At 34.6% G+C, this 72,089-nt stretch overlaps 3 protein-coding genes and 2 long non-coding RNA genes across 7 annotated transcripts in view; 3 read left to right on the plus strand and 2 right to left on the minus strand.

The window, feature by feature from the left end:
• The first annotated feature begins 25,909 nt into the window (after positions 1 to 25,909).
• LOC130471925 (NAC domain-containing protein 78-like) lies at positions 25,910 to 27,732 on the plus strand. Its single transcript, XM_056842282.1, has 4 exons — positions 25,910 to 25,947; positions 26,024 to 26,156; positions 27,191 to 27,325; positions 27,415 to 27,732. The coding sequence occupies exons 1-4, from the start codon at positions 25,910 to 25,912 to the stop codon at positions 27,730 to 27,732; spliced, it is 624 nt and encodes a 207-aa protein (XP_056698260.1).
• A 1,304-nt stretch (positions 27,733 to 29,036) lies between these two features.
• On the minus strand, positions 29,037 to 30,614 carry LOC130459527 (uncharacterized). The gene is made up of 2 exons (XR_008918955.1): positions 30,386 to 30,614; positions 29,037 to 29,225 (listed from the first exon to the last, which is right to left on the minus strand). It is a non-coding gene; the product is annotated as an uncharacterized lncRNA (long non-coding RNA).
• A 1,425-nt stretch (positions 30,615 to 32,039) lies between these two features.
• Positions 32,040 to 33,767, plus strand: LOC130471926 (NAC domain-containing protein 53-like). The gene is made up of 3 exons (XM_056842283.1): positions 32,040 to 32,159; positions 32,991 to 33,227; positions 33,297 to 33,767. The coding sequence occupies exons 1-3, from the start codon at positions 32,040 to 32,042 to the stop codon at positions 33,765 to 33,767; spliced, it is 828 nt and encodes a 275-aa protein (XP_056698261.1).
• Positions 33,768 to 38,124: 4,357 nt separating this feature from the next.
• On the minus strand, positions 38,125 to 46,283 carry LOC110793674 (probable arabinosyltransferase ARAD1). 2 transcript variants are annotated; one of them, XR_002534759.2, is made up of 5 exons: positions 45,250 to 46,283; positions 45,009 to 45,137; positions 42,913 to 43,848; positions 39,283 to 39,925; positions 38,125 to 38,566 (listed from the first exon to the last, which is right to left on the minus strand). XR_002534759.2 is itself a non-coding variant. In XM_021998573.2 (4 exons), exons 3-4 carry the CDS (start codon positions 43,777 to 43,779, stop codon positions 39,365 to 39,367), a joined length of 1,428 nt encoding a protein of 475 aa, XP_021854265.1. In that variant the 5' UTR covers positions 43,780 to 43,848; positions 45,009 to 45,137; positions 45,250 to 46,184; the 3' UTR covers positions 39,039 to 39,364. The 2 variants fall into 2 exon arrangements, 1 of the variants encoding a protein (XP_021854265.1); XM_021998573.2 differs by lacking the exon at positions 38,125 to 38,566 and having other exon boundaries at positions 39,039 to 39,925; positions 45,250 to 46,184.
• A 20,301-nt stretch (positions 46,284 to 66,584) lies between these two features.
• The window catches only part of LOC110779854 (uncharacterized), a 7,665-nt gene continuing 2,160 nt past the window's right edge, over positions 66,585 to 72,089 (plus strand). The window contains exons 1-3 of one of the 2 annotated variants that reach the window (XR_008918868.1): positions 66,585 to 66,676; positions 66,757 to 67,022; positions 72,065 to 72,089. The exon at positions 72,065 to 72,089 is cut by the window's right edge and continues 880 nt beyond it. This is a non-coding gene — a long non-coding RNA (uncharacterized lncRNA). Of the gene's footprint in view, positions 67,023 to 72,064 lie in introns of both variants that reach the window. The other variant, XR_008918869.1, reaches the window with a different exon arrangement.

The following is a 72,089-nucleotide window of genomic DNA, read 5'->3' on the forward strand; positions in this document are numbered from 1 at the left end:
ATTGCAGAAAAGCATTAATCAGTCTATTAAAGTAAGGTGACAATTCAAAACAAATACCAAAGAAGTCGGTAATGGGTAATGGGCATGATTCAAGTCTAAGATTGCAGAAAAGCAGCCTCATATACGTTGTCCAACAATATATTTCTTTAGCTAATACATAGACGTAATGAATTGAACGAATAACGGCTATGCAAGCAAATTTTATATTGACATGCAGGTGATCTATGTAAAACTTAAAGCTTTAGGTTTCAGCAATCTTAGACTTGAATCATGCCCATTACCCATTACCTATTACACACATACATAGCATCACATCACACCCTACTTATATAAATACTCCGTACTTATCATGCTTATATTATACCAACTACAAGAGAAAATTAAATAAAACCTGATCTAGATCACCTTATCACGCGACTTGATCAGATTTGATTTAGCTTAAGAAAAGGGATAGTTACCAGAATACGAGCCTTTTTTGCACGCTTCAAACTAAAATGTCGGCCTCTTCCACCATAATAAAAACACTCGTTTTGAGATAAATACTGGTGTAGTGAGGGTACGGGCGAGACATTACACGATTTACACCATCAGCACCCATATACAGCTCGACTTGCCAGTGTAAGCAGCAGTATGGCCTGTTTGCAGGCGAAAATGTCTCTGAAAATACAAATTTCCTATCACGAGAAACAAAACAAAGAAACCCTTATTACTCGTATGCTTTAGTAATTACCAGCAGGTGTTATTTTGTTCGTTTAATTACTTTATTACAAAATTAAGATTGCTGGAATTCATGTGTTAACTGGCATAACAAAATAAGAATGCAACATAATCGTATTTTCGAGTTGATAAATAAGGGTAATGTACTCATGTTACCTTCATAGAGTAAACATATTCACTTAGCTTTCTGATGTTAGGTACGCCACCAAGGCGCTTGACAAAATTGCAACCAGAGAGTTCCACAAAATGCTCCTGAGTACAACACTTCTAGGCATAAATCTTTGAATAAAAAGAGATAGAAAGAGATAGAAACTACATTCAGCAGTGGGGTATCCACAAAATGTTCATATAAAAAGAGATAGAAACTACATTTAGCAGTGGGGTATCTTCTAGGCATAAATCTTTGAATACAACTTCTAGGTGCAAGTACTTAAGATTAGGAGCATTGATGTTCAAGTCCAAACCATCATAGTATGAAAATGTTAAACTCTTAAACACGGAACAACTAGAAAATAGGCTTTCAATTATTTCAAGTGTCAGCAAAATTTGATCGAGTGTCAAGGTGCGCAAGCACATAAAAACCTTATAAAGCTAGGCGGAATCCGAAGGATGCTAAAAACTCAATAACATGAAATGCTAAAATTACTGTAAGTTTTTTTTTTCCTCAACCCTACCGAAACTCCAATGCGAATTGAGGCAGTCACCAAAAATATGAATGGAGAAATAATAAAGGCCAGGCAAAGATGGGTTCCCTAAAATTCAATAATAAAATGTAATCCAATATCATTGGAGCAATTCCCCATTGCCCAAAGAGGTGGCTCAATCAGAGAGGATAGCTTATATGCACCGATAATATCTCAGAAATCATACTTTCAAAAAAAAATTCAAGAATTACAACAATTCCTCAAGACCACACCCTGTTCTCAACATCCACCCCCAACTACAACTTCAGGGTTTACTTTAGGATCATTTTTCTGTCCTTTCCCCTAAACAATCTCTTTGTATCAACAGTTCAGCACCATCAATTAAGTTCATCTTGTAGCTTAGTATTTCATATAAAAGCTCTTAAGCAATAAGGTTAGCAGGATATCGAAAATTTGTACTTGTACACCATATCAGATTCTCTGCCATTTATTCAGTTGATAAAGAAATTATCATAACCCACCTATAAACCCGATTTTCATTTTCCAAAGCTCATTCGAAAGCCTCCAAATTCAAGTAACTCCTAAGTTCATTTTACATGCCAAAATAACTCTAAATTCTAACATTGTGATTTTAACAATGAAATTTTGTTCCAGTCGATTGATCGCATCTGCAACCTTAGCTAAGTATATCATCAGTAACAAAACTAAGAATTAAGATTTCCCTATTGTGGTATCTTAAAGTTTTTACGCAGCTATATTTATCATACACCACCTACAAACTCAAATTTCATTCTTCAAACAAAAATCTCCAAGCAAAAGCCTCCAGATTCGAGATTCTCCAAGCAAAACCCAATTAAAATCTTCTGACATATTTTCACATTCTACAAATGTATTTGTGACTCCATAATTGATTGAATAATACCCAAATTAGGAGTATGAATCAAGATAGATTAAATGCAACATACAAGGAGTTAAATAACGAAGTAAAAAATAAATAGCAAATTAGGGGAAAAAACTATTAAAGTCTAGGTGAATAAATTGAAGTAAAAACGTACTGAAGATGAAACGGGTTAATCAGCAACTTAATCAAATCCTTGAGCTCGCTTAATTTTCCACATCTTAAAACAACAACCAATCAATTCTATATAATGAGTGATTATTAGCTCAATTAATTACCAACCCACTAACCATTTCAATCAATTCAATATACCCAAATTTACCAATTGAATAATAAATACAATAAAAAATCACAACTACAATTACACACATCTACACTATTAAATTCGAAAACGTTTGTCTATGCCAACTCAAATACCCAATCAAACAAAACCCTAGCTTCAAAAATGATATCATAAACCCTAAAAAACGCAATCAGCAGAGGAGAAAGGGAGAGAGTCAAGAAACGTAATCACCTTGGCTTGGGCAGAGTGAGGGTTTTTTTCGTGTAATTTATCCTACTGAACTTGAAGAAACTTGAAGCTCCGTTGCTTTCACCGCCTCATCAACCAATCAAAAGATCTAGAAGTAGAAACCCTACAAAATGCAATCGAGATCAAATTCAAGATCAACAGATCCACAATCAGATTGCAAAACACAACATTAACCTTAAAACACCAAGAAATTTCTGAAAATGAGAAAAACAACTACAATTACGAAGAACAAAAAGAGGAAATCGAAGAAAAAACTGGTAAATCTTCTAAAACAATTGAAAATGATAACAATTTCAGATCTGAAGAGCTTACCATTCAAAGGCAGAGAATCTTTGCGATAGTTGAATTAAACCCTAAATTCTCAATCTAATAGATCCAACCTCCCTTCATTCGTGAATTGTGTGGTCGAAAAAATTTGAGTAGGAGATGGGGGATGAGATTATACCAAGAAGAGAATCAGGAGGAAAGAGAAAGGGGAAGCTCGAGCAAGCAAAAGGAAGAGGAAGAAAGACCTAGGTCAGGGCTGAATGTAAAGAGATGCAACCACGTGTCTACATCTGAGAAAGAGGACAAAAACGAAAATTTGGAAGAAATTGAAGGGCATTTTAGGTACTTCACTATTGAATGAATAGTCAAATGCAACTCCTTGCTTTTAAAGGTTGTAGGATATATATATATATATATATATATATATATATATATATATATATATATATATATATATATATATATATATATATATATATATATATATATATATATAATTTTTTTTTTAAAGATAAAAGGGTACCCCTAAAGGAATACCAAAGAAAATCTGGTGCCCATCTAAGTAGATGAGCACAAAAATGATATATATACTTGAACAAAAATGTTGTTTAAATTCAGATTTTCACTTAAGAGGGTTTGCCACTTTACTACTCCGTATCAAGAAATTCTTCTGTTTGGATCCAACCTAAACCCCTTTCGAGTTTCGAAGAGGAATAGGTTTTGTTTCCCCATAACTAATTTAAGTCTTCTCCAAGTGCATGTAAATTACTAAAATGACTTATATGGTCCGGTTGACCACCTTCCTAAATAGGTGGAAAATATCTACCCAAACCAACCTATTACGGGTTAGATTTACGTTGGGTTCTCTAAGTGTCTCTAGATATAAAATCAGCAAAATCTTTACAAATTTCAATAGTAAAAGTGTTGTCAAACTTGCAACAAAGTTTATGTAAGTCAACCAATGACGGGAGTTGATACACTTACCCCCAGGGTATGTACAGTCAACATACCCTGCAATGGGAATTCGACACGTCATAATTGAAAAATTCATTTGGGGGGGGGGGGGGGGGGAACTGCTGTGTTTAGGGGGGAAAATTTTGGTGAATACCGCCATTATATCCTTGGTTTAGCGGGCTCTGTTTACCCTAATTTACTCCCAAATTTTTGCCGCCCAAGTTTTCATTGCATTTTAAAAAAAAAAGGGCTTCTAATGTTTATCTGATATCCTCCATTATCATTACAATATGAAGTTTTACCAGGTAAATATTTCTTCAGAATTTAAATGCATTTGAGTCGTAATCTTCTACCCTAATCGAAGTCTAACATTAAACTTTACTTCATATTGCAAATCTATTTGGTTATTAATCTTGATATTCTTGTTTTTTTACATTAGTTTAAGTTTATAAGAAGTTTTATAATACTTGTTTTAAGTTGCTATACTGTTTGTTCCTGTAATGGATATTTTGATCCAAAAGATGTTGTGTAAGAATTGGACGGATTTTACAATGTTCCTCTTCTGTTCTTGAACATATAATTATTTGTATAAGTAATGTATGCAACTAATTAAGTAGTCAATTCTCAATGTATATTGATTTATTAATATTTATTTTAAGCGCTCTGATTAATTAATTATTATTTAATTTTCATGTTTTATATAAACCAATTATTATTGTATGTGCTTTAATATATTAGCATTTTATACTGTGGGAAAATTAATTAAAATATAAGTTTTAATAGTAAAGCAATCATGTTTGTCGCAGAATTATGGTTTCAATCGACCTGAATGTTATTGCTGCTGATGGAGGCGAAGGTTGTGAATTAGAAGTGAAAACCCATACCCCTGCTGAAGGTATGGTATTTTAGTCGGGACTAGAGTTTTCTGAGTTTTGTCATCTTTATGCATTTAAGGAAGGTTTCGAGTTATTTGTTAAAAGCGATACTCTTAGGAAGGATTATAAGGATAGAGGTGTAAGAAGAAAAGGTATTGGTGAACTAGAGGCGAATCCACACATGATGGAACGCATAAGATTAAAGTGTAAGAAGGGTGGTGCAAAAGCTAGTGCCGGGTCTAATGTCACGGATTGTAAGATGTTTGTGTACGGGTCATTAAAAAAGGGTCAATTTACGATTGTACGTTGTGATTTGAAACATAATCATCCTCTCAGTCCTGAATGCAGTCGGTTGATGGTTAATTATAGAAGCATTGATAAACCTACTTTTGAGAGAGCTATGATCAATGATAGAGGTGGTGTTAGTATTAGTCGAAACTTTAACACTCAATTAATTGAAAAAGGAGGTTTTGATAACATTAAATTTAACAAAAGGGACTTGCGGAACGCTATTGACCTGGAGCGTCGTATCCCTACATTTAAGAAGGGTGATGTCGCGGCCCTAGAAGAGTATTTCAAGACTCAAAGGGAACTTAATGAGGTCTTCTACAGTTCAATACAACGAGATGAAGATGGATTTCTAACTAATGCATTTTGGTCGGACGCGAGTAGTAGAGGCAGTTGCAAATATTTTGGAGACGTGGTTACATTTGACACAACCTTCTCTAGCAATAGGTATGTGGTAAATGAATCATTGTTATAATTGTTATGTTGCTAGACTAAGTTTATATGTTTGTCCCATAAATATAATATGTCAATTGTTAATGTTTGATATAGGTTGTTAATGTTTATTGTTAAGTAGTTTATAAAACCATGTACTATTTCATGCGGCACATTAAAGTCATGTTTGTTAGTTACTAGTTTAATGTTTGGGTTCTATTGGTTTAACGATTTGTGTCATCTCTTAGGTATCGTATGCCCTTTGCACCTTTTGTTGGTGTCAACCATCATGGCAAGTCCGTTGTGTTTGCGTCAGCGTTAATTTCACATGAAGATCATAAGTCGTTTGTTTGGGTTTTTGAGGAATGGTTAAAGTTCATGGGCAAGCCCCCCTCCGGCATTCTAACCGATCAAGACAAGGCAATATGTAAAGCAATCACCATAGCATTTCCCGGTGTCCCCCATAGGCTATGTTTATGGCACATGCTTCAAAATGCATCTCGAAATCTTGGCAAACGTGATGATTGGAAGACCATTGATGTACTTATTAGAACAGTTGTTCATGATATGCTTGACCCTGATGAGGTCGATGAAGCTTGGTGTCTGATTATGGACAAACACAATCTTAGGGCAACTGGTTGGATGAAGGAAGCATTTGATAACCTACGGCAATGGGATCCTGCGTATATAATAGAGGCACTTTTTGGGCGGGAATGTCATCTACACAAAGAAGTGAAGGTATGGATAGATATTTCAAACTTCACGTGGACTTAGAATGTGGTTTACTTATGTTTATTAAAAATTAAGAGTTTTGCATGAAGATTAAGGCTGAGGAGGAAAAGCAAGATAATTATGATAGCAAAGACAAGCCTCCTCAGCTTGATGTTGACAAGAGTGTCTTAGCTGAGTATATTTTCCAAAAGGTTTACACTAATGAGAAGTATGATGAGGTTGTTTATGAGCGTAAAGGTTTAACCCACACAAATGTGTCAAAAACTGATTCACTTGGGTCACTTGTGGTGTATAGGGCAGATGAGAAACTATCCTCTCCACACTGGAGGAGAAGGTTCAAAAGCTACATTGTTAAAGTGGATAAGGTAAAGGGTGAATTAATTTGTTCTTGTCAGATGTTTGAGTTTAGAGGCATTTTATGTAGACATATAATGAAGGCCATGGATGTGGAGGATTTTCAATTCATACCTGAAAAATATATTCTGAATCGTTGGAAGAAGGAAGTTAGGGCATGTGAGAACATTAGAGTTTCATATTATGATCCCGAAGAATCTACACGTCTTGCAAAGGCTAAAGAACTTTCACAAAAAGAATCGTTAGCTATGCGTAATGAGCTTGCATATACGCTTTACACCGAAGCAACTAACATTGTGAGGCTTAAAATGGAGGATGCGGTAGGTATAAGAAAAACGGGGGACCAAGGTGATACGTCTTGTTGTTGGTGGGACCCCGATGCACGCAATGTTTTTGGCCGTCGTAGGCTACGACCAAGAGAGTACAATGAACGTGCTCTTTTGAGGGATGTTGAACCTGTTGAAGAGGATGTTATAAAAACCCCAATCGATAAGCGGTATGCGGGTCCGGCAAAGACTTTCCGATTATCAATTTATGATAAAGGTGGGTCTTCGAAGAACAAAAAAAAGTTAACACCGGCTGAAATTGCATCCAATGAGGTATGAAATTATTCCTTGGTTTTTTTATAGTGTTTTAATAAAACCTTTTTTATTTATTTATTTTTGTAATTGAATTGTTATGTGAATTATAGGAACTCATTAGGTCAACGTTTGGTCACTTGCCAACCTATCGTGTTAGACTAGTGCATGCAAATAATGTGAACAACCCACGCTTGGATATTTCATTCAATGGTACGGTGTTGGAAGAAATTCCCGAAAGGTCACATGTCAATCTATCTGAAGATATTTCCCAAACATTTGATTATGAAACGTATGAGTGGCGTACAAGACAGGGTGGTATGATTTGATTTAGTTGAGTGACGAACCAGTTTTTTTATTTGTTGAACATGAAATTTTGTAATTCAACGGTGACTTCTATGATTTTCTCTATTTTTAATTTGACTTCTATAACCTTCCTGTTCAATTCGAAAAAATTATAGTTGTCTATTTTTTATTTTTCTTTTTTATAAAAAATATTAGGCTATGTTTGAACAGGTATGATCGACCCAAAATGTTAAAAAAGGAAAAAATTTGGAATAGGATTAGGACAATATACAGGGTAAATTAATTTAAATGTATATAAAATAAAATGTTATAATGTGAATACTGAAAACAATTAAAGCTAGGTTAGGAATAATTATTTTAGAATACATTATGTATTTCGTAATTGATTTTTATTTTTCGTCTATCCACATATAGTCTGTCAACAAACCATGCAATGTTCAAAATCCAAAACAACTTGGAATTTTCCACTTTGAAAAAAAATACAATTTTGAAAACACAAGGTTGACAAAATAACCACCCTTAGATGGTCTACCAATCAACGTGACTAAGCAGCAATAGGTGTGTAGGTATGTGCACATACTATAAAGGAGAGGTTCTTATAATAACCTTCCTCGACTCTCTACTACGAACCCATTTTTTACCATATCCAGCAGCTTGTCCCAAAGAACCCCAAATACACAGTTACATAATAACAAAATAGCCACCAGGTGCAAGTCTATCGACGAAATTTTGCAGGGCGGTTTACGAACCGGTGAGGTTACAGAAGTTTGTGGTGAAAATGCGACAAGTAAAACTCAACTTTGTCTCCAAAATAGTTTATCCTGTCAACTACCACCCTCTATGGGAGATTTATTTGGTTCGTGTATTTACATACACTCTGTTGGTCCTTTTCCAATCCGTAGGGTAATTGGTCTAATATCTTTCATTTTTGAGTCGAATCAACAAAACTCCCACAACCCGTGCGATCACATAACTACGAAGCAGGTAGATTCACCTTTTGATTTACCCCATGTGCTTGACTGGGTTGTTAAGTTGATTAAAAACTCTCATAACACATGTCGTCATATTAGACTAATTGTGATTGATTCTATAGCGAGCATATGCACAAGCCACTTTGACAACAACAATGATGGTTTAGATTCTCGGGCTGAAATTTTACGTGCAATTGGATACGATTTGCATTCGATAGCTGTTACGTACAATGTAGTTGTACTCGTTGTTAATAACGTTGTGGATGTGTTTCCGATTGATCACGATGCAGAGACTAAATTCATGATGTCATTTGGAAGGAAGGTCCGTCCAACTTTGGGTGTTGCACGGGCTCGAAACATATCAACACGACTATTCATGTCAAAAATGTGTAATCCTGTAACTGACAATACGTACAGGTTGCTTTCCGTTTTATTTTCTTCCACCCTGGATTTAGATGCGTGTATATATTGTATAACTGAAAAGGGCGTTACTGATATTTAAAATGTTTGGTAACACTGGACACTAAATAAATGTCACACAACATTGTTTTTGTGCCTTAAAAGATACTCTCCGAATTAGTACAAACATATCAACACGATTGTTTATGTTGAAAAGTTAAGTGTTCTATTTTCAACATCCTTAGAGTTACATGCATGCAGGTACTCGATAAACGATGTCTAAATTTTATGTTTTTTAATTTAGTGCAAAAGTACTCGGAAGGTAACAACAATGAAAATGTATGTGACATCGATCTGGTCTTAAAATAAAAACATTAAAAATAAACACAAAGTAAGTTACAAATTATAATCAAATGCCGGTGGGTGAAAGTAACTTGGTGACCTCGTTAGATGTTATCTCGTTATGTTCGCTCCCGACTAGCTTTCCAAGCAGTAGGTTCCTGATCTCCTTATTGTTGTACGGATAACCCTACAAGTCATTGGTATCAACCTCGGGTGAAAAATTACTCAAATAATGCTTCAACAACAATAGCTTAGGAGTAACCTTTTACCTCCATAAGGTCCTCCACCAGGGGCGGATCCAGGAAATAATATATGGGGGTCCAAAAAAAATTATTTTCCTTTTAGTGGGTTAAAGTTGAAAGATAAATAGTCAAAATATTATAAACGCCTTAATAAAATACGTGGAGAATTTAGGAACTTTAATTTTGGGTTTTCATAACAATAGTCTAAATTAAAACAATAACTTGGCGCGATTTAAATTTAAAATGGAAAACGATTTTTTCATACTTTGAAGGAGATTACTTTATTACAATAATTATCACCTAACACAAATAGCACACAGAGACACTAATAAAAAAAAAGGAACATCATTATCAACGCTTGTGGGGCATTATATATCTATATACAAAGTAATTAATTAGGCCTCTAAAAAGTTAAAAGTAACATGCAACTATAATTCTATAAAAGTGGAGTATAAAAATACATTACTAGAAGGAAATATATCTTGTGGAAATTATAAAATATTTTTGAAGAAAAAATAACACTACTATTTTTGTAAAGAAAAATAATGAATCATTATAGAAACAACGAAATAAAAATAAAAAGTGATAAGAAAAAATGACTTACAAAGGGAAAAGGAAAAAACAAAAACATGAATTTCCTTTTAGGAGGATTCGAACACAGGTTGTATAGGTAAAAATGTAGTCATGCAACCATCATGACAAAGGTATTTCATTGAAATTTAAGGTAAGTTAATTATATATATTTGGAAATTTTGGTATTTACTACCTTTAAAATACACCACTTTTGTATTTACTACCTTATGAAATTTTTATTTTAAATTACTACCTTAAACTTCCAATTTTTATTTATTTACTACCACTTTATAGTTTTCTCATTTTAAAATTAAGATATCTCTTTCATTTCTTAATCGTTTAAAGTGATTCAAAGTTCATTATTTTCCTTTTTCTATAGAGAATTCATTGAGAACGTCATTTCAAAAAAAATTTATTTCATAATTCATAAGTAGTTTAATATTTTACAAATAATATTAATTTATTTTACCTTTTACAAAATGTTAAATGAAAGATCCCTATGGAATCCTTACACATAAATAAGAAGAATGGGTTTTGAATCACTTAAAATGATTAAGAAACGAAAGAGATATCTCAATTTTAAAATGAGAAAACTGTAAAATGGTAGTGAATACAAAAAAAATGAAACTTTAAGGTAGTAATTTAAAATAAAATTTTCATAAGGTAGTAAATACAAAAGTGGTGTATTTTGAAGGTAGTAAATACCAAAAAAATCCTATATATTTTAAGTATTTCAAGTGCAATAAATTATCTCAAATAGTTTACAATTTTTTTCAAAAATAATGGGGGTCCCTTTGGACCCCTCCAAGTAATAGTACGTCCGCCCCTGTCCTCCACATTTTGAAGCACATACAATAATTCAAGCATACACAACATACTCCTGTCTCCACCACATATGGCAGTTGGAATGTTTGTCACTTTTGTAACAAATCTATTTCCAATCCACACATTCCCCGTAAGTGACTTGTTATTGAGGACACGGCGTGTAACCATCGCCTGCACAAGAAAACCCATCACAAGCATTAGGACTTGTTAAATCTACGTAGGGTTTAGTGACCACGTCAAGGTAGGTTGTAACAACTTACTAATCTAATCAAAATTAGCTCGACAACGGTGTGGCTAGTATGTGATTTAATTCGTGGATCAAACACATTCATTTGTTTCTTTGAACCAGACATTTTTGCCACTATCCACCGGCCATTGTGACATCTGGGTATATATAACTGCGAATGTAAGTGACATTAGTAATAATTGTCACATCGTACTTACGTTGACTAAAGCGGATATTGTGATACCTGATCAATGTCATTTATAATAAAGCCTCTCTCAATGTCTTTTTGAATTTGTTTGACTTTAAGCTCCACCAATTTCATAAATTCGGGCGATACCTTGTCATTTGCAAGCAACTCCGCCTACAACGTGTTAGGTTATGATACATATGATATTACATAAATCATGCGGAAACAACCATTAACCCAGGAATACATATTATTTACACATAATCATATACCATAATTTAGATGCATACTCTTTGTTGCGTGCCCTCCCTAGCTGCGCCCGAACCGAACAAGAACAAGTCTTTAGGACTCCAAGTGTCGTCCCTCCGTAGATAGTCCACAGTACGTCCGGATCCGCCTTAAGATTGACCAACTAGAATCGCCCTTAAGGTACTAGAATTTTCGGCACTTTTGAGCAAGATGTGTGACTGAATTTTTCTCTCAAAAACTCACTTTGAATACTTGAAAACTCGTTATAAATTGTGAACCCAGGCCACATATTTATAGGGGTATGGAAAGAGAATTGGAATCCTATTAGGATGCGAATTAATTAAACTTAGAATCCTACAAGAACTCTAATTAATTAATTTATCAAATAGAATTAGGAATTTAATCATTAACCGAACTCTGCACGTTTTAGGAATCGTGCATGAACACAAACTCACACACACACACACGGCAGCCACGATGGGCCGCCCATGCGCGTGCGTGCGAGCAGCAGCCCACGCAGCGAGGCCCACGCAGCCGCGGCCTTGGCGCGCGCTGGGCCTGCCTTGCGGTAGGCCTGGGCGCTGCCTTGGCTGGGCTTGTGGCGCGCGTTTGGCTTGTTGGGCGATGGCCTGGCTTCGAGCTGGGCCCTCGTCCGGCAGGCCTCGTCCGATGCTTATTCGTACGATACGCTTCCGATTAAATTTCCGATTCCGGAATTCATTTCCGATACGAACAATATTCAACATTTCCGATTCCGGAATTAATTTCCGTTTCGAACAAATATTTAATATTTCCGTTTCCGGAATTATTTTCCGATTCCGATAATATTTCCGATTCTGACAATATTTCCGTTTCCGGCAATATTTCCGATTCTGGCAATATTTCCATTTCCGATAATATTTTCCGATACGTACCATGTTTCCGTTTCCGGCAACATCTACGACTTGGATAATATTTATATTTCCGATACGATCCATATTTCCGTTTCCGGCAATATCATCGTTTCCGGAGTATTCATTTCTTGCCTGTGACGATCTCAGCTCCCACTGAAACCAAGATCCGTCGATTCCGAATATTCATAGATGGAGTATTTAATGCCATTAAATACTTGATCCGTTTACGTACTATTTGTGTGACCCTACGGGTTCAGTCAAGAGTAAGCTGTGGATTAATATCATTAATTCCACTTGAACTGAAGCGGCCTCTAGCTAGGCATTCAGCTCACTTGATCTCACTGAATTATTAACTTGTTAATTAATACTGAACCGCATTTATTAGACTTAACATAGAATGCATACTTGGACCAAGGGCATTATTTCCTTCAGTCTCCCACTTGTCCTTAGGGACAAGTGTGCATTTCCTAATTCCTTTGTCGCTCGATGCTTGCTCTTGAACATAAGGTAAGAGTCGTCATCCTTATTATGTCCAGAGGTGTTCCTCGGTTTCAGAGTTCAACTGATCAAATAAACAGATAATCACAGCCTATGATTCATCCGAGCACGGCCATGCATTTCACAGTTTCTAGCTCTCCGAGTGGCCTTGTACAACTTTTAAGCATCTCATCCCGATTTATGGGAGGACAATCCCAATCTTGCGATCTTGAGATTAGACTTCGTTTGATAGGTGATTACCTGAGCGTTGCCTTTATAGCCTCCTTTTACGGTGCGACGGTTGGTCAACGTCAAAGCAACCAGTTCTCAAACAAGTAATCTCAAATCACTCAGGTATTGAGGATTTAGTGTCTAATAATTTAATGAAATTTACTTATGACAGATTTTCATCTCTTACAGTAAAGTTTCATAGGTCTTGTCCGATACTAGTCTTCCCAAAGTAAGTATCTATGCAAATGATTATGACATTGCCATGTCCACATAGTTCAAGAAACAGAACTACTAGTCATCTTGCATTCTAATCGTCTAACGTTTTCTATGCGTCCAATTTTATAGAAAACTCCGACCAGGGACCATTTTCAACCTTTGACATTCAAGTTCACTTGATAGACATTTCTTAGTCACAGGACTGGTCCTGACAGTCTATCTTGAATATATCGTCAAATTTGAAGGGACTCATCATTTAATACTAAACCAAGATTAAATGGAATATGAAAATACATTTCATATATGATAAATGTTCAACCCCAATGTTTTATAACCATGGGCCTCAAACCCATCTTCTAAAACAATTCGTGGAATTCAAAGCTATGCTTGATTTCCAGTGCTACAACGTGAGTGTTGCTTCTCACTTGTTGCATAGGTTTAGTTATCATGCTTTGCCAATCTTAATATCCTTTTCATCGAATGTTCTTCGAGATATGATGATAAGATCTTTTCGAGTTTGTTTATTATGTGATCTAGTCTTTCTTACTTCGATGGTGGTTTTACTCATTTTGCAATGAAGAACCATCAAGTTAGCAGACGTTTTACTTGCTTCAAGAGTGGTTCTACGCATTTTTCAATGAAGAACCATCAAGCCAGCAGATAGGTGATCTACCCAAGTTCAGTGAAGAACTTTAAACAACCCTGTTTTATTGCTTCTTAGGCAATAATTACTTTTATTTCAACTGTATAGGTTGCTAGTGATGCTTTGTTTGGATTTACCTATCCAGGCAGTTCATAGATATGTGGAAGATTCTCCAACTATATCTTAGAACATAGAAATTATTATTTTAATTTCCCACGCAACAACTCATGGTCTCCAACCCATGTTGCCATTTTCAAAACACGATGCTCTATAGCTCGTCCTTATCAATGGTTAACTCCAAAAGGGTCTTGCTTGATCCTTTGCCAGTGTTTATGCGTGTAGCATCAATATTTAGCATATCTTTATTTCCTTGAATCAAGAACTATTCCTATGTACCTTTTCAAGTACCATAAGTGTTCTTGATCTCAATCTAGTTGATCTTCACTTAGATCAATAGAGATTGGTATATGTTCGTCATGCCTAAAGTCATACGATACGTTTTTGGCGATCCTCATATTATATCATACATGATAAATTCTTTTGCAGAATAATTCTCAATTGAATTCTATTCATGTAACTTTAGCTCATTCAATTTCAGTAGATACTAAATCTAGCTAAATTCTTTGACATATAATATAGGTTAAGAATCTTACTTAGATCCTTTGATGTTTAACTTAGTAAATGCTTATACATAGTTCAAACATTCTTTACTTAGATTTATTCACATGGGTCGAATATCTCCAATGGAGTATTTCGTGTTTGATTCAGTAAATGCCATTACTTAATCCAAAACAATATCATAAGATCTTTGTAAATAGATCTTAATACCCAGTATGTACTAAGTTTCGCCTTGGTCCATCATTGATGAATAATTTCAAATCTAAGTCATTAGCATTTGAATGTTATTTCACAATAGAGAGATATGTGTGTGATACACATAGGACCAATTAAGTTTTATGTACTCCCACTAAACTTCTTATATATCTATAAGAATCATGTACATTTTATGAAACTAAAATACTTATTAGCTTCACTAAAATACATTTCTAATTCCCAATTGCTTGCTTTAAATCTGTACTTAGATTTTATAAACTAGCTTTCTCTTTCAAGCATTTATTTGGATCCACAAATCCTATGACATACCATGTACATAGTTTATTCCAATATTTGATTGAGGAATACGTTTTGTCATTCAATTGCTATATGTACCAATATGCAATCATTGCTTGAATTATAGACTTAAGCATTACGATTTTGCAGGAGGTTTCAACACAATCCACATCGTGAATTTGCTTGTAACCTTTAGCAACTAATCTAGCTTTGTGTGTGAACACAATTCCATGTTTGATGGTTTTTATCCTTAAAACAAACTTGCAACCAATAGGTGTGAAACTATTCTTGCAAATCAACAAAATTTCAATTTTGTCATCAAAACATTGAGTATGTTTTATGGCCTCTAACCATTTAAAACATTTGAGTCTATATATGGCCTCTAACCATTTTAGGGAATCTGGGTTTCGTCATAGCTTTCTTACAAGTCAAAAACTCATTAATCTACATGATAATAGTTTGACTGCAAGTTGTAGGTTTCTTCACTATTTAATAGAAGAATCTCATAGTTTCATTGACCTGATCTCTATGTTTCTTCACTATCTAATAGAAGAATCTCATAGTTTCAGTGACTTGAATTCTATGCCTACTTGGGTATAGAACATCAAACAATAGAATATCAATAGCCACTTGAAAGTCCTTTGAATATTCTATTCTCCTTGAAGCACTTGTAAAGTCTTCTAAGAGATGTCTATTCTTTAAAGCCACTTCTAAAGTCCTTAAAGAATAAGTTCGGTTTTTCTGAAGCACTTCGAAAAGCCTCCGGAATGTCCGTTTATGTTTGTTGTTTGCCTCGAAGACTTTCGAAGTCTATTTTCTCCCACTTGTCATTTTGGAAACGAATTTCCAAAAAGGACATTATTTCGAGCAAACAAACATTATGTTCTCAAAAATTCGTGGTACAAACAATACCCTTGTGTCTCATTTGAATAAATCATAATGAAACATATATCTAGACTTGGGCCTTAGTTTGTTGAATAACAAACACTAAGCTCCCACTGAGTTTAGCAACTCTTTAGATATATTTAATTGAAAAGATATCCTGAAGTTACTTTTCAATAGCTTTGACGAATTTGGTTTAGTTTGGTGGTAGTTGAGCATTTTGTTTTAGAAATTATAGGAAAAGTTTTTATGATTCATCATTAATCGAATCAAGTACCAATTGACTTCGATTATTCCAACTAAGATATGCCATATCTTATGGACCTAGATTGTGAAATTACAACACACAATCATTGATGATCATATTTGGTCTCAAGTAATCATCAACATGATCTAACCTAGATCTTTATGATTTCTTGCCAAGTGGATTTTATACTTCTGAATCTTTGAACTAGCCAAACAGATTCAACTTATATCACATTTGAGTAAATAAACCTATATTCACTCAAATCCATGTGAAATAATAAAGTCATAAAATCTTTCTTTAGCTTTGAACTCTATTGTCTAGGCGTTCTAACAATAGTTCATATCTTTTGTTACTTTCAACAAGTAAGACTAGTCGTCTTAAATTGATCTAGAAATCAATGAACTTTCAAAAGTCCATCAAAATAGAGCTTTTGAATGTTAATTTGTTGATATGGTCTAAGTAACAATGCCAAAGATTAGTGGAACTCAAATCAAGGGGTTGATTTGAACCTAGTAAAGTTCTTTAAAGAGTTGTTTGTTTTAATCAAGCATATTGACTCAACCTGTAATTGACCATTTCATTCAAATAAACAAACAAACATTGTTTTTGTTTTTCTTGAATGTGAGTCTTTCTGTGTTTGAAAACAGAAATTTAGGTATGTTGATTATGGAACAAAATAGCCATTAAGTTCCAGCCTTTGAAAGGACTTAAAACAAACTAGATGACCCTACAACTAATGTAGCATTGCCATGCTTCATTTCCCACTTGTAGGTCATTAGTGTATCCTAGCTTCCATTGTTTGAGTTATTACCGAAGTAAGAACCTCAAGCGGTATATGATACCAAGGAAGTTTGATTGCTAGGTCACTTCTCTTTAAACATAAACTTATAGGTAGAAACGGAATCGTAAATTCCTTTCATTTGTTCCTCGTTTTCCTATTTCTTGTACCCTTTCTTATAGTCTTAAGAATTGAATTCTTTAGTGTTGACTTTTATACTTTGTTAGACATGTCAAATGTCACCCCAACAAGGTTCTTAACATTTAATTTATGTTGAATATTAAGTTTCAACTAGATGATCTTACCAGAAGCTTCTAAAGTTCTCTAAGCATCGATCTATTCGAATGTCTAGGGACTAGACTCATTCGAGAATTAAATGGACAAAGATATTAGGTTGTTAACCATTGGTAAAGCTGAGCGTATTAAACTCAATGCTTTATGATCTCAAAACTACATTGTATTTTGAATTCACAAGCACCAATTGGTTTGCCATTCGATTTTGATATTCGAAAACAACCATAAAAGTCGCTAAAAGAAACGTACATTTTAAATTGCTCACTTTCTCTCATTTCCGTGAATCGTTCTTGGATTCACTACCAATCGAGGAAATTTACTGTTACCTTTCTAAAAGGATTTATTGCAGTGCAAGATATTTAATTATAAACAATAATTAAAATATTCATTGAAGCATGCAAAGTCTAAACATTTATCATGAATAATAACTTGAAATTAAAGCAACCATGCAATTCAAACAAGTTATTAGCATTTTATTCGATTTTATTGTTCCGGCAGGTGTGAATAAAATGATTCCAAGACCCTAAAACCATTGAAGAATTAAGCACAGTTTGTCGACTCAATTCTAAAACATTTTAGGTAAGCAAAAGCCTTTTGCTAATAGTCTAGAAACTACTCTTGGTTGATAGGTACGTCTAAGAACTTATTAGGTAAACCTATCGATTTTGCCACGACATAAAAGGACTCCTTACTTATATCGTTGAGTTTCACCAAAACTAACATGTACTCACAATTATTTGTGTACCTTGCCCCTTTAGGACCAATAAGTAACACCTCGCTGAGCGAAAACTATTACTAGATTGATGTAAAGGATATCCAAGCAAGTGTATATTTTGGCATGGCACCTTATAACTCAATTTTTAAGTTTGGAACTTAAGGCTCTTACTATGTTGGTTAGATTTTAAGTGAACTAAAATCCTTAATCATGCAACATAATCAAGCTTTTGATCTCATGCATTTTAAGACATATTTAAAGGCAATAAATAACTTAAAACATGCATAAGATAAATGTGATCTAGTATGGCCCGACTTCATCTTGAAGCTTTGACTTCAAAGTCCGTCTTGAAAATCTCCGTGGGAGGCACCATTTTCTTCAAATAGGATAAGCTATAACTAATTACAACTATTTGATGGTACGCAGACCATATTTGAATTGAAAAATAACTTTTGTACTTTAGACCAATTACATTCAAATTAATGGTACGCAGACCATATTTTCTATCCTATTTGGGCCATACTAGTCACTTCATAACCTGCAAAACAGTACATATACAATATATACCATTCACCCATTCATTATCATGAATGGCCCACATAGCTGGTTAGTAAAACACATTATGCATCACGTAAACATTTGCAGCAATTAATCAAGGGCACCAATAATCTACCAATTATTCAGTCCTTATTAATTCTAATCAAGTTGTTTTAACCTTAAGGATTTGTAGACCTAATCAAGAGTTTTATGACTAAAAGGGCTCCCACTCAAACCAATAAATTCATATGCTTTACTAATTTTAAACATAAAAATGTATTTCAAGTCTAACCGGAAACATACAAATTTAATTAAAATTTAAAGCTCATATAAATTTATAATTGAATCCAAAAAGTTTAATTTAATTTCAGTCGTTTATTTAAATTAATTCATGATTTTAATTTTAGTAAAATAATTAGAATAAATAAAATTTATTATAATTACAATATTCAAAATTAAAATCCAAGAAAATAATTTAAATTATTAATTTTAAAATTAATTAAAATTACGTGAACTGAAATTTTCAAATTAAACATTCAAAACGATCTAATCGTAACGCAAACACCCTACGCATTGCACGCCCATGGGCCGCACGCACACAGCCATCGCTGGCCATGTGCGCGCAGCCCATGCGCTCGTCGCATAGCTGCTGCATATACCATCGCAAGCCATCTCACGCTTTGGTGCTCGCTGCGCGCGCTCCATCGCTCGCTGTGCGCGCGAGCCATTGCTCGCTGTGCGCGCGAGCCATCGCTCGCTGTGCGCGCGAGCAACGCTGGGCGCAGCGCTCGTGGCACGCGAGCTTGCGCTCGCTGCGCTCGAGGCTGCGCGCTCTTGCGCGAGGCAGTGCGCGTTGTGGCGCAGCTCGCTTGCTGCCCACACGCGACTGCCATGGCTCGCCTTTCGCCCATGCCCATTCGTCCATAGCTCGTGGCCCACGACACAAGGCAGGGCTGCTGCCTTGTGCTCGTGCACCATGCCTTGCTCATTGCATTCGTGCCGCACGGGCGACGAGCTCCCTTGCTCGTCGTCGCATGCCCGCACTATACAACACCCCTTAAGGGTAACACGAAGCGTCCATTGCTTTGTGCGTGCAAGTTATATGAACGAATCGCATAAAAATTTAAAATTTATATTTAAAATTAATGACAAATTAATAAATAATATTAATTTCATAATTTTAGGGCGAAAAAATCGAAAATTTATTATTCAATTGATTTCCGATTGTCTTGGATTCAAGTCTAGGTCATAAAAATTTAAAATTTATCATAAATTTACAATTTTTATGGTGGTTTTTAATCATAGGTTTCTAATTAAATTATAATTAATTATGAAAATCAAATTAATTCTAAATTATTCTAATTTTCAACAAATTAATCATAATTACAAATTAGATTGCATAATTAACAAGGCTAGGCATTCAAACTTGTTAAACATATACAGTAGGTCAATCAAAAATTCAAGATTTATCAACAGGAATCGCAAATATTTAATTTAACATCTTAAATTTACGAAATTTTGCATTCGAAAAACTAAAACCTTCGAAAAGTCATAGTTAGGCTTCGAATTTGAGAATTCTGGGTTCGGCAGAAAAAGATTTTTTTGTCAAAATTTTAGAATGCCTTTTACATGCGGAATTGACACAAAAATCACTCGATTTGAATGAGTAACGAAGAAACTGCCGAAAAACTGCGTACGTATAATTAAATAAACGCAATTTGCAATTAATTAACAATTACGAAAATTAATCACCCCTTTTAATTCTTGCAAATTTGTAATATTTAACCATGTTTATGCAAATTAGATTATGAAAATAATAAGGGGCTCGTGATACCACTGTTAGGTTATGATACATATGATATTACATAAATCATGCGGAAACAACCATTAACCCAGGAATACATATTATTTACACATAATCATATAGCATAATTTAGATGCATACTCTTTGTTGCGTGCCCTCCCTAGCTGCGCCCGAACCGAACAAAAACAATTCTTTAGGACTCCAAGTGTCGTCCCTCCGTAGATAGTCCACAGTACGTCCGGATCCGCCTTAAGATTGACCAACTAGAATCGCCCTTAAGGTACTAGAATTTTCGGCACTTTTGAGCAAGATGTGTGACTGAATTTTTCTCTCAAAAAATCACTTTGAATACTTGAAAACTCGTTATAAATTGTGAACCCAGGCCACATATTTATAGGGGTATGGAAAGAGAATTGTAATCCTATTAGGATACGAATTAATTAAACTTAGAATCCTACAAGAACTCTAATTAATTAATTTATCAAATAGAATTAGGAATTTAATCATTAACCGAACTCTGCACGTTTTAGGAATCGTGCATGAACACAAACTCACACACACACACACGGCAGCCACGATGGGCCGCCCATGCGCGTGCGTGCGAGCAGCAGCCCACGCAGCGAGGCCCACGCAGCCGCGGCCTTGGCGCGCGCTGGGCCTGCCTTGCGGTAGGCCTGGGCGCTGCCTTGGCTGGGCTTGTGGCGCGCGTTTGGCTTGCTGGGCGATGGCCTGGCTTCGAGCTGGGCCCTCGTCCGGCAGGCCTCGTCCGATGCTTATTCGTACGATACGCTTCCGATTAAATTTCCGATTCCGGAATTCATTTCCGATACGAACAATATTCAACATTTCCGATTCCGGAATTAATTTCCGTTTCGAACAAATATTTAATATTTCCGTTTCCGGAATTATTTTCCGATTCCGATAATATTTCCGATTCTGACAATATTTCCGTTTCCGGCAATATTTCCGATTCTGGCAATATTTCCATTTCCGATAATATTTTCCGATACGTACCATGTTTCCGTTTCCGGCAACATCTACGACTTGGATAATATTTATATTTCCGATACGATCCATATTTCCGTTTCCGGCAATATCATCGTTTCCGGAGTATTCATTTCTTGCCTGTGACGATCTCAGCTCCCACTGAAACCAAGATCCGTCGATTCCGAATATTCATAGATGGAGTATTTAATGCCATTAAATACTTGATCCGTTTACGTACTATTTGTGTGACCCTACGGGTTCAGTCAAGAGTAAGCTGTGGATTAATATCATTAATTCCACTTGAACTGAAGCGGCCTCTAGCTAGGCATTCAGCTCACTTGATCTCACTGAATTATTAACTTGTTAATTAATACTGAACCGCATTTATTAGACTTAACATAGAATGCATACTTGGACCAAGGGCATTATTTCCTTCACAACGTCCACATAAGCCATATTGACAAACTATGTTTGTGGCATTAATTAGTTAAAAGTAAGTTGGGAATTGTCATACCAGCAGCGTGGGGTGGGCTACATATGACTTGTTGGGAGGTGCTTGTAAAAGTTCATTATTTAAACAAAAACACCACGCATCTATAACCTAAAACCAGAAGTATTCGTTAAGTAATAGTGCCTTGACAAAATATCGGATTCACTCGCGGTTAATGAAAACATACCTCCATACTAACTTCCCCTCCTCTTTTAAAGGCGTTATGCAGTAAGTCCCTCGACAGTGTAATTGAGTTAATCTTAAACACAATGGTCTCTGGGTGCTTGTTCTGACTTTGTATCAGGTCAACAATTCTTTTATGCTTCGCATGCAACCATGCAACGCTATGTTCATGCTGTGTATTACTACGGTCCTCGTCGGATTCAGTTTCCTCTCCATCACGGTCTACGTGTCAACTCTCAATGTCAACAACTGATTTCTTCCCTTGGACTGCCCTGTCACCCAACTTTTTATTAACTTTATTCACTTTAACCTGATTGGTTTACGTAGTAATAATTATGGGTTAGTATTATGCACAACATAGTTATAGTAATGTTTATTTAAAGTGCTTTTACTAGGTTAGGGTAAATTGGTTACCTGTGATGTCCTTGTGGTGACCACCTTTGGTTTTTGAGGACGTAATCGGCACTTTATCCACCTCGATGTCAACCTCTGCAGTCACTTGGTCCTGCCAAGGTGGGATGCACAGAGGGTTCCCAATGGGGTACTCTCGACCATACACAACGTCACGCACAACCTAATTGTAATGGCAATATCAAACCCAAGTTAAGTTCAAATTAAGATACTAATTATTGATTACCAAAGTTCTCAAACCACTAACCGGTGCGTTCCCATAGCTTCCGTCCACTCCTTTGTCTGATGCAATCACCAACTGCAAATCTTCTGTTGTCCATGCCCCGATGCGTGGCTCCATTATATTCCAACATTTGGTAGTTTTTTTGTATTGTATCCTGTCCAAGTACGCAATCTACAAAACAAGGGACACGTCAATAACAAAATATGTAACAACATGTGTCATTGCAAGTGTTATGGTTAAAAACCAACAACAAACATTTAAAGGACTCACCAACAAAACAAATGCTGATGCCCTTTCTCTCTCTTTACCACGTCCTGTCATCCACTCGTACACAAAACCACACCAATTCCACTCGATTGACTTTCAATGTATTCCCTTTTTAGTAAAGGAAGTAACCTTGGCTAATGAAGTTGTATTTGGTCATGCAGAAGATGCTCCCCATAGTAAGGAGAATGAAATTTCTAAGAAACCATAACCTATTACTCTCAGCACAACATTTGTCGAACACGGCAGTGTAATCTATCCCCGTACTACTGTTATAAACTTCCTCCATCTCTTGGTACTCTTCATCATCTAACGTCAATGACTTGAAATCACGATGGGACAATGGAATTCCGGTTATCCTAGATATAGTATTCTCATCTATTCCTACTTCATAATCATCCCGAATGAGTAGAACTTGTCGCTTCCAATCCCATCTCTTCTCTAACCAACTCATAAAATGCCTATCCACCTTTGATATGTCTAGTCCTAATATTGAACCAAAACCCGCTTTCTTAATCCACTCTTTGCGAACATCGCAAAATGTTGTAATCGCATCTTTAACTAGTTGTGGGTACACCCTTAAAGATGTATTCTGTTTATGCACGAATACAAGTCAAAACATGTTATCGTAAGTAGTGACATTCGAAAAAATGTAAAAAATGTTCACTAGATATGTAGTCTACCTGCTTGACTGCCCGACTTTCACCCTCACCTAATGGTGGTCTTCCAGGACCTTCTGGAACCCACTTTCCAAGCGGCTTATGCCTCCTAGCCTTCTGCTCTTCAGTCAACGGCGGCCTTCCTCGCTTTTTCCTGATTGGTTTAGACACTCTTATGGCGTCGTCAGTCTCCTCTTGAATTGGTTCTTGTGTTTCAGTAGGTGGGATGAGAGTCATATTTGAAATGGGAGGCGTTGCTACTTTAGGTTGAAGTTCATTGGTGTTCTCATGACTTCCAATCTGTCCAAAAAATAAACATAGGGGATTCAATTACACCTTTACGAAGTTGAGAGTTCAATAACAAAGATGCTTTAAATAAATATATGTATTGACAACCTCATGTTCTTCACCAGGGAATAGGTACTTGTTAAATCGGTCTATGTCGTTGTTTAAGACATTGTCTGGATCTACATCATCCCAAAATTGGGCCTGACAAATTAAATCCAATCCAATTTAATGTGAATGCATACAACAAAAAATAAAAGCAATCCATAATTACTTAAAATAATTAAATTTTGTGTGTTCAAATTGAACAAAAGTTAAATGTTTACCAGTTGTACTCCTTCGTCTGTGATCAATGGAATTTCGGCCGAATCATTCAGCGGAGAATTATGTGTCGGTATCAGAAAATATATATAAAAAAAAATCGATTACACGGCATTACAATTTAGGCATTGAAATCGAAAGCAAATATAAGGGGGGTTTTGGCAAAACCTCCGATGTCGGGTTGTTATGTTCGGGGTTTAATGTCGGGTCTAGGTGTTGTGGATTATGAGTTGGTTCTCCGACCGGATTACTTATGTGGATTCCGCTAACTTCCTCGGCGTTGTCGCCGTTTAGTCCTCCAATCTGACCAACTCTTGATTATTGTTTTTTCAAAAGAGGCTCTTTCATCGAAAAATCCAAAACCGTGACGAACCTCGTCCGCCGGAGTTGATGGTGCAATTGACACAACCACCGACTTCAACGACACAGATTCAACATTTTCCTCCCTGTTTTTGGTGTGAACATATTCAATTTATATGTATGGACTAAGCTAACATGCAACGAACAAATCTAAATCTTTTACATTTTTTAATTGGGACTGTTTCGTTATTGTAACATTTAACTAAAAATCTAGAAAATACTAGTAATTGCTTAAAATAAATAACTGAAAATACAAACTTACATGTTTGATTCGCCAGAGCTCGTTGTCCCTTGTAGGCGCCGGGATTAACTGAGAGGAAGAGGAGTGAAGTGAGGTTAGGTAGAGTAGTGGTGAGGAAGGAAACACAAAAGGGGAAATGTTTTGACTTTGGACCCCAGGGCTTTTTCAACAATTGCATTCAATGTTTGAGAAAAGCAATTGTGCACTTTTTCCATTTTCAAAGAAACTTGTACAGAGGTTTTGTTTTTTGCCTTTTTTTTAAGTGTCTTTATTAAATATCGAACTATCATTAAATAATTTTTAAATTAATGCTTATTCAGGTTGCAGTAACAATTTATGGTTTAGTTTAAGTTATAATACATTTAAATGTTTTATGTTCTACATTAATTTATCAGTTATGTAATTACTTTCATATTCTAAATTTTTTATGTTCTACATTAATTTATCAGTTATAATACATTTATCAATTGTGTAACGGTTTTGTATGTTTTCCCAATTCATTTCATATTTCATTTAATTTGATTATGTATAAGTGTGCATGAGTGTATCATTAATAGGTTTATTTTTTAAGGTTGCAATATGAGTTAGCTGTGTAATGAAGTAAACAATAAATTCCGTGTATGTTGTTTAATTTGGTCTCATTACAAAATTATATACACATGTTTTCATGATTAATACTAAATGTATGTCAACCAGTAACAACAATTTCCGGATTTATTTTCCACCAGTTAAATTAGATGTGTTTTTAAATTATAATGTATGTGAATTTTTTGTCCATCAACCAATAGCCGCTGGATATTGACTACAACGACTACATTACAAGTACTTATATATACAAACTTAAACCTCTTTGTTCACCTATAAATACAATTCAAATTTTTACCATTCCAAATTTGAACAACCACTAAGAATACATATTCATCCGATAAGATAGAACGCAATGGCTTTTGATCATGGGTCACCAAACTCAGGCTCGTCCAATACAAACAGTCCCGTTAAGGGAAACAATCGTTTGTGTTGTTTCCATGGGTACAAGGCAAAGCTACAGATTTGTAAACACACGAAAAATGCGGGGCAGAGGTTTTTCTCGTGTCCATATTGGAAGGTATGTAATACTAGTCTTAATATGACCGTGAATAACTTTGAAGTTTTCGAAGTTTAATTGTATAACTGTTGTACAGGATGACAATCGGATTCTTTTTGTGGGAGAATGATGTCAACACAAACATCATAGAAATACTACAAGAGGAAAATGCACAACAGAAAGAACAATTACTAAGGATGACGGTTGACAAAGAAATGTTGAGCTCGGATGTTTTTCAATTAAAAGACCACGTAACATCCTTAGAGCAAAAAAACTTGGAACTCATGACGCTCCTCCTCAAAGCACAAAACACGGAACATTTCATGTACAAGATTGCCTTGATAGTCTTGTTGGTGTTAATGATTACTTCAATTAAAGTTTGGGAATTGTAATGTTATTGATGTGTTTCCCCGTTAAAACAATTACTCTAGCACCCGTTGTTATGTTATTATTAATAATATCATTTCCTAATAATATCAGTTCCTAATTTTTGGAATTTATTTCACTGAATTATCATGTTTAATTACACTTGAGAAATATATTCACCGTTTTTCCACGAGAATGATGCACCCATGAAGTTTTATCACACAATAATTGGAAAATAATATAATTAAGCATGCCAAATCTTTTCACTACATTGGTCCGTTTGGGATATCCAATAAAGCTTACAAAAAATCTGCTTTATTGGATACCAATGTTCTAGGGGTTAAGGACTAGGAAAAAAAATACTACGTAGCCACATATTAATGTTCATACCCCTTTAACAATATCTCTTTTAAATAAACATGGATATATAAATGGATTTTTTTTTAATAAAATATAATTTGCAAACAATTAATGGAAAATTAAATTAATCTATCAACATACACATAACCACATACAGTCATCCGTGTCTCTATATTAGGGACAAATGCAAATAGAAAACCAACCAAATGACCACTATAAAATAAGTTCATCAATTGAACATTCCTATCAACAGAAAATGAACATGGAAATTGGAGATCAACCTTCGTGTTATGACTCAACGCAACATAAGGTAAATTCCTATAACTAGCTCGTTCACTTCTTCATTACATAAATGCTAGTACGAAATGTTTTTAATTTTGTTTTTTAAAATAACTAATACGCATAGTGAATTAGTGATAGTAGTATTTTGTTCAAGTGTAGCACAAAAACAATTACATGTTTGAAAGTAATTACAAATTTTTGTTTTTTTAAAAAAAGCCATAAGAGTAATAATTACGTAATATAATTGTGACCACAGATACAAAGTACGACATGCACACATTATTCTTCTCAACCTGGATTTCGTTTCGCACCAACTGACCAGGAATTGCTATTATACTACCTCAAAGGGAAGGTAATGGGTAAGTCTCTAGGATACCCTGTAATTGCAGAGGTAGATGTGTACAAGTTCGCTCCGTGGGATCTTCCAACAAAGTCTTATCTTAAAGGCAATGACTTAGTATGGTACTTTTTTTGTCGTAGAGAAAAAAATACAAAATCGGTGATAAAACTAATAGGTTAAATGATTTTGGTTATTGGAAATCAAGTGGTAACGATAGGACAGTGAAAAATATTTCAAGCTTCCCGCCCCGTAAGATAGGTAAAATTAAGTCTTTGGTCTTCTACAAAGGCAAGGCAGCTAGGGGAGAGCGTACAAGTTGGATCATGTACGAGTATAGACTACAAGACACAAAACTTTTCGATTTAAACGTGCTGAAAGATTCATATGTCATCTACAAATTGTTTGAGAGCAATACTTTGGGACCTAAAATTGGGAAAAAAAACCAGGGATTCGTTTAGTTGAACAAGAATGGGAAAATTTTCCACATTCCAATAACACGAGATGTCCATCTACGCACGTTGCATGTACATCTTCTATTACAAGGGAAATAGCGTCTTCAAGTTCAATTAAGTCAACCAAAAGATCCATCATAAACGATGATGCATTCATTAATCAAGGTCGGGGAGACATTCTAATGATGTTAGATGGATGTAATGATAATTTAGGTAGTGATATTTAAAGTCGAATGTACACTATTAAAGTCGAATGTATTTTTACTTTTATTCAACCAATGAAATGTAGCATCGCGCGCGTAAATGTAATTCTAGTACGTTAATATAGAGCGTAGTTTATCAATGCACATGTTACAAAATTTAAATGCAATAGATTGCAAAATACGTATTATACAACTTCATAAAAAAATAATTAAAAATAAAGTAAAGGTAATGATGACAGGAAAACTTGCGCACATTTCCATAGAAATAACTATTTATTCGTAAACATATAATTACCTACATCATTTAACGATATACATACACCTATAAACATTATGAATACATTTAATAATAATTCATGGATGTTTTAATTTAATGTATAAAATAAAATACAAAAAAATAATCAAAACGAAGGGAGACGAGAAGTCAAAACCATCTATCACATCACTAATTTTCTGCACAACTCACTGCCTAACGTGTCCCCTAGCCTCACTAGATCACTCCACACCATCACTCCTACTTTCATCTCTCCTTTTCTCTCCCTTAGTATTACTTTTGGGAGCTTATTGAACACACCACTACAAATAAACCCTTCCCATCTCTTATCACCTAGGACATTCACAAAAAAACCAAACACTTCCTCAAAAAAATGGAGCATCCACAGATGAACAACATCCAAATAGATCCCACTCCAGAGTTGAGCTTGGTTTGTTTCCTTATTTGTACATTAAATTATTCTTATTTTTTTCAATGCTAATTTTCCTAATTTATGTTGCTAAGCTTGCAAATTTGCCTATTCTTGCTATACGAATTTTTTGTCATTAGTAATAGTTCACATAAAAACATATATTTGTACCAAATCTCACTTTTGTATGGCATGATTTTTAGAATTCTTTAATTGATTCAATCTCGTGGTAGGAGTTTTTTGGTTAAATTTTTATGTAACACCCTAATAATTCCTTACTTTTTATAAAACATTTTCCAACTTAAAACACAGGAATTACCAAGATATTACCGCCACCGTGATAACGGCTAAGGCTATTTACCAGAATTACGCAGCGGAATTAACTAACTTTCAAACATATTAAATAAATAGTTAATGGTTATTAAAACAAGTTGGAACCACTGAGGCCCAAAACCAAAGTATTAAACCATTTAAAAATCCATTAACTATAAATAGTAGTAGTCATGACTAAATAAAAGTAGAGTTTATAAAATACGGAAGATCAAACTCTCAACACGAATCCCATGATAACTTCTGCCGCAAGTTATCTCTACAAACCTGCTTTATTAAAAATCTACTCCCCAACAACGCAAATGCAATTGATGGATCATCATAGGGTCATTAACGTAAAGGCCATGACCGGAAAACATGAAGCACGAAGTCAGCAAAAGCTGAGTACGACAAGCTAGAATAACATTCCATCCTAACATGCTTCACTCGACGAATTAAATAATCCACATGCAAAAGCCATATAATAAACAAATAAACATGGAGACAAGACTCGACACTTGACACGACTCTTGACTCACAGTTTAATAAAAAGTAGCTTCGAACGGGTAAAGCAAAGTATCCTCAAAAGGAAAGAAAAGGGTGATGGGAGCCAACCATACACCAAAATAAGTCGGGCTACTACCGACAGTCGGGCCATACCGACAGGAATTCCAATGCACAACGACATAAAAGAAGAATGAAACAACGTCTTGTATCATTCTAGGAGTACAAGTTTTCCGGCAAGACTCCCCCCATTGTTCATACTCAAGGTATATACGTTCCAAGAGTTTTGAAGCTCTTTGGGTTACACTTTACGTTAATTAGTATATTATGTTCAAGGCGACTCAAGACACAACATACAAACAATTGAACAATTAAACAATTCAACAATGACTCTTTAATATTTTATTTCTTTAGGACTTGTGATCAAACAAGACTCAAGTGAAATTACTCCCATCGTTCCTTCTCAAAAACACTGTTTGAGATAACCCGACATTGTCTATTAACAAGCGGGGTGTTCCCTTAGCACGAATTGTCCTTAATTCAATTCACATAGACTCTCTAACATATTCTACTCCTTTGGTAGAATATATATTTCTCACTGGCAATATTCGACTGGCTCAATAATTATGCTAGACATCCTGTACTATAGCATAATAATAATAATAATAATAATAACAACTTGCATGCGTACTACTCATACATGCAAACCAACTTGAATAACATGCTTGACATAATTCAACAATTATAAAAGTCCATAACATGATAGTTCAATAGAATCTATAAAGCATAATTCAATTCATAACATGCTCGATCACATAGATTCAACAATAATAATAACATGCTCTTTCTCAATATTAAACATGAATTCATAACAACATATAAGTTCACATGATTAGCATTCAATACACTTCACAAAGTCCTCGATCAAGGGATGGGTGGTCACCCTAGTCTTGTACGTACCTGGAATACCTAAGTACGGGGGCCACTGTGCGAATCACGACTCACTAGAAATCAACTCCTATAAAACAAAATAAGAGAACTAAATTATTATCCATGTTTACTAAATTTCCAAAAAACTATTTAAGAAACTAAAACCCTTAGTTTAATCAAAATTCATTCATTAATTGGTAATTTAATAGTCTCAAATAGTCAACTCAAGTCCTAGTATAAAAACATTGACTTTTTAGCTTTAAAACCCTAAAAAACCAACCTTTTAAAGCTTATAAACATTCTGAAAATTTTGATTGATTCCCATAATTTAAATTGTCATTAAATTATGTAAATCAATTGCTCAATCAATTTGAAACCAAAACCCTAGCAATAGTTTAATCCGAAAACATGTTTTGACTTCAAAAATTCACACTTTATAAACATATATAATCTGAAAATTATAATTTAAATCATCAAAACCAATGTTTTTAATTAAAACATACTACTAACCCAATACGATGTCCATAACCGTTTTAATTAATCTAAACAATCCAATAATTAAACTAATCACAATAATTAAATCAATTTAAAACTGAAAATTAATATTTTTGAAAACAAAATTTGTTTAAACAATTGATCAACACACACACACACAACGATTAATTAATCGTGTGTGTGTGTGCCGACCAACACACACGACCACAACAATAATAGCAGCAGCGACACACGCACCACAGCACGGGAGCGCGCGCGCGCGAGGGACATGGCAGGCGACGAGGGCGCTGGGCACAGCAAGACACACGCACGCACACAACGTGCGCGCAAAGGGACAAGCGAGAGGCGCTGGGCACAGGCGGGACACAGCGCGCGCACACACAGCACTGCTGTTGTGCTGCGACGCGACGCGGGACGAGGGCGAGCACGACCACGCAACCTCGCAGGCGCGTAGTGCTACGCCGCGGTGCGGGACGGGCGAGAGAGACGAGCGAGGGGCTGGCTTGCGTTGCAAGCAAGGGCGCACGAAGAAGAGGGAGTGCGGGTGGAGTGTGCCGCAAGGAGAGAGGGAGAGGAGAGAGAGAGATTTCTGAATTTTTTGGTTGAGGGTTTGATACGAGGTCTTATTTATAGGTTCCTCTCCTTTGTGGGCTAGGTTAGGGTACTTTTGAGTTGGGCTTGCTTTCGGGCTTAGTTCATTAATTTCCTTGCAAGCTTTGATGGGTATAATTAAAACAAAACGATCGGGCTTTAAGTTTATTAAATTCGTTTTTGAAATACGACCCAACAATTCCCGACTAAATAAATTCCTTGAATTTATTTAATAAAAATACGGTTTTCGAAATAATTAATATTTAAATTACTTAAAAAAATAAACGCGCATTTAATTCTCATTAAATGAAATTAATTTGTAAAAATACAACGAAATGCTTTATAAATATAATAAAATATATTTATAATAATAGAAAAATACGAGGTATTACATTTCATTCTTAATTTAAAGTTTCATGTCAACATATATGCTCTGGTTGTGAAAAAATGTTAGATCTCATCGGCCTTTTTAGAAATAGTGCACTAATTATAGGTGGATAATGACTAATTGAGTTAAAATTCAAAGTCAATTGGGAATAACAAGATCGCATCACCAAATATTTTGAAAACATTTATTTGTTTTTATTTTGGTAACAATATGGTTCACCAACACTATTTGATTGTAAAAGAGAATGACTTAACATTTTCAATTCATACGGAACATGCAGTGTACACCGGAATGTCCGGTGGCTATCTTCAACGAAGAGATAATGACAAGGTTCATTTTTCCACGTTTTACTAAAGGCGAAGCGTTGGTAGTATCTACTGTGTGCAAAAAATGGAGGGAATTTGCCATTATTGCAACATTATATTGTGATGAAATAATGGACAATACTTGGTAGATTTATAATTCGTTATTGTGTAGGAATGAACCATTTATAATTGCTAATATGCATGCACAACTTGTTATCAATGTACTAATATAAATAAGAGTAAAATGTATTGCGGATCATAGTTGCCACACCATTTTCTTTGGAAAATGTTTTAATAATTTTAGACATTAAATACAATATAATGCGTGCATATATATTTAATTAGGAAAATTTGGTAATATTAATCCAACCTTTGGCCGATTTTCTTTTATTAATCCCACCTACGACATATTTTTTAATAATCCCACCTTTACTACCCGACGACTTTTATTGGGCTTAAGTGGCCGGTAATCGGTGAAAAAGTCAACGAGATGGTGATGAATTGATGATGATGACTGAATATATCGAGAGAGAGTACTGCCATGTAGAGAAATAATGCCGCTTACAACAGTTTTATGACCTGTTGGGCCCAATAAAAGTTGTTGGGTAATAAAGGTGGGATTATTAAAAAATATGTCGTAGGTGGGCTTAATAAAAGAAAATCGGTCAAAGGTTGGATTAATATTACCAAATTTTCCATTTAATTAAGCGTGATTGAATTCAACATATATAACAAATTGGCAAGTTTCATTTGATGCTAATACTAACTCAAAGTGCCTTGGAAACGTTTGCACTGCGCTAATTAAACATCCGTAAGTAATTACAATGTAAAGTGACTATTCTTCAATATATCGCAGTTACCACCCGGAATGAGATTCACCCCGACAAACGAAGAACTCATTGTGTATTACCTGAAACACAAGATTTTAGGAAAACCCTTAGGGCGTCACATGATTGCTGATATGGATGTCTACAACTTTGAGCCTTGGGATCTTTCCTCATTCTCTCCAATAAAATCAAAAGAAAGGCAGTGGTATTTCTTCTGCCCTAGAGGTACATCTAAAAAGAGGCAGACAAGAGAAGTGAATTGGAAGGTTACAGGGACGAACAAAACTGTTTCTTATGAATCACGTAAGGTTGGCATAATCAAAACGTTGGTATAGTACAGGAAAGGAATTGAGAGGACAAATTGGATGATGAAGGAGTATATACTCAATGGGGAACCAACATCATATCTTGGTGTCTATCAAAAAACATTCGTAATATGCCGAATATATGAAAAATGTGGAGCGGGTCATAAAAATGGAGAAACATACGAAGCCCCTTTTGTGGAGGAAGATTGGGAGGGCAAGTTTAAAACAAATGATGCAGTCGAACCATCCACACTCATGGCTACTGAAGTAGTTGCATCTCACTTCGTTGCAAACATGCAGGATCCAAACGATGAACACACTTTTTGGGAAAGCCTTTCAAACATTCCAAGCACAAGCACGGCATATAATGCTTCTGACATTGGTCTCAATCAGACATTCATGGAAATGGAAGAAAATGATACTTTAACTTGCTGCTCGGATACTTTAACAACTAGATATAATTATCATGTTATGAATCGAACAATTAGTGGTTTATCTTGACGTTCTAATTTAACTACGTATTTTGTATTTAAGTTGTGCATCATTTTGGTGGAAGACAATATTAAACATTAAGTATTACGTAATAGTATCTCATGTTATTTCAAAGAACATTTTGCAATGATTAGGGCTAACAGTTTTAAATAACTACATGTTACTAAATATAAGAAGTACATAAAATTATTTGATTTTTTTAACGATTCCATATAATGTTCGTATATTTATTTAAAGTTACAAAAATAAATCCATATTATAATTTAACTACTACGCATACAGTTACATTTAATTATAATCAATAAAGTTTTAATGTGAATACCTTAACCGTCTAGCAAACAATCACATGTTTAACTATACTTCGTTAACAACGCCACCGACCACAAATAACCTGATTACCCACCTAGGGGTTGTCATTGTTATGTCGTTTGGCGGGAAACAACAATTAATTATTAGTTGTTCACGTATACTAATACAATGTGAAATATAAACAATTATGGACATTAATCAGTTTATTAATTTATCTCAATACATGCTAAAATGATATATGTATACATTTTTATTACCTGCCATGCATTTAATTAATATAGACTATTCCCGCCTTAACTGTAATGGCGCTGTAATAATCGCCTAATATAAATACATTGTTTCGATGTTCTTGTACTACAACCAAGCAACACAAAAATCAAATACCAAATTACTTATCAAACCCACCAAATTAATTAGGTAATCAACCATCAAATTGGAAAGTATGGCCAAGGGGGGAGCCAAGAAAACAACCAGAGGAAAGAGAGCTACAAAAGAAGCTCAAACCCCGTCACTCACCGTAGGAGGCAATGGTAAGTTATCAATTTTTTTAAAATATTTTTTTGCTTATTCTAGTGAAGTGTTATATGAATAACTGAACATCTGTTTTTTAATGTGTAGTTGTCCCACTAAATAGAAGGTGGTCGGAATACATGAAAGTGGAAATTGAACAAGCGAGGTTCAAAATTCAATGGAGGATGTTCATGAGATCAGTAATTAAACGAATTGGTTCATCAGAAATATCCAAGATTCTTAGTGAACTTTATTACGTTCCTAATGTTAGTGAAGTTTTTATGGAAGAACGAGATTCGTACTTGATGGAGAATTTCTCTTGGGAGGCAATAGAACCAAATGCCAGAGGACATCGAATCATAACGGTTGCAAAAGCCGATGATAGGCTTATCAAACGGGAGCTGGTTGAAGAGGATGACAACTTGTTTCTCAACGGAAAACAAAAGAAAATTTAATTTATCGACTTGACCGACGATTATAATTTTTTTTAACAACTATCAATTACGTACGTTGTTTGGTTTAATTTCAGTGTACCATTTTATTGTTATTTCTCAATGTACTACTAATTAACTAAGACTTTTAATCAATGTCATGTTTCCTATTATCTTGGTATTAAAATTAATTTTATGCACTATTTCCACTTTGGCCCATTATACCTTAAGCATTACCATCAATTATGTATATATTTAATTAGCTAAAGAATTTGGTTGATAATTAGAACCCCATAGTTTTAATACGTTCGAGGAATTACATAAAAGGTAAATTGTACAAAGGAAAATCTTGCATTTCATTGCCAAGATTGCACAAATGACATCAAAGGACATAAAATTAAGGACATTCAAGGGTAATAGACTTACTAATTTATTTCCTTTTTGAGACAAGAAAACGATATTGGCTTCAATTTTGATCTGAGACAGTATTAGTGATTTGGGAAACAATGTTACCCTAGTTTTAGCGCCTTAGGGATACCAATGTCTTACAATATGACCGCACAGTGGTGTTGTAATGTTTGCAATAGTTTGGATTGTACATTTGATTTCTTTCATTTTTGTTGTTAATGATGGTTTAATTTATTTCGAAATTACGATATGTTCGTATAGGGTCCTAGAGGTAAGTATAACTTACAATATGTTCGAAATTGAATGTTCGAGGTATTTGATTAATACACTTTAATCTTTTAAATCAAAATTTGTTAAAATTTGTAACAGAATTGGCAGGCTTCATTTGACATAAACTGTGGTAGACAACAAATATAGGAGTATGCGTTTTTGCAACAATGAGTAATTCGACGTGACATAAGTGTATGCACTCACGTCAAATATTGAATGTATGTTGACATTTGAGGATAGCGATGCCTTCTCAGTCAAGTGGAATTTTCAACAGTGGTGATTTTTTGATGGATATTTGTTGAGGACAAAAGTGTGTTATTGATTAGGCTCATCGAAGTACATAGGGAATTTAATACTAAGTATATAGATTTGTTGATAAAATCATACAACTTTGGTCATTTGTGTGTTTCTTCACTACAAATTGAAATAATATGGATATAACTAACAATTCTACGTGCACACTCATTTAGCATAAAAGCATATAATGGAGTATCAAATTTTTATTAAATAAAAAGTATCAAAATCACGTTCAACGTAATATATAATAATATTACAAATACTAACTCATTATTAAAATACTATAACATATGTACTACTATTGTTGTCGTTTACAACGCGCTGTGAAATACCTTATGTACATTTGATAAACAAAATAAACAATGGCTTCGGCCTCATGTCACAGTGGTTACAACTTCAACTTAGGACATTGCATGTACCCGAGGTCACGTGTTCTAGTCCTGGCTTGAGCAACATTATTGTCCGCAATAACATTCTACACTTTAAGACCCCCTTTCACCAAAAAAAATTCTTTTTTTGTTTGCTTTTTTTTTCATCAATCTTTTACTACAGTTTTTTATAATCAAATCGGTGATTCAAACTACGGAACAACCATTCTGGTTGGATTGGTATGTACTAATTTCTCCTTTATTCGATTTCAAAGACATTCTTTTTCTTTTACCAATTTTTTTTTGGCAATGCGAAAAACATAGGTATTATCGAACTACTCATCTACTTGAACTCAGTTCATCTTCGGTTACATTGAACATAGATTTCATCGACGATTGCCTTGTTCTTGTTTTCCATAATCAAGAACATACCCATGAACGAAGATGACTTATGAAGGTGAGCAGACGGAGAAGATCTGCGAAACCAAGAATAAATGTAAAACTTCGTTTTCATCAACATTTCAAAATAATTTACAATTTATCTTTTCTTAATTAATTCCATTTGAAATTCAAATTCAAAATGGGTTTCAAATTTTGGGAGCTGACTAGGACGTGAGTAAGCACTGACTTGGTCAATTCAACCAATTAGATTGCGGGGTATGCTGACTACACTTACCCCCGAGGTAAGTGTAGGTTTGGCGACCAATGACATAGAGTTCATGAATATACGGAGTATTGAATTAATTTCTAAAGCTTTTTTACCGGTCAAAATGGATAATAAGAAAATAAAATATAAAAAATTAGCATTTTCAAGTTCAAAATGTAATTGATTTCACTTTAAAACCACTACACGTGTCTAGTAAATGAGTAGCTATAAATCTAAATACAACTTTAACAATTTGTTTGTATCAGATCTTTTTTCGACATGGGACAACACGGTAAATTATTTGCTTTCGTTCTTTTTCCTAAGCAACTTTTATATCCTTGGCTTAGAACGTGATGTTCTTGGGGCCTTTGAATCTCATCACATATGGAATAATAAGGTACTCCCTCCGTCCCGAAATACTCGATCCAGTTTGACCGGCACAGAGTTTAAGGGACTTGGATTGACTTATTTAATTTAATAGGTAGTAGTTGATAGTGGGGTATTATTTTAATGTAGTTAGTGGAAGGTGGGTTAAGAGGTGGGGTTGGATTTTTAATTATTTTTGTATGGAGTAGGGGGTAGGTGGGTTAATAGGGGTGGAGTGAGAAATAATATAATATTGTTAGAATATTTCCATTTTTAGAAACAGGCCAAGTATTAAGGGACGACCCGATAAGAAAAACATGTCAAGTATTCCGGGACGGAGGGAGTATGTGTAATGTATGTTTCCACTTTGTTTCTTGTTTGCATGCATTTCATACTCCACCCTCTTGGCCTAATGGTTAAGACTGAGGGTCTGTGCACAATAGGTCTCAGGTTCGAATCCCCCCGCCCCCATTTGTAATTTATATTGCCCTTGTGGCTCAGCACCAAAAAAAAAGGTTCATACTCTCTCTTTCGTTTTATATACGGGTTAAGGCAATTTTGTTAGAGAGAATTGACGTAGCAAAATATGTCCCATATTGCTAGTATTTAATGAAATTAACAACTACATATTAGATTTGTTTGCAATAATAATCACCCTCCTACAAGAGGTGGGTAGCAATTTCATCTTATAACTCATGATTAATCAAAACTTAATCAATAGCCATCTATAAATGATGGTGTAGTTTTTTTATTTTTGACATATAGTAAAAGTACAAAATTAAAGACATGAAATAAATATAGTAAAGTTTTTTTTTTGACATTTAGTAAAAGTACAAAATTAAAGACATGAAATAAATCTAGTCAAATTTTAGTGCAAAGGTGGCGAACGAAATGCCTCCATAGATAGATGATTGTGGCGACACATGTGCATTACTAACCTGTTCTCTATCAACCTAACAAATGTGACAGTGCGTGAAATCCTTTCCTCCTTGAGGAATAGTGGATATTGTCCATTGAACCTGTATATCTCGAGAACCTCCCGCTATGAGATTAGTCACCAAATTCGCCGAATCAATGAAGATGGTAATACTAGTCATCGAACAAGTGAAAGCCCAGTCCATTCCCTTAAAGCATGATGAAGCTTCTGTCTGTGTTGCTGAGTATCAAATTGCTTTTGCCAACTGTCTTTCATATCAAGGAGGCCTTCAGAACGGAAAAGCAGAATCAGCTCATCTCGTTCAATTTCAGCATATTTAGGATAAAATACACAGTAGGAAACATTGCCTTAGCCTTTGATATTTCAAACGGTTATTATCAGCCTTTTACTCCGATGTAACACAACTCTACATGTGCATATTTTCATACCTTTGACATTTCTTCGAGCAGGAAGTGGAAATTAGCTGCCATTTTTTCAGTGAGATAGACCACACGCTTTGTAAATTCAGGTACTAGAAGCGAGTGACCACAACAAACCATCATTCATTCAAGCATATACTTATATACATCCAGAAATAACAGTCCCCATATGAAATAGACAGATGTATGGAACAAAAAATATGCCAATATGTCATTGGACACTCACAACATCATAATTCATTAGCCATAAGTAGGTGTTGCCTTGACCCACTCTAATTCCAAGATGTAACAAAAGGAAAGGGGGAAAGAGAATACCAAATGAATAAATGAATCAATCATATTAACTTCAATTGTTCCTTTACGCCAATTCCTAAAACATTCAACGGTCTACTTTCAAGAAATAGCCGATACCCATGGGTTGAAAAAAGTTGGCTATACACAACTGTTTCAGGAAGATGGCTCGTTGGTTACATAAATCTAATTACTACAGGGGGAAAAATGAATCCCTATTCCCTCAACTTGAATTGATCACAAAATTTCTGTTGGGAGTGTAAGTTTCTCACCTAAATTTCTGTTAGGCAGCTTCGGCAGGCCCTATAAAGTAAAAAACTGCAGGCCTCCAAAGAGGGAAGACACCGTTGTTTTCTACCAAAAATTATGTGGCACCATGAAAGCTGGAGGTTCCGTATGCGTGACACTGACATTTGTGGTACGAAAATACCGTCTGTTTCGGTTCAACTTCAACTTCACTGCAGGCACCTTGTGTGCTATGGACTTCCATATCATTTGGACAGCATCATCGTCTCTTGACGGATATCTAAACTCAAAGTACTTCTCAACTTGTTGCAGTTTTGTCCACATGCGAGTCCATTCTTCCTTGCTTATACCCCTGATAAGATTCATAAGAAATTTCTCCTTTGTGGCATCAGAATTACGGACAAAAATGCAGAATTCCGAGTAATCGATAATGTCTTCATAGGGAAGCTCGATTCCATCACTGATGATGACCGGAACACAGTGGCTGGCAATCGCATCAAATAGGCGGTTTGATGATGGTGTGTCACCTGCTATGTTCAGGCAGAATTTAGACGAGTGCATTCCTTGGGTAGCATTATTCACACCACCTCGCTGTATACTTCCAAATGCAAAATGCACATCCTTTTCATCTTTCAAAAGATAAAATAACTCTTGTCTTATCACTCCACCCTGCAAATAAGGAACCCACATAACATATGAGGATCATATATTCATATTGAAGTTAATTAGACTGCTAAAAATAGACATGGAAAAGAAGTCACATCAGCAGTAAAAATGTGTTGAAAGTGGGCATATAATCGTTTATATTACCCAAATTTAAGCTACCAACTGAAAACAAAAGAAATGCAACCCTCACAGTAGATTTAGGTCAGACAAATATCCATTGGCTTAAGCAATAGATAATGCCACAATATCCATTGGCTTAAGCAATAGATAATGCCACAACATACACTCATTTTACCCTGATGTGTAGAAATAGATACGAACAGGAAATTTTACTTCGAACATCAATCGTTTTCTTGGTTAAGCCACCATCTCTAATAATTAAGAGCAAAACTTTAACTTATTTATCATGAAAACTATAGAAATTCCAAAAGCCTTCATAGCACAAAGCGACTTTACTTTTAAAAGATACTTCGGCCCATACATTTCCAACAAGCATACAGCAGAAACATAGTTATATAAGACTAGGGCACAGTTAAATTGGGATATGTAAAATGAAAAATAGGGATATCTAAAATGAAAGGTGCAACAGCTGTTTTCATATGGAAATAGAAGGATTCAATCACTACCACACTGTTTTGCATCTTCATACAAACAAAAAAACTATGATACGCAGTAAGGTTGTGAGTTGTGACCAGAGTACCCATGTGTCAAATTACTCAAATACAACACACATGGACAAGAGAATTGAATAGAGTATCAAAGTATCAATGATGAAATTGGTACAAAAGGAGCTCACCCTTGAGCCACATCATAGGCCCTTCACCCATAAAATCACACAATTGCTAAAGAGATGACGTTGGATGATTCTTAAACAACAGCCAGCAATATTATTAGTTAAATGTTCAATGCCAACATAACTAACTTCAGAAATATGACAACATATACTCCCTCTGACACATATTATTTTGCAAAGTAGGGTTGAGACAACATTTTAGTAGGAATTATTGGTAGGGTCCGTTTTATTTTATGTAACTTTTGGTACAAATGAGCTACAAAGGGAGAGGTATAGGTAAGGGAGTGGGTAGATAGAGTGAAGTATGAGAATGTTTTCTCAAAAGGAAGTGTGCAAAAAACTTCGGACATACACATTTAGCCATTTAGGGAAGTATGCAAAACTATATGGAATTATTCGGACATACACATTTAGGGAAGTATGCAAAACTATATGGGTCAGAGGGAATAACATGGTGTTTTCAAAACTGAAATATGACACTTCACAACAGTACAACACTCAACAATATGTATTTCCAATAATAATACTGCAGATATAAATCATTTACTTTTTGAATGCCAGGAATGACTTAAAAGCAAATAAAAATTGAAATTTTCTTAGATTTCGTAATTTATTAGACAGTATTTTAGATAAAATATGCCATATCAAGGAAATTAGGAAAATAATCTTGCATGCTCAACTTTTCTTTGGCAGAAAAATCGGTGCACTCGCATTGAGTTAATCTTCAACAATTAAAATTAAGTATTTACATCAAATTACTGATCTTTGACTAGTAAACATATTACACAGACAAAGGATACATATGATGCAGGCATCCATTCCACAGAAGTTCAATGATTTTTTGCTCTTTTTCCTTTATACAAAATTATGTTTATTTCCCCTCATTTCCCTATAATCTCCAAGCACCTCCAGTACTCCACTATGGATTACCTAGACAAAGAGTACAAAAGAAGGCTAGAAGGAGATAAAGAGAGAGAATATGAAGGAAGACTGTTAAATCCTGCTTAGAACTTAAAGAAAATATCATATTTATTCACACTTCCACCCTAAATTTGAGGTAGGACTCAAACAGATTGCCAAGGCACAGAAATAGAGACAATCCCCTAGCAATATGCTTATACAACCTTGATAGTCAAGATTTAGCTCCTCAAGAATTTTATTCACTAGCAACTTGAGTGACAAGTGCATAAATTTCGACAATAAACTTAAAGACACTTCCGTAGAGAATAGGATAAGGATCTATAGTACACAGCTTGGTTTTAAAAGGCGCAAGAGGCACCACGGTGCAAAAGTCCCTGGAGCCTAGGCGCAAGGAGCACAATTTTTAAAAAAATTTATGGTACTTATTTTCTGGAAATAATAAATAAATACTCACGTGGTTTTGGCGTTTTTTTAAAAATAGGAGTACTTGTTGTCACAAAGAGGAAATTTTTTAATTATAGTAAACTAAAAGCATTTTTGAGGGAAAAAAAAACCAAACAAAAAGGGGATTAAGGAAGATTCAAGTAACTTTTTAGTCACTGGCTATTAATTTAGATTCTCAAAAGAAGTGCGCCGCATATTACATAAAATAGTTACTTTAAAATAGAAAAGGAGAGTTTACATGACCTGTTGCTGAAGGAGAGAAGGAAAAAATAGAGAAATTTGGGTTTCTCTTTCTCTACTTTTCAATATAATAAATTCTAAATGTTAGGGAGTCATTAAAGTCACGTGGTTTTTGGCCTTTAAAAGAAAAAAAAAAAACTATTACTTGTCAGCAATTGGAGCCTTATACCATAAGGCACATAAGGCGGTGCGCCTGTTGTAGGGTGAGCCTGAGTTGGCTAGGAGACATGCGCCTTGCGCCTAGGCGCGCTTTTTAGAACTAAGGTACACAATAAAGTATATGTGTTAAGAGTATTCTTTCAAGACATACTTCCTCATGGAAATGATAAAATAGGCCCATCTGACCAAGAAAGCTAACTAAAAATCAGGCCAATAAGCTAGATGAGGATGGATAAGAACAACGCACCCATTGAGTTATTGTGCCGGTTTGATTATTGCAATCAACAAAAGCGAACCAATCAAATGATTAAATACAACATATATTACCAATGCACCCACTCCCCTACCAAATCAGCAAGAATAGGAAAAAGAAATAATGGTTTATAGATGAAACATTAAAGCAATAAGACACTAAAAGAAGAAGGAAACATACATCTTTTCTGTAGATGGCACCTTGGAAGTAAAGTAAGATTGGACGACTATCATAAGTTGATGTATCATTAGCATATGACTTGATAACATGACGGTAAGGAGCTATGATATCTTTATGAACATTTGCTATATTTGGAGGATACCTCCCAAAATCTGAGAGTATGAACATTGCAGGCCAAAGTAGGTTCCTTGCATATAATAAACTATTAGGATGGTGAGCCAAAATAATGTGATCCACACCCCCTGATTTTTTCCACTCATCTTGGGCTTCTACATATTCGACCAACTTATCTTGTTTAAGCTTGTCAAAGCTGCTCCTTTCCTGCTTTCTCAACCTTGAAAAGCGATTATAAGATAAAGATGAGAAAAAGGGGACAAATATCACATCTGCTTCACTAGAATTTCGCACTCTGATAGCAACACGAGAAGTTGAAGAGCCTGAATATTCCGAAAAAAGGAGATCAAGCGTAAGCCAATACTCTATACTGTGTTGCAAATTCAATCCACCAGGATAGGTTGGGACTTTTGTTCGAATATCTGGCCAAACATTAGTTCCCTCAGGCTTCCAATCCAAAAGTCCAAAATGGAACTCAGGTGGTAAATCATACATGAAAACCTTCAGAATTTGTTTGCTCGCACAATGTTCTGCAATAACCTTTTGGCACAATACTGCAGCTCCTCTACCACTATTTAGATTATCAGATACAATGTTGGCATCTGAACTTGGCCGAAAAACAAATTGTGGCCGGCCTGATGACCGCAGTACGAAGAAGGAAGACAGCAGGAAGAGTGTGGTTGTTAAACAAAGCCAATAAAACAAGGAATTCCAACAGTAAAACCCCATTGAGGAGGAGCTCCTGTCTGCCATGGGAACAATAATTCACAACAAGAACCACCAATATTCCTCACGCAACCACCATCCCTAATTCGAAGAAACCTACACATACATTTATACAAACTCGGTCAAAAAGTGAATAAAATGCCAATAAAGGAAGTTTTTCAAAATAGTGGATTACAAAAATAGTACACCCTCCATCCAATTAACATCCCTATATCTATTGTAGGAAATAAATAGAAAATCATACGGAGTAATAAACTTCTGATGTCAAAATTAGCAATTCTCCAAACAAAAGGTCTTGCGCGCACAGGGTGTACAATAAATTTATTGTACACCAAGATAACTTTAACCATTTTTTTTGTAACTTTAACTTAGTTTTGATTAACTTTTATATTAGTAAAAAAAATTGATAGATAAATATTTTAAAGGGTTAAATTATTAATTTTATACATTATTAGTGATGTTGAAGACATAAGTTTTACTAAAATGAAAAAATTTATCACTTAAAAATAGATAACTTTTACATATATATGCTTAACTTTTAAGCATTTTGGGTTAACTTTTACTCAGGTGTATAATATTTATTGTACACCCATTGTAAATAAGAATTTGTGTTCTCCAAATTGCCCTTGTTTAATAATTGAGTTCATATTACAAAGATGTTTTGTCAAGTCGCATCAAATAAGGAATGTCATGAGTATTATCACACTTTGAGCTCAATTTATTGATCTCTGCCATAAAAGAAGCTAAATTTCCATAAACAGACCGAAAAGAAAAGGATCATGGGAGTAACCTAATGTCAACTCAATGCCAATCATATCATGCAACTGACCACCATCTAACAAAGTACCACTTACATCACCACAATGACAAACCTAACAACAATCATACAACTTGCAAACATAGTACTACAAGTTTTTGTCAATACACGAGAGTACTAAAGTACTCCGTAGACCGTAGTAATTATCGTCCTTATGCAATAAAATTGTAATGTTTACATTGTTTGAAAACAAAAAACAATAACAAAGGGGCCCTATAATTATCGAATAAGAGATTTCACCGACTAGTCTTGCAACTCGTACCATCATACCAAACATAAAACGGAAATTAACAATTGATCTGAATTCCGCCTTATTCGGCAAATCAAATGCAAATGTATAGCAAAACTAAGATTCAACATTAAGAAAATCTCAATTTCAGATATATTTTTAAAGAAATGTGACAATTTCAATTCAGAAAATGGTGGATAGAGAAACTACCTAAATCAAGGGATACAATGCGGCAGAAAACGTTGTAACGTCGCCGGTGTAGAATGCGGGCAACTGGCGGTAGCCAGTAATCACATTGGCGGAGGTGATCAGCGTGTGACTGGTTTTATACGGTGAATACTGAAAGAGGAGAGAGAAAATGAGGAAGGAGATCATGAAACAGAGGAAAATTTACAGAAATCGAATTTACAAAAATAGCCCTAACCATCAGAAAACAATGAAGCCGAATTACCTCGGCAGAATTGCAGCAGTTTTGAATAGAGTACTCCGGCGTGCGGAAACGAAGGAAATGAGGTGGCGGATGCGGCGGTGCTCAGTGTACAAGGCGGTGCTTGCCAATTGTAGTGGTGAGGAAATGGCCGTCGGAGTGCGGTTTGGAGAGAGGGAAGAGAGAAGGAGCGCGCGCAAGAGGAAGATAGTGGTGGAGGTGGTTGATAATGGGATTTCCGGCGAAAATGGCTGGTTTTACGGCGGTGAGTGGTGAGCGAAGGAGGTTGAGAAGGGGTGAGCGAAAAAGGGAAGGTAAACGGGAGTCGAGGGAGATTATGGTGTTGTAAGGGGAAGCGGGGAAAGGGGATCTATTGATTAAGGGATGATTTACTAATTTAGTCCAATTTGCATTAATGCAAAATGCTTAGAGGGAAGGTAATGTGCTTAACTTCTTAAATTTGGATTTAATATTAAGTTTTTAAAATCTGCAATAAAGGAGGTGTCAATCAGGTCGTTTGAATTTGTTTAAAATACTTTCGTGTAAATAATTATTCCAATTTCAGGTCTATTTGAGTCAGATAAGAGTTGAGACACATTCATTTCGTGTAAGGTCGGTTCAGACTTTATATCAGTTCGACCAATGTGATTTTTGGTAGCTAGAATCCCGGTTTGCTTTACATATATGATAGGTTTTGTCAAGTCCGCCATGAATTTCATTGCAACAAGTTTAATATCTATATAATCTACGCATTTCATTTCTCATTTTGATTAGCGTAAAAAAAATTCTATATCTTATATAATATCACGTATTTATCGTAAAATTTCATATAACTTCCTCACAGACCCGCAAATATTTATCAAGCATTTACAAATATGACACACACAAAATATACATGGATCACCCAAAGTGTTGACATACTGTAATTGATTATATACCTTAATTGTTGTGCAAACCAAGAAAGGAAGTAAGGGAGATGTTTGTTAGAATCTTCAGTGGTATTTCCTAAATTACAATAATCTATTGAAGCTTGAATCTGTGCATGCATAATCACGACAATGTAAGAATTAAAATAATTAGGTATAATAATAATTTTGTCTACATAATCACATGCAATATATAATGCCCAAAGTGCAAAGTGGTGATTCTTGGGGTGGGTTTAACTCAACCCATCTTCTTCCACATTTGTGTTCTTTTATTTATTACCAAATTTCTTGGAGTTTGGGAATCTTTTAATACAAATTAATGTTTATCCCTAATTAATTTTTAAAATTTTGGTGGCTTTATGTATGGATTTAGCAATATAATAAAGTACTCCGTAAGTAATAATGGGTTTGAGAGATTTAATGTTTTTGTCTTTGTATGTTTTCTCTTGTTATTAGTGCTCAAAGCTCGTGATCTAGCTAGTCACTTAATTTTATTTTTATTTAATTAATGGTGCTCCATCATTTTTGCTCTATAGCAAATTGACACTTGCTTCTGAATTTGTAAGGCCATGGACCCCCTATGGAGTATGGAGTATGGAGTATGGAATGGACAGTTGAAGTGGTTAATGAGGGGCAATTGAAGTGGTAAATGAGGGGCAGTTACAATACACTAGGTTATTAGGTCGGGTAAGTATCAGGGTAATCTGTATCATATGACGTATAATTGATTGTATCTTATGCATGGCATGGTCAAGGTTGTTTAACATGGAGTACCTAATTTAGATGAGCAAATAAATAGTCATGACTACATCTTATAATGTACAATTTGCATGATTTACCTTGAATAACAGATCAACATTGGTTGGGCAAATTGGATTGCCAGCAGTAACTCGTCGATAGTAGATTGTCCCTAAAACTGGCTCAAATTTCTAAAATCGTACCGTTGGTTAAAAAAACAAGTTGGCCTTTCTTTTGTCCATTTATGCATTACTACTATGCATCCGGCCTATATACGTACGTCTCATGTTCTTTTTTTCACTTTCATTTCCATCTGTTCTATATTAATTTTTATGGTATTTTCACCAACTTTGAGCTCGAGCCAAACCTGTCTAATTAAGCTTGCTTGATATTAGTTGGGACCTTAGAACCCCTAGACTCAGACCCCTACACTTGCCTTATCGGATTTAACAAGCATTTTGATTAGGTACAACTGCAAGCCTTCTTCGGGCCTAGGGCCAAATTGAAATCCATCTATGAAAGGAACTTATGTCTATTGTTTTGCCTCTGTTAAAAAGGCGGCGTAATTCGCTAGGAAGGAGGTTTGTGATAAATACAGACCAACAAAGTCTTAAGTTCATCACGAAAAAAAAAAAGTGCTACTACATGAATATGGGAGTGGGTGAACAGGCTTATGGAGTTCACTTTTGATATCCAACAAGAAATCACAAATTCTTATTTATAAAAGTGGTGTACAATAAATATTGTATATTGGAGTTAGAGATAGTCAACGTGGCGGGTTGGGTGGGTCGTGGCCTCGTGGGTGGGTTTGGTGGGTCGTGGCCTCGTGGGTAGGTTTGGTGGGTCATGGATAATTGACACACGGCCCGCCTCGGTTAAACTAGGGTGGGTCGAGTCATGGTTGTGTCGGAAAAAATGAATACAGTACATGATGGGTCGTGGGCCGAGGTGGGTTGTGCGGGTCGGGTGGGTCTGATGGGTTTGGTTGGTTACGGTAGATGTGATTCTGATGGGTTTGGTGGGTATACATGAGTTTTAGGAACTGATTTGGGTCAAGTGGGTTTGAACGATTAATTAAGCGTTAAAAAAGTTACAAGTTTTGTATGAACTTAAATTAATAATTTTTATGTTATTCGGTTACTAATATAAATGTGGTTAATGTATATTTACACAATAAAATTGGAATTTATTAGCATTTTAAACATTCAAAATTCTTTAAATTAGGATGAGTTTCGCGGGTTGGGTTCGTGTGTTGTGTGGGTTGGGTTGGGTGTACCGTGGCGGGTTGAGTCGGGTCCGATGGGGTGGGTCGAAATGGGTTGTGTTGAAAAAATTCGACCCACACACATCAAAAAAAATATTTGGGTTGGGCGGGTTGTGTCATGGGTCATAAGTGTGTCCGACCCACATGACCCACTATGGACTGTGTCAGGGTGGGCTAGGTCAAACCCTACCCATTGGCCATCTCTAACCGGAGTTGTAAAAGTTAACTAAAATTACTTAAAGTTACCTTTATATATGTAAGTTATCTATTATTTAGTGATAAAATTTTCATTTTAATAAAATTTATTTCTTCATAATCACTAATAAGGTATAAAATTAATCATTTTATCCTTTAAAATGTTTATCTATGAATCTTTTTTTATATAATATAAACATTAATCAAAATATATTAAAAGTTACAAAAAATCGGGTAAAAGTTATTGTACATCTTATGCGTGCAAGACCTTTTGACATAAACTTGGGGCTTCCAATCAGGTGGCGTATTCACTATCCAGGATTAAAATGGCTACCAGATAGGGTGTTGCAATCTTATCACCATATGATGGATTCTTAGAGAGACATTCTCAAGAAAGTCTACCATGCCACGTGGCGTTCTTTTTGTGTATAGTTTATACCAATTTCAAACCCATGACCACTTGATTCAAATACTAATGACTTATCCACTTGATTATGTCATGCTACATGTTATTCTTTTGCAAAATGAAAGGAAGTTGATGATAAAATCAACGGATTTTTCATGAAATACCACGAGTTTTAGCATAATTCACCAAATGCCCATCAAGTTTCAGAAATACATAAATCAACCATGTTTGCTGTCTTTTTCGTCCTCGCCATCGATTCCTGCATAAGAAGCATCTTGGGAGGCCGAACTTAATGAAAGGCTAGAAAAGGGGATATTGGTGCGGCGCATATCAGACCACCATATCCAAAAGTTGTAAATCCTTTGGCCCCCGAACCCACGTACCGTCACCATAGGTAACAACACTAAATTCATCGCACAGGATGTCGCTCAAGGGCCGGCGAGAAAATATATATAGAATAAAAGAACAAAACTCAAGGGAAGAACGAAAAGTAAAAGATTACCTTAAAAACGACGGAAAAGGTGACTTTGAAGCCGGACAACAAAAAAAAGAAACGAGCAGCGGCAAGAAGGGTCTTCGTCCTTCTTTTTGACGGAAAACTTAGGGAAGCACAGACTTATCTCTAGAGTTCTCCCTCTAAAAAACGGGGGAGTAAAAATATGTAAAAGTAAAAATCTTTTTACCTTCCCTATATATATAAGGGAAACAATGAGAAAAAGCGGCCACGTGGCCCTCTGACTATGGCAAAGAAGACCCTGCAATGACAACCAAACGGTCAAGAACGAGTACTAATGATGCGATTTTACATTATTACCCTTCTTGAGGGGAAAATGGTGTAGGTAAAATTACCTGGCTTGCGTTGGCCAATCAAGATGCGCCATGTGTCACTGCATGGACACGTAATTAGCCAAATGGCACCTAGGACCCCATATTGCCTTACTCAACTTTTCTATATTGGGATAAGTACTAAGTAATACGAAGTATTATTCTCAATCTTTCTGGCCCAGGGCCTAAGAAAGGAATGTCATGACAAGAATACATGTCCTCCCAACATTAATCTGCCAATCAGATACCTTCCTCTTACGGTTACCCCTAAAGAAGCAAACAGTATAAATATCCCCGTTTCCCAAGGGAAAAGGGGTACAAGTTTCAATATACAAATACATCACTATTCATGATATTGATTGCTCTCTTCTCTCTCTACATTTAAAACTTCTTTTTTCTCTCTCTAAAAAAACCCTTAATCTTACTTAAGCATTGGAGGGAATATTCTTACGAAAATATTATTATTTTGCAGGTGATATAACCAGCTATGACTTGAATCAGACGCTATGTGAAACCGGATACCTCCTCGTCATCGACTATTGGAAAAACTCCCACGACAATTAGTGTGTTAATATACGGAACAACAATAATATAGTAGAATTGTAAGAAATATTCAACAAAGAAGGAACACCCAAGATTTAAAGTACACAACTGAACATATTTTGAGTTAGGCTACCAGCATATTGTTGTCAAATATAAGATCATTATTTCAATCCAAATTTTCATCTTAGGGCTTAGAACCAGTTTGTCTTATACGTCCGGGTGTGCCAAGTTGCCAACTGCCCACCTCGATCTAATATTTTATGAAAAATTAAACCTACAATGTATTTCGAAATACACCATGGTGCACATAAGAATTTGTACCTCTGAACTATCTTGCTTTTATTATTAACGAGAAAAATACGGAAGTATACTAGTAGAAGTATATTTGTTTTTAGGGAAAATCCCGTTAGTACACTTGTACTATTGACATTTATCAATGATACACTTATTTTTAATTATATTGCCAATGTACACTTGAAGTATTGACTTCCTTATTACAATGACCTATTCCATTAAATATTTAACTGCGGTTAACTGGTTTAAAGTTAAAAAATTAAAAACAACTAAATCGCATATTTTCCATGTTAATTCACGTAGTATGTTTGTTTGTTTTTTTTTGTTTTTTAAGCAATGGCTATCACTAATTCACTATATATAGGCATATAGCGATACTAGACAATTGAACCAAGAAATATCCATGTGTTTATAGTATGTACCTATAACTGTAATGCCCGAATGATATGTAGTTCTTGTTCAAGAATCTCCCTTGACCCTTGACCCTTGACCCTTGTTACTCGTAGCTCTCCGATGGCATCTTTGATTTTCATTCGTCCTTGTGGTGACTCCACTGAACATTTCACTCCGATTTCAATGACAGACCTTGTGCACTTGATTCTTCTTTCATTTTCTGCAGAAATTTCACCTTCATTTCCATCTTCCATACTAGTACCGTCATTTAAGATCTTTGAGTCAATCATATTTATCAATTCATTAGACAATGCTGCTGATTTTGCATAACTATGAAGGTCTAAATCTCCTTCGAATATTGTATCAGTGGGAATTTTAGCAGTTATCATCTCTATCAGCACTATGCCGTAACTGTAAATGTCGCCTTCTATAGACATCATGCTTCCCAGGCCACAAGTGATACCCGGCCTGCCACTCACAAATAGCTACAAAATGAATACAAAGCTCAATAACTGGAGAACTAACCAATTAACCAATTGAGTCTTGACTAACAGACGGACTTTATTTCTAAGGAGCTTACACGACCAAGCTCGGTGTTATATATGCATAACATACCTATTAATATACTAAGCAACTTCCTACCAATATGTAATGGGAGGGACCCAATTAGCAATAATTAAAATAAATTAACAATACTCTCACCCTTTCATAATAAACATTGTTCATAATCTGGCAAGCTCAAACATTATGCCTCCCTCCCTCCTTTTATTAACTACAACGAAATCAATTTTCAACTTAATTTTCACTCCCTATACTATTTATTTATGTTTTAATCATCTAATTTCAACTTAATTTTCTTTAATTAATTGGCGATGTGGTCCAACTTGTCTGTCACACCCCAAATTAATTACGTTTCCTACTACTTCAATCAACACATGCACTCATTCATTCTACTACTTCAAAACCAAACCAAACCAAACCAAAGTTTATCACATTGTATTTATCTTCCCAATAGTGTCATAACGATATTATAATACTCCACTAGGATGTAAGTTCATGCGTTGCATAAGTTTTACTATTGTGTAATAATCAGTGCTATAAATTTGATCTACGGAGTAATAGATATTTCTCTTATGCAACGACTATATAATTATTGAAAGGTTCATTTGAAACAAAATTAATCTAAAATCAATCATTTTCCACAACATGCAATAGTCAATGTTCATTGGGCTAAAAAAGCATATGTTAATGAATGCTAAACAATATAATTACTCATATTGTGTATAACCAAAATACAACTTACATTCGCTTTCATTTGCACGAGTAGCCAAATAAAGCAAGAACCACCTTGTTCTAGCTAATTTACATTATAACCCACCTTTTTCTTTTTACTTATTGCATTCAAGTTCAGCCATCTCAATTCTCAAATACTCTATAACAATCACCCCTTTGTAATGTTGACTTGACTATGTGATTCTGGGTGAATAGGTATCAGGTATGTACTCTGTAACTCTGTAAGGTAGGTTATTTCTAGCACTTGACATTTTATTACATCATAAAACCCCGACATTCTAGCAAGGCATAGACAAAATCCATTGCAATGAAGAACTCCAACAACAAATGTGCGTACTATCAAACTTGGAAATTAGATATCAGAGCATGAAACCATCACGCTTTTTTATATACATTAACTAGTGATATTTGCACTTGTGGACATGAAATCAGAAAATCAGAAAATCAGAATAGTGTGTTAGAACTCCCTTTCTTTATATCATAAACAGATGCAGCTTCCAAAGGACAGTGTTTAGCGCTTCAGAGGTTACATTGTGTAGCATTCATATCCGCAGGCACGCTGTGACAGTACAATTTCAGATACATCCTGTAGTGGGGCAAACAGACAAATTAAGGAACAATATTAGAGTACAATCGCATCAAACAGGAGAGAAAATTCATGGCTATGGCTTTTGTCTATCTAAACTGAAATCAAGATGAGAATTAGCAACAAAAACATGAACTTCCATGTCCCACATAATCAAGAAGAAAACCCCCGGCCCTTCTCCCTCTCCTCATCAGGGAAGAGGTAGATGGATGATGCTGAATCAATATTCAATAAATAACAAATTGGGATCTAATTTGGCAAATTTTATGAACAAATTATAAATAAAACACCAGAAATATCATTTGACACTCATTATAGTTACTTCAAAAACACTATGAGTTCATAAAGCGATGCTCAAGAAGACCATCTGCATCACAAACCAAAAGCTCTGATAATTATTTGTTCTTCCCCGCATTCTGTTAAGAGTTATAATAATTGGAGTTTATTCAAAGGAAGAATTAAATATAAAAAAAAGATGATAATTATGATTAACATTCTGAAAAACAGAACAGTCGATTGATAGATACAAGCTTTTGAGTGGCTTGTATCACTCCCAAATGCTAAACAAAACTTAGATAACAAGTCAATATTCTGGATGCCTTTCTCTTTTCCTACTCTCCCTTTGTAATGGACCATGCTAACTCATCACATGCCACTTTGGTCTACAGAAGACTCAAACATAGACAAGATCCTGCCACAATCAGAGTTCCAGAAGAGAACAACCAGCACAACCAAGGGGAGAGGCAACTTGCCTCTGCTACAGGACAAGAAGAACAACAACTACAATTAATGAGTGTACTAGGAGGGCAGCCTCTAGTGCATAAGTAGGGGAGAGTGAGAGAGAAAGGCATTGTGTAATTTGTTTAGAGTATTGAGACTGGTGACCTAAAGTCACTCAAACCTTGGAGATTTGTAGCCTAAAGCTACTAAATTGTAATTCTTTTTCTGTTGTTGTGAATCAAAGCCATCCTCTTCTTCTCTTATTCCCTTTTTGTTATTCAGTTGTGTGTGTGGGAATAGGTGTCCTATTCCAGTTGGTATCTGAGCAGTTCGGTCTTGACACAGAGATTTGAGACCTTAGAGGGAGGACTGACATAGGTAAGGCAACAGATGGAGGGGCTGGAAGATAAGGTGTATCAGCTCATCACTGAGGGCATGGCCGCGTTTCAGAAGACCTTGGCCGAGAACTTTGTGGCGAAGAGTGCGGAGGACCAACGCAACCAGGAAGCGGTGGAGGCAACAACCACTCGCTTGGAATGTCGAATTGAACAGTTCAGAGAAGAGCAGGTATCACACATGGCCATGATGAAAAGGGACCAAGAGAATTTCCAGGAGGACATGAGGGCCTTACTGACAAAGAAGGGGACCCATGGTGAGGACCACGGGGAAACGGAGGTTTCCAGCCACCGGGTGTTTGAGAAAGGAAAAGGCGAAGGGGGGCACTGGAAGTACAGGAAGTTGGAGATGCCTTTTTTCGAAGGTAGTGACCCAGATGGGTGGATTCTTCGTGGAGAAAAGTACTTCGATTTTTACAAGATGTCAGAAGGAGAGAAGCCAGGCATCGCAGTTGTGTCCATGGAAGGTGATGCCCTTCGCTGGTTCACGTTCGAAGCAAGGAGGAGACCCATAGCTACTTGGACTGACCTAAAAGGCCGAGTGTTGGCCAAGTACAGGCCCACCAACGCAGGATCCTTACACGAGCAATGGCTAGCCACGACTCAAACTGGCACGGTCAGTGAGTACCTACGGAAGTTTATTGAGTTAGTTTCTCCACTCGATGATGTTCTGGAGAGCATTATGATCAGCCAATTCGTAAATGGGTTGAAGGACGAGATTAAGGCTGAAATTCGGTTGCTTAACCCAGATACGTTGGAAGACATAATGGATGCAGCAATGCGGGTTGAAGGGAGGGACAGGGTCAATGGATTAAGAAGAAGTGGAGTTGGGCCAACTCGAACTGAGCCTTTCTGTTACTTTCATAAGAATCCAGTAAAGACATCTACAAGTGGACCCAGAACATTCCTCTCATCCAATAATTATAACGCATTAGCTAATCGATCGAGTCTTTCGGGTCGACCACTCAACCACGATCTACGGTATCTTTGTCTAGATTCAAACGGGAAGTGAAGAGTTTGACAGAGAAGGAGTTGCAAGAAAAGAAAGCTAAGGGCCTTAGTTTTCGTTGTGACGAGAGGTGGGGTATAGGCCATCAATGAAAGCATAAGGAGCTTAGTGTGTTGTTGGTAAACGAAGGAGACGAGACAACGAAGGGTAGGTTGAATGGAAATCTATGGACATGCCGGATGAGGAACCATCAGCGGCAACGGTAAGTATGAACTCAATTGTTGGGCTCACCAATCCCAAAACTCTCAAACTACTGGGCCGAATTGGGGAGGGCGAAGTGATGGTGATGGTGGATCCGGGAGCCACTCACAATTTCATTTCGAGTCGGGCGGTGGAGAAATTGCAGATACCAGTGACGGAGTCTGGCGGGTTCGATGTCTCCTTGGGAAATGGCGAGGCAGTGCGGGGAACGGGAATATGCAGGGGAGTTCCTCTGGTCTTGGACGGTGAGGTGGAGGTATGTGATGATTTCTTACCTTTTGAATTGGGCAACTCTGATATTATTTTGGGGATTCAATGGTTAGAGAAGATGGGATCAATTGTGACGAATTGGAAGACACAAGTAATGACATTCCAATCAGGAGGCTCCACCATAACACTCCAGGGTGACCCATCCTTCGCTTGCTAAAAATATTCGCTGAAAGCCATGATTAGGGTGTTGCGCAAGGAAGGGGAGGAATTCTTGTTGAACTTAACAGTATGGAAGGGAGAAAGGTATTCGAGACAAACCACACAATTATCCTGGGTTTTTGAAGGCTCTATTGAAGGAGTTCCAGGGGGTGTTTGAGCAGCCCATGGGCCATCCTCCGCACCGCAACCACGAACATTCCATCACCCTAAAGGAAGACAGCAATTCAGTGGAAGTCCGGCCATACCGTTATCCTCAAATTCAAAAAGATGAGATCGAGAGGTTGATTGGGGAAATGTTAAGGCAGGATAATACGGCCTTCCACCAGCCCATTCTCTAGCACTGTTTTGTTTTGCCACATCTGTCAACGGGGATGACTCCCTTTAAGGTGTTGTATGGCAGGGAACCGCCTAAGTTGTGGCGCATAGGAGCAGGCCAAACTCTGGTGGGCAGCCTAGAAGAGATGCTACAGGAGAGAGACCTCATACTCGACGAGCTCAAGTTGAATCTGCTCAAAGGCACAATAGATCATCAAAGCTAATGTTGACATTCACAGAAGGGAAGAACAGTTTGACGTAGGGGAACTAGTTTTCTTGAAACTTCAACCATACCGCCAACGCTCTCTAGCTCGAAGACCGTATGAGAAACTTGCAGCTCGTTTTTATGGGCCGTATGAGATCATTCAAAAGGTGGGGGAAGTGGCTTACAAATTACAGTTGCCTGATACATGTAAAATACACAATGTGTCTCATGTGTCACAATTGAGAAGGGTTGTGGGCACGCAAACATCATCACCCTCCATTCCCACACAGCTCCGCGTTACTTGTGGAGCCAGAAGAACTGCTGGAGGTAAGCAACACGCAACACACAGAAAGGTGAGCTGCTGGTAACTGAGGTCTTGATTAAATAGCAAGGGTTGCCATTGTTTGAAGCCACGTGGGAGGAAGCAACCTTGCTCAATGATCGCTTTCCGGACTTCCACCTTGAGGACAAGGTGAGTCTTTTTGGCCGGGGTGTTGTAATGGACCATGCTAACTCATCACGGGCCACTTTGGTCTACAGAAGAAGACACAAACAGAGACAAGATCCTGCCACAGTCAGAGTTCCAGAAGAGAACAACCAGCACAACCAAGGGGAGTGAGTGCAAGAGCAGTTGCCTCTGCTACAGGACAAGAACAGCAGCAACTACAATTAATGAGTGTACTAGGAGGGCAACCTCTGGTGCATAAGTAGGGGAGAGTAAGAGAGAGAGAGAGAGAGAGAGAGAGAGAGAGAGGCATTGTGTAATTTGTTTAAAGTATTGAGAGTGGTGACCTAAAGTCACTCAAACCTTGGAGATGTGTAGCCTAAAGCTACTAAATTGTAACTCTTTTTCTGCTGTTGTGAATCAAAGTCATCCTCTTCTTCTCTTATTTCCTTGTGTTATTCAGTTGTGTGTGTGGGAATAGGTGTTCTATTCCACCCTTATTTATAGCACTTTCTGACTCTTCCCCTCTACTAACCGACTATGATACTCCTCAAGCTACCCTTAACAGACTAACTATGCAATACCTATTACCTACACTACCCCTTCCTAATTCCTACTAGGCTAGTTCATACACATTCAAAGGAAAGTAATACTCTGATATACTTGAAAATACTTGAAAATATCTAATGCTAAATATAATTACCAATGAACTGTAAGGTAATAATTCCATATCATTTTTGCAAACTTAACAGCTAGGTGTACCAGCCACTTGTTATTTGAAACCCTTCATTAACCCCTGACAGCCAACAACATAGCTAACAGCTAGTTGAACATTTCACAGATACTACAGCAACTAGTTCTTTTGATCAGGCTTAAACGTGGTCAATGTGGCAACTTCCCATTAAGTAATAAGTGGTTGCTAAATCACACTGCAATGCTGTTATGGGGTGTTACATAACTGCATTGATCATTATATTAGTCACTAAGTGTCTAAGTCCACTACACCTCTCAAACTTATTGAATCTCACTTGTAGGAGGATCATTGACTTGTATCTTAGCCTTCTGGATTTCCAGTTACACTAAAATTAAGTCACATGGAGAACTTACTAGTACTGATATTGAAATTTCCAATTATGATACCCAACTCTGACTTATTGTTTTAGCACCCATGAGATGAATTCTCAAATCAAACCCCAGTTACCATAAACACAAATTCAACTGCAATGTTGTTTCATGACTAAAAGAGAAAGGATGATAAAGCACAAGTATAAATAATAATGTCATCACATAAGATTAAAAAAATAATAGAAGAAAGAAGAGCAGCAGGCAACTTTCGATGACATTCCATATGGAAAATGGCAATCCCATGGAGCAGCTAGCAAAAGGAAGGTAAAGCAAGAAAAATATTACTGACTAGGATATTTAAGACAGTTTAGACAAAGGAACCAGGATATATAAAAATGATTGTCGTACAGAAGAGGACTTGTGGAGGAGAGGGATACGATAAGAACTAGGACAAATAATACTATATCCTGTCGGCCCCAAATGTTGCCTCATTCATATACAGCACACTTTAAGAATAAAAAACAGAAAAATTAAATGAATTATTTTACAAGATAATTATTGCTAACATCTCGAAAAAGTGAATGCAGATTCATTTTCAAACATAGAATAGAAAAGAAAAGGAGGACTTCTTTAGTTGATCAAGTAATGTCACTAAGTACTTGTATATTACATTCACATAACAATCAAATGAACAGCAAAGCAAATATGCACGGTTTCTGGTACTCTCATAAGTGATGTCATCAGTCAAGAATAACCAATCTATTATTCTAAACTGTGCAGGTAATAAAATCTGCTTTGCACTGGAAAAGAAAAGCCAGTGCCTAAGAAGAAAAAACAACCAAGTGACCTGGTTGGCAGCATCGTGGGTGGATCACTTGACTCCGTCAAACAGTAGCATGATGACCCCACCCACAAAACCATAAAAAATGAGCCCTTGTCACCTGTGGAAAGTCGCGTCACTAAAATAACTTGCGTTCTTTTTATCAACAGATGTGGGCAAAACACTTATAGTCCTATAAAATTTAACTTCGGGATGTTCATAAGACCTCAACACAAAGAACCAAAAACCCAACAAGACTTGTTATATTTCTGTCATAGAGCGCAATTTTATCAGTCCCGTCATCATGATTTTGAATTTAAATTATGCAAGATGACTATTAGATGACTGCAATGATCAACAAAGAACACTTGAAGTGGTTCCGTAGGATCCGTACCATTTGTCATGGAAAGAAGCTCAAATATTCAAGCAAGAAGCCAATTAATTAATGATAAATCAATAGCACTAGCATGTGTGTTAATATGCAAGGTGTACCTAGGTTTAGGAAGCAATGACAGTCGACAGCTAGAAGAACCACTCTACCCCGATGACATTTTTTACTTCAGAACCAGTATCGAAAAGTAGCATGCATATTTGTACCAGTAAAAAGAACATCACACAGCCATTACCTTTTGCTTAAATGGCCAGCCCAGAAAAAAGCAGCTCAAGCTCCTCATCCTCAGATACAGATCTCTGAAAGAAACCAATCAGCAATTAATTAATTTAATTAATTAGGCATCAGGATCTTTAATGTTCTCTCACGAGCCTACGCCACTTAATAAAAGATAAATGTTTAAAGCAATGTAAATATGTAACCAAGAATCAAACTAAGTTATGAACACTTAATAAGTTCATAATTCTAAACATCTCAGAGAATCACACTAAGTTATGACTTATGAACACTTCATAGTTTGACTGAAGAGGATGACCAAGTGAAGAAATATGCACATCAACAACGGAAGCTAAGTCTAGAATTACATTAGTCCTTATAGTTTAGCTTAGCACATAGACTTTTTATTCTGTTTTCTTTGTCTGTTTGTGCTTGTTGTATTTCACAGCTGTAGCACGAGGTGTGCTCACATGTATGGTCAAATTTGCATATAAATATGTGCATCAGTACATGTACTAGGTTATAATCACTAGAGATTTGAAGCACGTCCATAGAGCTGAAACCAATACAAAAGAAAACCAAAAGGAGAAAATTTGCTTCCTTGAACAAAACTGTTATTTACAGAAATTGAAACTTCACAAATTTCTTGTTAAATTCTTTCACCAAGCCTAACCTAAAACTAATTGAGAGATAGGGAGTGCAAGGGGTCAAATACCATCATTGTTCCTCAAAAATAAAGGTGGGTTACATAAAAATCAAACCTATGAACTCATGGGTTGCAGTGGGGAGTTCCAACAAACAAAGCTCCCCCAACATCATGCATGAATAAACCTCAGAGCCTAAATCTACTTTTCCAAGTATAGTGTCACACCTTGTACCACTAATCTCCATAAAATAACACTTCAGCCATTCTTTTATAGGAACTTCTAGTTTAAGCTCTGTAAACGATATTGCTTTCGAAGTTTATGCAAAACTAAAGAGGATGATGTTTTGCACACTGATTCATTTCAAAGGCTCAACACAGTGAATAAAAATGGAAGTCATGTCAGTACCAAAAGTACCAAGAGAAGAAGATATAAATGTTTGTCAATGAACATTGATTTAGTTCAAAAGATGAGCAAAAGCCAAATGGAACATGTTCAACAAAGTTATTACTTATTAGAAAAGATGTTATCAGGAAAGACGAAGTTAATGTCATTGTAGGACGAAACTATGTGAATCAAGCACATGCCTGTTTCACTTTCTTCACAATGTGCGTGTATCAAATCGACTGAACTCTATAACTTTACAGCATATCAACATTTCAAAAGTGAGCTAGGTGTTGTCAAAAATATCTTAACATTAAAGGCATTCACAAAACATAAATTAACATGTAATTATGGGAACAGTAGGAGCAAATGAATCAAAATCTTCTGACTACAATATGTCGTCAAAGTAAACATCAATGTCAAACACATGAGAAGCTTATAAAACTATACTTACCTGAATAGTCATGAGCTGAAATATTTTATTAAGAACACGGCGACGATGAATAGCATAGCTACTATTGGCAGGCAATTGATGCATCCTCTGCATCTCTTCTTGAACTGCAATCTTTCTCTTGTCTTCCCCCATTTGCTTCCACTGGTTTCTGGAATCAGCAGTAGCTCCTCCACTCCCGAGCATAGCAGGGGACTTTTGATCTTTAAAGTCAGTTTGGTGATCTAGTTCCATCATTTAATGATGACAGAAACTAGTTGACTACAAAAATCACATATCAAATAGAATGAACAAACGGTAGCTTGATGAAACAATATAACGCTGCTAACTGCTGAGCACCAACAAAAGGGGAGGGGCCTTTAGGTAGTAGCATCACAATTTAGTTATTAGTAGCTTAAAGAAGAAGAAGAACATAGCTATCTAGAGAAGAAACTCAATAAATAGAGGAGTGTAGGGATGGAGAAAGAAGTTAAATATTGATGAGAGTTCCTTTTAGCTGTTAGATTGTTAATTGGGAAAAAATAAAGCCTCTCAAAAGCATGAATATTCTTTCTATTCTGTAATTCCAATTTATTTAATCTCAATCACCTTCTTCTTCCCTTATATTCTGCCAGTAATGGTGTCTAAGCAATGCCACCACTAAAATTTACTCCCCCTGTTCCATAGAATAGAGTCAATAACATATTCTTTTCCAATGTCTATTGTGACTGGCGTCACTGGCCAAAAAACAATTTTTTCCATAACGGAAGCCATTTTAGAAAAGCAATGCAGTACCTTCCTCTTTCAAACTATCAGTTCCATTATCACCACATAATCCTATGTTTAAGAAAGGTCTTTCGGCCAATTTACATTTCTTTTTTAATATTGCGGTGTTTTTTAATCTGTGCTGAACACCATTATACAAAGTATGATTTTTGAAACAAATAGCTTATTCAATCACAGAACTTTAATAAATTAAATTATTTAAGTTTCCTAATCATCTATTCACACCCTTATTCAATCAACAATGGGTTGGTCTAGAGTGATCAATGAAAACATACTACTGCATAATACAGATGAAGATACATATACATGGCCAAAGCACGTCATTGCAATAGGCTACATTTCTTAGACTTGGCTATTCGTGATTGCGTGTCATACATGGAAATATGGAATACCTGTTTATCCTTGTACATTCTTTGTATGGTTTTGGTCCAACTATGAAGTACCAACTGGAGTGCAGAACTAATTTAAAATGAGTATTTCTTTATTTCTCCTAGAGTAAGGCCCTGTCTGGCACTAGCTTTTTATGTTGCGGTTAGAGTTTTGACCAAATAAAAACACTAGTAGGAACAAAAGAAAAAGTGATCGGCAAACTAGTGATAAGTAGAGATTAGTGTTACAACTTACAAGTAGCTTTTGACTAGCTTTTCAAAAACGTTAAAACTTCTAACGTTTCAGAAATTGAAGTGGCGATGAAGGAAATAAAAAGAACTTTCATAGTATCAAAATTGAATTTGAAAAAGAATTCTTTAGAAACTTTTATCTTGCTCCTTCTCCAAAAGCTCCCTCCCTCTTCATGGGAGTTTCTTGTCGTAGCTCAAATGTAATGAGAACCTTTCTGTTGTAGGTTGGTGGTGTAAGCTCACTTGTGCACATGAAGAGTTCGATCTTTCAATCCTTCCTAGAAGGTGGGAAAGAATGATCACTAATGCAATACTGGTTTGCTAGTTGTTTTGGGCTTGTTGCTTTGTAGCTTTGTCACACCTCTTTTTTGGTAATTAATAAATTCCTTTTATTTACCCAAAAAAAACTCAAGGTACAAAGATGAAAAGGCAAGGTATGGATAGAAGAAAGGAATTTTTGGGTCCGGATGAAATTACTTTGACACAGAAAAAAGGAAACATGTTGCATGTAAGAGATAATGGCCAAATTCCCATAATCGATTGAAATTTTCTGCGTCACGAAAATAATATCATTTTGTTAGATAATATAAACACTCATATTTTGAATCGTTACTTTGATAACTAATTGTTACCAGCTAGCATCATACAGCTATTCAACTCTAGTACACAGCGGTAGCTACTCCTGCAGGCTGCAGCTAACAGCTACCGCAACCGCAAGTTTGCGAAACAGGCCTATATTTCTAACTTACTTTTTCCCATGGCCCGAAAAGATCATACTCCGTATTAGTAGTTTACATCCAAACACTATCAACGGCCAGTCCGCTTAGAGATTACATTCTGGGAACTAGGATACACACTAGAAACTACCACCTAGTAAGCAACAGAACCCACCAGTATCCATTTCTTGCTCACTCTCCTTTACTCATAGGTTTAGCAGAAATTGTTCATAAAGCACAAACCTTCAAATACCAAACATCGAGAAAACCTCAACCGAGAAGCAGTAATTAAGGCCCCGGTCGGTATTTTTTTGTTTCCAGTTTTATGTTTTCACTTTTCAAAAATAGCACGATTATTATAGCAATGAATCTATGGTTGTCTTTAGTTCATATCTAAATTATATTACTTTCAAAACACAAACTTTTCAGAAAGGCCGATCTACGATAATATATTGTGTGGCGGCCTAAAAGAGGAAGGTTATCCGCATCTGTTCTGTTCTGTTCTTTTAGTTACCCTTATTGATGTTATAAGTTTTCTTTATTGTAGTTATAAGTTACCTTATTTTCAAGGATATTAGCTCAAATGGTAGAGTAATGTACAATATTGTACATGGTGTGGGGTCAAACTCCACTAGCCTACTTGTGTATTGGTGTATATTTTCATTGTTGGTGTTGTATTGGTCATACTTATAACTTGTAACAAGCATATCACTCTTGATCAAGGCACTTCATTGTTTATTGTTAAGGTCACATTTTTTCAATGTTAGGGTCACATTTATCCTTGAGTAAGGTAACTTTAGTCCTCGAATAAGGTCACTTATATATTTGGTCTGGTTCACTTTTATATTTGGATGTACAGTAAAATACCGTAGATCGGGGGCGCACAAAAGTTTTTGCTTTCAAAATTATAAAACCAAATACTGAAAATTAACAGTGGCACCGAACGGGCTCTAAGCCTCATAGTTTAAACTTCAATTCATGCTAGATAAAACTCCACTTTTATCAGATTCTCCAAAAAACTTTTACAGCATACAGACCTGAATTCAGACTAAACTTTTACTCCGTAACAGAATTCGCAAAATCCAACATACTTTATCATAATCGAGCTCTTTTATACACAGCCCAAACCATTGTCATAGTATCCCAACCCCGCACAACTTCGGAACTCTCTTGAGTCTCGATTGCACTGCAAATAACTCCTCAGAAATTTCACAATTACATGATGCAAACAGCGAAAAGTGAACTAACAAACTCTAATTTGATCATTAAAGACACTTCCAAATAATCAAAACTGTGATTCCTAAAATTCAAACCATTTATAACTGCAAATATAAAATTTTATTCTACTTTTCACATTATAATCGAACTAGGTTCATGAAATTGAGTTTAAATTAGCACTTAATCACTAGATTAACATCCAAATAAACCATCAACAACATGAATAACAAAAAATAAAAGTCAGAAGACCTCATTGTAGAATGAATTGAGCGTGTGAATAAGATGTAAACAAGAGAGAGAGCGCACCAGTTGATGAGGAACTGAGGGAGAATAACAACGGCAAAATCTAGAAGCTTAATTTTATTCGAAATCGTCACCTTGAATGATACTATTTCATTCCCTAATTTTTCTGTTTGTTTACAGGGAAATGAGGTGGGAATGGGATATTATTTCTCAACAAAATTTTATGGAGTATTTCCTAGGAGTGGGTTAGGGAATGAGAATTAGGGAGTTAGGACCTCAATTCCCAAATTTTTATTACAAGGGAGTTGGGGATTGGTCATGAGAAAGCTTATACTCCCACCATATCGGAATACTCAAAACGCTTTTCTTATAAGGCCGTCTCGGATTACTAGTAAGTTGAAACATTTTTAAAAATAGAAACTTTTATTAATATTATATCAATTTCTCACTTAGACCCAGCTATATCCCTACTCCCTACAAAAACAATAAAAAGTTTCACTACCTCCACCCCCAACCCCCCTACCAATTTAAAAGTTTGACACACATCCCAGGTACCTATATTTAAAAAGTACCATTACCAACTACCATCTAATTAAATAATAAGTCAATTACAATGTGTTAAACTTTGTGGCGGTCAAATCGTTTCGAGTATTCCGAGACGGACGAAGTAAGAATAAGGCAAATTTGGCAAAAAGGACATTTTATAATTCAAACTATAGTGTGTGTCCCGGGCATTGCCCCGGGTTACATTGTTGAATACATACGAAATGTTTTTCTACGCACTGTTTCATGAATTGCATATGCGAGTTTGACTTTCTTTTATACATACTTTTATATATAAATAACTATCTGGAAATCTTTTACGAAGTATTTTATTTGGATGTGATGTATTGTATTTAGTATCATTTTTCAGTAAGAGTGTTCTTCCTTTTTTGAGTTGTTAGTATTTGTAAATCATGTCTAATATCTAATAAATGTTTTGGATATATGTTATGGTCCATATATGCTAACACAAAAAAATTGTTGACTAATGAATGAAAAAATATGTTCTATTACATGTGGAAATGGACAAATTAAAAATGTAATAATTAGTCCAAACCATTTTCAGTAATGGTAACAAAATTAAATTTTCTTGCAATCATTATGTTCTGAAAATTAGCAAATAACATAAAACATGTGAAAAAATAGTATAAATACACATTAATTCTATCCCCCTTAAATATATTTAAATAGAGTTAAAAGGCATAAATGATAGTATAGCTAAGATGGTAACCTTTCTACTATATTTCTTGTTGGTTCCATGTTCAAACCCTAACAAAAATATTCTTTTCATCAATATGAAAAGCAAAAGCACATCTTTCATGTCATTGTTGATGTGCCGCCTTGTCATCTTTAGAGATGGTGACACATGGCGGCGTGGCATGCTTTGCCTTAGAGATTTAATAATAGTATAGATTTTGCGAGAATTAAGGACGTTATACATTTTTTATGTGAAATCACACCTTAATGTATTTTTTTTTTGTGAAAGACAACCAAAGGCAAGGTTCCGGCATTGACTGAGCTTTTTCGGCCATTGACTTGCACGTGAGAAGCACGTGTGGCTTTATTTTGTTATAAAAGGACTTTATAACCCAATTTTTGCGAGAAATTACCTTATATAATTTTTTTATATGTAATTTTTTTTGCAAAAGACTATCAAAAAGGCAAGTTTCCGGCATTGACTGAGCTTTTCCGGCCATTGACTTGCACGTGAGCAGAACGTGTGGCTTTATTTTGCTAACCACGCCCAATTTCTTGGACGGTACTCCAAACCCTCATAGTTCTGAATTCTCTCTCCTCCCAATTCCATCAAAAAGTCTTCAACAATGGCGGCATCAACTGAAGGAAATAATGCCCTTGGTCCAAGTATGCATATAATATTAAGTCTAATAAATGCGGTTCAGTATTAATTAACAAGTTAATAATTCAGTGAGATCAAGTGAGCTGAATGCCTAGCTAGAGGCCGCTTCAGTTCAAGTGGAATTAATGATATTAATCCACAGCTTACTCTTGACTGAACCCGTAGGGTCACACAAATAGTACGTAAACTGATCAAGTATTTAATGGCATTAAATACTCTATCTAAGGATATTCGGAATCGACGGATCTTGGTTTCAGTGGGAGCTGAGATCGTCACAAGCAAGAAATGAATACTCCAGAAACGATGATATTGCCGGAAACGGAAATATGGATCGTATAGGAAATATAAATATTATCCAAGTCGTAGATGTTGCCGGAAACGGAAACATGGTACGTATCGGAAAATATTATCGGAAATGGAAATATTGTCGGAATCGGAAATATTGCCGGAAACGGAAATATTGTCAGAATTGGAAATATTATCGGAATCGGAAAATAATTCCGGAAACGGAAATATTAAATATTTGTTCGAAACGGAAATTAATTCCGGAATCGGAAATATTAAATATTGTTCGTATCGGAAATGAATTCCGGATTCGGGAATTTAATCGGAAGCGTATCGTACGAATTAGCATCGGACGAGGCCCGCTAGACGAAGGCCCAGCACGAAGCCAGGCCATCGCCCAGCGAGCCAACACGCACCATCGCACGCCAAGCCTCGACCAGGCCCAGCGCAAGGCCAGCCACCCTCACAAAACGTACAATCTCACGAACCCTCTCCTCCCTCCTTCTCCAGACGCACCAGCCACCGTGACCGTCGCCGGCGCTGCCCGTCCGGTCAGTTCTCCCCTCTCCCTTCTCCTCCTCTTTCGTTTTCCTCCTCTCCTTACTTGGTTTTTCTGTTTTGCGTGCGACAGCCGCCAGCCACCGCAGCGTCGCCGCCCAGCTTTCATTGTTGTGCCGCCGCGTTCTTCGTCCACACCAGCCAACGCCCTCCTTCTTGTTCTCCCTCTCGCTCGCCGGAACTCCTCCTCTTCATTCTTCCTATCCCGCAAGCTCAAGGCAGTCGCAGTCGTAGCCACCACCGCTGCGCCACCAGCCAGCCGTGTCTGTCAGCGACCTACTATTCTCTGCTTCTGTCGTCTCTGACCGCCGGCCAACCACCCTTTTGTCTCTCTTTTTGGTTAATTCTTAAACCCTTAAACTAATTTATCTTTTAATTATGTTTTATTAATTTAATTTATGTTTTCTTGAATTAAATTTAAATTTTTTATGATTTAATTAGAATTTCATATTTATATATTATGTTTAAATAATAAATTTAATTTTTAGATTATATAAATGCATTGAAATAAGGATTTTTAATTATTTAAAGCATGAATTTTAAGTCTTTAATGGTTTTAAATCATGGTAGGATGATTAGGGATTATTAAATTTATTGTTTCGATGTTCTAAGAATGTAAGTTGGTCTTGGCGAAGTTTTTAAACGAGTTTATATTGCTGAAAATTTAAAGTATGATGTTTTTGAAGAGTTTTCAACGAATTTCAATCATTAATTCAATATAATTATGATGCTAGGAAATCAAATGTTCAAGTTTTGATATTAGGGAAGGTTCTAAATATGTTTAGGATGTATTTAGAATGCTTTATTATAGTTGTGAATGATTAGAAGTTGATTGGGAACCTTTGTTGGTTGTTTTAGGCAGAGAATTCTCTATAGGCGACTTTTGAAAGTGTTAAAGTGGCCTATCAGTTTGTTTACATGTAACACCCCGTATTTTTAAGCCTGTTTTATTATTCGGTAATTACGATTATTAACGTAATTACGTCCTAATTTTTTTTTTCTTTTTCCGATCTACTTATTATAATATTATGTCTAACTTTTTATTTTGACATAATGGCCCTGTTTGGCAATTGGCTGTTGGCTGTTGGCTGTCGGCTGTTTTACTTGGCTGGTTTGACTGGCTGTTCAAGTTGGCTGCTTTTGTTGGCTGTTTGACTATGGATTGGTTACAAATATGTTTGGTAAAATCAGTTGTTGACTGTTGGCTGTAGCTATGTAAAATGACATTCAAGGACATTTAATGTCTTTTATTCATTTTTCAATACATACTGTGTATTGTGTACGGAGTAAAACGTAATTACAAATAAATAAAATATAAATTAAACATAAATTACTTTATGCAATATTATTAATAAATTATTATTTTAATTAATAATTACGGAGTAATAATTAATAATTAATAATAAATAATCAATGATTAATGATTAATAATTAATAATTAATAATTAATAATAATTAAATTAATAATAATTAATAATTATTAATTAATCATTAATAATAAATGATTAATTATTAATTAATTATTCACTGTTAGTTAATAGTCATTAATTAATACTCCGTAGATTATTAACTTTTAATTATTAATTATTAATTATTAATTATTAATTATTAATTATTAATTATTAATTATTAATTATTATTATTAATTATTAATTATTATTATTAATTATTAATTATTAATTATTAATTATTAATTATTATTATTATTATTATTATTATTAATTATTAATTATTAATTATTAATTATTAATTATTAATTATTAATTATTATTATTATTATTAATTATTAATTATTAATTATTAATTATTAATTATTAATTATTAATTATTAATTATTAATTATTAATTATTAATTAGTAATTAATTAATTATTAATTATTAATTATTATTATTATTATTAATTATTAATTATGAATTATTATTATTAATTATTAATTATTAATTATTAATTATTAATTATTAATTATTAATTATTAATTATTAATTATTAATTATTATTATTAATTATTAATTATTAATTATTAATTATTAATTATTAAATTATTAATTATTAATTATTAATTATTAATTATTAATTATAATTATTAATTATTAATTATTAATTATTAATTATTAATTATTAATTATTAATTATTAATTATTAATTATTAATTATTAATTATTAATTATTAATTATTAATTATTATTAATTATTATTATTTTAATTATAATTATTAATTATATTAATATTACTATTAAATTATTATTAATTATTAATTATTAATTATTAATTATTAATTATTAATTATTAATTATTAATTATTAATTATTAATTATTAATTATTAATTAATTATTAATTATTAATTATTAATTATTAATTATTAATTATTAATTATTAATTATTAATTATTAATTATTAATTATTAATTATTAATTATTAATTATTAATTATTAATTATTAATTATTAATTATTAATTATTAATTATTAATTATTAATTATTAATTATTAATTATTAATTATTAATTATTAATTATTAATTATTAATTATTAATTATTAATTATTAATTATTAATTATTAATTATTAATTATTAATTATTAATTATTAATTATTAATTATTAATTATTAATTATTAATTATTAATTATTAATTATTAATTATTAATTATTAATTATTAATTATTAATTATTAATTATTAATTATTAATTATTAATTATTAATTATTAATTATTAATTATTAATTATTAATTATTAATTATTAATTATTAATTATTAATTATTAATTATTAATTATTAATTATTAATTATTATTAATTATATATTAATTATTAATTATTAATTATTAATTATTAATTATTAATTATTAATTATTAATTATTAATTATTAACTTATTAATTATTAATTATTAAGTATTAATTATTAATTATGAATTATGAATTATGAATTATTAATTATTAATTATTAATTATTAATTATGAATTATGAATTATTAATTATTAATTATTAATTATTAATTATTAATTATTAATTATTAATTATTAATTATTAATTATTAATTATTAATTATTAATTATTAATTATTAATTATTAATTATTAATTATTAATTATTAATTATTAATTATTAATTATTAATTAATTATTAATTATTAATTATTAATATTAATTATTAATTATTAATTATTAATTATTAATTATTAATTATTAATTATTAATTATTAATTATTAATTATTAATTATTAATTATTAATTATTAATTATTAATTATTAATTATTAATTATTAATTATTAATTATTAATTATTATTATTAATTATTAATTATTAATTATTAATTATTAATTATTAATTATTAATTATTAATTATTAACTATTAATTATTAATTATTAATTATTAAGTATTAATTATTAATTATGAATTATGAATTATGAATTATTAATTATTAATTATTAATTATTAATTATTAATTATTAACTATTAACTATTAATTATTAATTATTAAGTATTAATTATTAATTATGAATTATGAATTATGAATTATTAATTATTAATTATTAATTATGAATTATTAATTATTAATTATTATTTATTAATTATTAATTATTAATTATTAATTATTAATTATTTATTATTAATTATTAATTATTAATTATTAATTATTAATTATTAATTATTAATTATTAATTATTAATTATTAATTATTAATTATTAATTATTAATTATTAATTATTAATTATTAATTATTAATTATTGATTATTGATTATTAATTATTAATTATTAGTTAATTAGTAAAAAAATAAGGACAAAAAAGTAATTTAGATAGTGAAAAGCCAAAAGCCAACTCCAAAAAGCTAGTGTTACTAGCTTTTCATTTTTGGCGGAAAAGCTGGCTTTTCAGCAAGCTAAAAAGCCAGTTACCAAACATATTTTTTGGCTGTTTGACCAGATTAAAAAGCCAACAGCCAAAAGCCAACCAAAAAGCCAGCAAAAAGCCATTTGCCAAACAAGGCCAATAAGAATTATTTGAGCCAATTTATTTTCATACATGAGTTTGCTCTTTTAAGCCAACTTTTATTCTTCAAAATCTGATTATTCATTTTAATCTCTGAAATTACAATTTTGCCCTTGATCAATCAAAGGACCAAAATTCAATCATCTTTCTCCTTTCTTCTTTATACGTGTAATTGTACACTTGATGCAACAAACATTTTGACTTCTCTTTCTTTCTGAAATCTGTCAAGTTTTTGGCCAATTCAATCCTTCTTCCTCTTATATGCGTGGCAAAGACCTAACATTTTGATTGCCAAATGTCCAAATTTTTCCTCTTCTTCAATGACTCACCATGACAAGAAATTCCTATAAATAGCCATTGAAACCCCCTTGTTCTTCAAGCTCAAAACTCAATTAATATTTATGATTATATTTCCAAAGTTTGATTTATTTCCCCTCTCTATTTTTCCTTGTGTAAATTCAAGAAACCATTGATATCTACCTATTTTCTCTCTCCTCCATTCGACCACCGCAGTGCCGCCACCCCTGCCACCCCTTTCTGCCGGAAATGCGTCCATCCACCACCATTCAGACCCTCGACCCGCGCCATATCATTGTCCGTCGCCGGAGTCGCCACCTAACTCTGTTATTGCGGGTGTTGCTGTTGCGTGAGCTATGTTGTTGTTCCTATAATTTCTCATACTCTTGTTTTACTTACTGAGTTACTGGTAATGGTTTAAGGTGGGCCAAAGTCACAAATATGTTGGTGGGCCTTAATTAGTTGGAAATGAGAAAAGCTGAGTTGTTGGAGTTTGATTAGATAAATTGATGACAAATACAATGATGTTATGGAAAGCTAAGTAATAGAGGAAGTTCAAATACATGCCTGACATGTATTTGCAAAAACATGTCAAACTCCAAATAAAAAGGTAAATGTAAATGTTAAATATTTTTTGGGGGAAATGTATAATGGAATTGTAAATTTGTAAAACGGGGTGGTGACTTGGCATTGCTGAGTTGGTATTGGTATTACAAAAATGGTATTGGTATTACAAAAATGGTACTAAACTTTTTTTAAATGAAATTCATTTTCCTTAAATGGTACTCGTTTTGTAATAAATTTTATAAAGTGGTATTAATATCACAAAAATGGTGCTAAATATTTTAAAATGGTATTCATATTACAAACGGGATTCAAGTTGGCAAACGGGGTTGACTATTCAACAATTTCAAAATGGATGGGAAATTACAAACAAGCCCATGGCATGTATTTCATAATACATGCCTGGCTGCGATTTTGACGCCCTCCTAAGTAATACGTAAGTATATCATAATTTTTAGTTGATCATTATTTTTGGTAGTAGTTTATATCTAATTTTTGGGGTCTTATGCTTCAATATTGAACAACAAGGTATCAACGCAACTCATGAGGAGTA

This window comes from Spinacia oleracea, chromosome 4 (genome assembly GCF_020520425.1).
Source record: "Spinacia oleracea cultivar Varoflay chromosome 4, BTI_SOV_V1, whole genome shotgun sequence".
In the NCBI taxonomy this organism is placed as follows: Eukaryota; Viridiplantae; Streptophyta; class Magnoliopsida; order Caryophyllales; family Amaranthaceae; genus Spinacia; species Spinacia oleracea.

What these genes read in the sequence shown, in the direction of transcription:
- LOC110793674 (XM_021998573.2), bottom strand. Translation starts at nt 43,779, where the DNA reads ATGGCAGACAGGAGCTCCTCCTCAATGGGGTTTTACTGTTGGAATTCC. An exon ending in GTGCCATCTACAGAAAAGAT is followed by an intron (nt 39,926 to 42,912) that starts GTATGTTTCCTT and finishes CCTTATTTGCAG; the next exon opens with GGTGGAGTGATAAGACAAGA.
- LOC130471926 (XM_056842283.1), top strand. Translation starts at nt 32,040, where the DNA reads ATGGTTCACCAACACTATTTGATTGTAAAAGAGAATGACTTAACATTT. An exon ending in AACGAAGAGATAATGACAAG is followed by an intron (nt 32,160 to 32,990) that starts GTTCATTTTTCC and finishes AATATATCGCAG; the next exon opens with TTACCACCCGGAATGAGATT. An exon ending in CAAGAGAAGTGAATTGGAAG is followed by an intron (nt 33,228 to 33,296) that starts GTTACAGGGACG and finishes ACGTTGGTATAG; the next exon opens with TACAGGAAAGGAATTGAGAG.
- LOC130471925 (XM_056842282.1), top strand. Translation starts at nt 25,910, where the DNA reads ATGCGGGGCAGAGGTTTTTCTCGTGTCCATATTGGAAG. An exon ending in TCTCGTGTCCATATTGGAAG is followed by an intron (nt 25,948 to 26,023) that starts GTATGTAATACT and finishes ACTGTTGTACAG; the next exon opens with GATGACAATCGGATTCTTTT. An exon ending in GATACCCTGTAATTGCAGAG is followed by an intron (nt 27,326 to 27,414) that starts GTAGATGTGTAC and finishes TTTTTGTCGTAG; the next exon opens with AGAAAAAAATACAAAATCGG.